Source organism: Rhamphochromis sp. 'chilingali' (assembly GCF_963969265.1).
Source record: "Rhamphochromis sp. 'chilingali' genome assembly, chromosome: 7".
Taxonomy (NCBI): Eukaryota; Metazoa; Chordata; class Actinopteri; order Cichliformes; family Cichlidae; genus Rhamphochromis; species Rhamphochromis sp. 'chilingali'.
Genome location: NC_137934.1, coordinates 20,829,160 through 20,901,248, shown reverse-complemented (window position 1 = coordinate 20,901,248; position 72,089 = coordinate 20,829,160). Strand labels below are relative to the sequence as shown.

General features: G+C 40.8%; 2 protein-coding genes and 1 long non-coding RNA gene across 7 annotated transcripts; 2 read left to right on the top strand and 1 right to left on the bottom strand.

Moving 5' to 3' along the window:
* Positions 1-27,138: 27,138 nt before the first annotated feature.
* LOC308400008 (arg8-vasotocin receptor-like) lies at positions 27,139-35,476 on the top strand (the record flags this gene model as incomplete). Its single annotated transcript, XM_080887473.1, has 2 exons — positions 27,139-28,060; positions 35,193-35,476. 2 exons carry the CDS (start codon positions 27,139-27,141, stop codon positions 35,474-35,476), a joined length of 1,206 nt encoding a protein of 401 aa, XP_080743599.1.
* An 8,879-nt stretch (positions 35,477-44,355) lies between these two features.
* LOC308399712 lies at positions 44,356-58,145 on the bottom strand. 2 transcript variants are annotated; one of them, XR_013972243.1, is made up of 7 exons: positions 57,859-58,145; positions 53,276-53,412; positions 51,929-52,042; positions 51,457-51,833; positions 51,112-51,374; positions 46,839-50,225; positions 44,356-44,827 (listed from the first exon to the last, which is right to left on the bottom strand). It is a non-coding gene; the product is annotated as an uncharacterized lncRNA (long non-coding RNA). The 2 variants fall into 2 exon arrangements; XR_013972244.1 differs by lacking the exon at positions 53,276-53,412.
* On the top strand, positions 56,250-71,845 carry LOC308399711 (acyl-coenzyme A thioesterase 1-like). 4 transcript variants are annotated; one of them, XM_080887097.1, is made up of 11 exons: positions 56,250-56,468; positions 61,996-62,201; positions 62,827-62,926; positions 65,210-65,394; positions 65,853-66,013; positions 67,043-67,162; positions 67,292-67,377; positions 67,446-67,539; positions 67,651-67,731; positions 67,891-68,032; positions 70,364-71,842. In XM_080887097.1, the coding sequence occupies exons 2-11, from the start codon at positions 62,009-62,011 to the stop codon at positions 70,486-70,488; spliced, it is 1,287 nt and encodes a 428-aa protein (XP_080743223.1). In that variant the 5' UTR covers positions 56,250-56,468; positions 61,996-62,008; the 3' UTR covers positions 70,489-71,842. The 4 variants fall into 4 exon arrangements, with proteins under 4 accessions (XP_080743223.1, XP_080743224.1, XP_080743221.1 ...); XM_080887095.1 differs by lacking the exon at positions 56,250-56,468 and adding an exon at positions 59,307-59,663 and having other exon boundaries at positions 61,983-62,201; XM_080887096.1 differs by lacking the exon at positions 56,250-56,468 and adding an exon at positions 59,309-59,663 and having other exon boundaries at positions 70,364-71,840.
* The last annotated feature ends 244 nt before the right edge of the window (positions 71,846-72,089 follow it).

The window sequence follows — 72,089 nt, the reverse complement described above, 5'->3', positions numbered from 1 at the left end:
GTTGTGATCTACAGTGTCAAAGGCAGCTGTTAGGTCAAGGAGGACAAGAACAACATGATTGCCAGAGTCACAGGAAAGGAGGATATCATTAAAAACCTTTAAGAGTGCTGACTCCGTGCTATGCAAGTTTTTAAAACCTGATTGAAAGACCTCCAGGATACCATTCTCATTTAAAAAATCCATCAATTGGCAATGTACAATTTTCTCTAAGATTTTAGACATAAAAGACAACTTGGAGATAGGTCTGTAGTTAGCCAATACAGTGTGGTCCAGGGCAGGTTTCTTAAGCAAGGGTTGTACTACCGCATGCTTAAAATTAGCAGGGACTACACCAGATATTAAACTGCTGTTTATAACACTAAGAACAGCCTGGCCTATGCTAGGAAAAATCTCCTTAAAAAATTGTGGTGGGACAGGATCATTTGGGGAACCAGAGGGCCTCAGGTGGCCAACCACATCCTCTAAATAAGAAAGAGACACAGGCTCAAACTGGTTAAAAACAGCAGAGCAAGGGATCAAGACAGAGGGGTCAGACTCAGGAGAAGAAATGAGAGCCCGCGTGGTTGCAACCTTCTCAATGAAAAAACACATAAAATCATTAGACAGTTTATGAGAGGCCTCCAAACAGTCACTTTGTGGAGCATTTAAGACTAAGTCAATAGATTTAAATAACACACGTGGATTGTGACTGTTGGAGGAAATGATCTTTGAGAAGTATTTTCTTTTAGCCTCTTTGATTGCATCCTGATAGAGGCGCCAGCAGTCCTTTAGGATTTGAAGAGACACCTGCAGCACCAAATTCAACACACCTTCTCCCAGTTTGCAGTTATTTGAGTTATTTAGAGGGAACAGCAAATTTACACTGCTGTACAAGCTGCACACTGACTACTTTACATTGTATCAAAGTATGTATGTATTCAACATTCTCCTATGAAAAGATGTAACAAAATATTTACAAAAATGTGAGGGGTGTACTCACTTTTGTGAGATACTGTATATCAATAATTTTTATACACTGATTACAGCTAAAACCTGAGTGAACTTCATCACTTGGACCAACTTCATCAACATGAGCTCATAAAAATATTATTGACTGGAAAAGAATAGTGTTACACCAGTGTCATTTAAGCCAAGCCAGAAATCTTGGATTTCAAGGGTTAAAAGCAGCAGGATTTTGATAAACCCCTAATGCACAGACTGAGTTCACACTATTCACCAAAGACTATCTCATAATACCTAAAGTATCCAAAAGAAGTCAGCAAGAGTTCAAAATATTCAACTGGTAGGAGATTTGACCAAAAACAGATTGTGGTCTGACAGTTCTAGGCTCTGTCTTTATAATTATGTGAAATCTGAAGGTTACTTCAAATGGATTTTTTTTCCCCAGTGTTTACTCAGCATAACCACAACTGACTGGGACTCTCTGGCACAGTACTAAACTGCTTGGAGCCTCATTTAAAGAATGGGAACTTTTTTGTGTTTGCAGGTAATTACACACCGATTACTAAAGAAATAGTCAAATTGCTCTTGAAAGATTGTCACATAATTGCTCAAATAGCAAAAAGTAAGTTGCTAAGTGGATGAAATGTTCATGTTATGCAGATGTTGTGCCCTTAAACAGGAGAAATAGTGAGGAGAGGTGAAAGAACGGCACAGACACGCAGCTCTCACTCTCACTCGTCTGTATTGAGTTTCAGAAGCAATACAACCAAAACAATATTCTTATGGATGCACTCAGTCTCAGGACAACTGTATCCAAACTAAGTCACTATTGTTCGCTGCATTAGCTGATGAGAATACTTTAGATAACATGAACTGTAGCATTAGGCAAAAACATCTTTTTAACTCGCACGTGTTAGCTGACACAGTCACTAACTTTCCACAGCAATGAAATAATACTTTAAGTACTGCATGTCTTCCAGTAGTTAACTTATACAGATAATAACAGAAAAATCTTCACACAATATGGCGGAGCAATAGCGAAAACTAGCATACGCAGCAACAGAGATTAACTGGAACTTCTCAGCAAAATAGTCTGCAATTCACATCTTCCGCTACAATGAACAATGATAACAATGTAATAATCAACAGTAACACACATTTATATAAATTTGTGCATGACAGTTACCTTAAACAGGAGAAATAGTGAGGAGAGGTGAAAGAACGGCACAGACACGCAGCTCTCACTCTCACTCGTCTGTATTGAGTGAAGGAGGCAGCGTGCGAACCCACCTACTGGAGCCCTGAGGCATTAACAATGGATCGACGCACAATCAACCCAGGCAAAACTTTCACTACTTATCTCCCTCTATATTCCCACTGCATTTCTATTCGAAAACAGTCAAAGCAACAAATAAAACATTAATAAGGGCATGACATGAAATGTAAGGAACAGAGATGTACAACTTGAAAACTAATCAAATTATCAAATTTATGATCCACCACATACTCCCCCTCAGAATAGATGTTGTCCTCAACATCCAAATGTTTAACATTTAGCACAAACGTGGAGTTATGACCATTAATATCACCAAAACCACATACAATAAACCATTGCATACTATAATTGTTTCTTGTACCTTATATGTACTCTACAAAAATAGTTTCACAAGCTGGAACTCTTTTCATACATTCTTTAGTGTGGGTTATTACCCAAAGTCTTTCAGTGTTCTCATACAGTCTGTAGGAATTACAGTGTCCATGCAGTTACATTAACACAGTCTGCTGCTGGCTTGAGAACAAAGTCATTTTAGTGCAGCTTGTCAAAGCAGTCACTCTCTCCTTTGACAAATGTCCATGAGAGTGATACAAGTGGCCGTAGCCATGTGGTGTGCTTTGGATGTGTCTGTTAAGCTGCAAGCACAATATGAATCAGTTCAATGTCCAAAAGTCACTTTGAATATGAATTCTGTGTTAAACAGTCCATTTCCTTGTGGTTGGTGTGGAGTGTAAGTACATTGTCTCTGTTCAGTAATGTGTTTCGTGTGTGATCACAATGTTTCTTTTCACTCAAGTCCATACAGTTATCAGTGGCAGTATGCCTGAACAGTCCGTGGAACCATGAAGTGTGTATGATGTGATGGTGTTCTCAGGTTATAACAAGCTGGTGAACCAAGCCGATCATATGTGAAGATCTTTGGTGGCTTGCGCTCTCTACTCGGTCGCTGATGCTCTTGCTCACAGGTCCTGCTGTGTTTGTCTGGAACAGGTGCAGGAACAGGTTCCTCCACTGATGGTTCCTCGACATAATTTTCCTCTTGGTCGGGTAGTTGTTCACATTGGTTCAGTACTTCATGTTCATTCTCTGGCTCAGATGACATGTTTTCCACTGTTTGAAGGTGTTTGGCTGGTTCATCAGTGCTCATAGGATTCAGTGTCGGAGGGTAAAGTGGCTCAAATGGCTGCTGAGATGACACTGGATAGTACTCATCATCGTCATCCTCTTCCTCAGCTTGTTCCACTTCCTCACTTGTCTCCACGGCTCTTTTTCTTTTTCGTGGTCGCACTTCAGTTTCAACAGGCAGATAGTCACATGGCAGAAGAAGATTGCGATGCAATATCCTTGATCTCCCTTTTGCTTTCTCAGGTCTGAGTTCATAAACTGGGATATCTCTGCTGACCTGACGAACGACTGTGTGAACCACATCCTCCCAGTGGTTCCTCAGCTTGCCTGGACCTCCTCGAGGTGTCATGTTCCTTATTAAAACACGATCGCCTGGCTGTAATACTGAGCTCTTCACCTTGCTGTCATAATGTCTTTTACTTCTTACAGCTGCTTTATGAGCATTTTCTCTCGTGATCTCATATGCTTCTTCCATGCCTTGCTTCCATTTTACCATGTAGTCATGATGATTGCCATCTCCTTGTTCTGAGGTCAAGCTGAACAGCATGTCGATTGGCAATCGTGGGGAGCGTCCATATAACAAGTAAAAAGGGGAGAATCCAGTTACCTCGCTGCGGGTACAATTATAGGCATAAATCAGTTTGTTAAGCGAGTCCTTCCAGTTAGTTTTCTGACTCTCTGAGAGTGTTTTCAGCATCTGGAGTAGTGTCCTATTAAATCGCTCCACTTGTCCATTCCCTTGGGGATGGTAGGGAGTAGTCCTGGACCCAGCAACTCCACAGTAGTTTTTTAGTTGTGCAAACAGATGATTTTCAAATTCAGCACCTTGATCATGATGTATTCGTGCTGGAAAGCCAAATCTTAAAGCATAGTCATTAAAGATTTTGTCTGCAGCCGTTTTACCTGATTTGGAAGTTGTGGCATACGCTTGGGCGAAGCGTGTGAAATGGTCAATGACTACAAGGATGTATTCATAACCCCCTTTGCACTTGTCAAGGTGCAGGAAATCAATTGAGACAAGTTCAAATGGGTGAGTAGTGACAATATTAGTCAGTGGTGCTCTGCTCTCATGACACGGCTTCTTCTGTTTTATGCAAACACACCTTCTGGTCACATAATCCTCTACTTCCCGTTGCATATAGGGCCAGTAAAACCGGTCCCGTATCAGTGACAATGTTCTCTCTACACCTTGATGGCCCATTTCATCATGTAGCTCCTTTAGTACAGTACTTTTGTGTATTTCTGGTAGGACCAACTGTTTTCTGTTTGCTGTTTTTCTGTGCAAGATCCCATTCTCATCCATCTCCAATTTGTCCCACTCCCTCAGGAGACATATGACCTGTGGGCTGAGTTTTCTTAGTTCTGAACGTGATGGTTTTTCCTGTGTTAGTTTACACTGAATTACAGGTCCAATAGTCGGATCACTTCTCTGGTCCTGTTTGATCTGGCCTTTTGTCAGTGGAATGATGGAAACATCTGTGGCCATGGCTGAACACCTGACTGAGACACCCATGGACCATGACACATTGGAGTCATCCTGCCTTTCCACTGCCTGTGTGGTTGCTCCAATTACATCGTATGCCATTTCCTCTGTGCATTCATTCATAAACGTTTCCATGTCTACCGGCATCCTGGAGAGGCTGTCTGCATCCACATTTTCTTTACCAGGGCGATATTTAATTGTGAAGTGAAAGTCTGCCAGTTCTGCTACCCATCGACACCCTGTTGCATTCAGTTTGGCAGTGGACAGTACATAGGTAAATGGATTATTGTCGGTGTACACGGTGAAGAATGGTGCATAATATAGGTAATCACGGAATTTTTCTGTGATAGCCCACTTGAGAGCAAGAAACTCTAACTTGCCTGAATGCAGATGGTAATTCTTCTCAGCTGCAGTTAAAGTGCGGGAACCATAAGCAATCACACGAAGCTTTCCATTCTGCTTTTGGTACAACACGGCACCTAATCCCTGGTTTGACGCATCAGTGTGAAGGGTGAATGGCTGTGAAAATTCTGGAAAGCCTAGAACAGGGGGCTGAGTTAGACAGTCTATCAGCTGCTCTAGTGCTAACTGGTGCATGTCGGTCCACTCAATAGGTGTACTCGAAGGGACACTACACCTGTTTCGCTTTGTTTGCCACTTTAATCTTGTGTTTCGCTGGGTTTCAGCATCTGCAGGTCCCTTGAGCAAGTCATACAGAGGATTTGCAATTCTGGCAAAATCCTTGATGTATTGTCTGTAATAACTTAGTAGGCCCAACATTGCTCTTAGTTCACCAACAGTACCTGGCCGTTTGTTTTTCAAAGCTGTTACAGCAGCAGTGTCTGCGGGGTCTATCGTGCTTCCCTCTGCTGACACAGTCCTGCCAAGGTACCTCACTTCTGTCCTAAACAGGTCACACTTCCTTGGTTTGAGTTTGATTCTGTACTCCCTGAGTCGGCGCAGCACTTTCCTGACATCCTCAACATGATCCTCAAACGTTCTGCTAAAGACAAGGACATCATCGAGGTAAGGCACACATATTTCATCCCTTAACCCTTCTAAGCACTCCTCCATGCAGCGTTGAAATGCTGCCGGAGCATTCATCAGTCCAAATGGGATTCTGACCCACTCATACAGGCCCCAGGGGGTCACAAAAGCTGTTAGGTGTTTACTGTCTTTGCCCATGAACCCCTGGTGGTATGCTTTACCCTGGTCCAGTAGAGAAAAGAGAGTGTTGCCACCTAAGTTGTCCATGATGTCTTGTACTCTGGGAATAGGGTGGCGGTCTGGGTGAGTCTTCCTATTCAGCTCTCGGTAGTCAATACACAAGCGCAATGTACCGTCTTTTTTCCTCACACAGACTACTGGAGAGGAGTAAGATGAGTTTGATTTTTCCACCCACCCCTGAGCTATTAGGTCCTGTAGGTAGTTTTTCATTTCCTGATACAAGGGTTTTGGTACAGAGAGATAAGTCCGTGTGACTGGCTCATTATCTTTCAACGAAATGTTCATTTGCAAGTTTTCAACACAGCCTATGTCGTCATCAGATTTAGAGAATGACTCTGACTCTTCTCTTAACATCTGACTAACAGCTTGTCTCTGGTGGTCATTCAGGTGAGTCAAGTCGACAGGTGGGTCCCATTGTTCACTTTTAGGTGTGTTCTCACCTGAGCTCTTAGCCTGGATGGGACGGACTGATGCAGTAGGGAGGCAGTCAGTTTTGAATACATTAGTAGGATATATTGATGCAACAGACTGCACAGTTCCAATAACAGTCCTACTTGGCAGTGTGATGTCATGGCTGGTGGGATTTTGTACACTAATGACAATTTTTGGTGTCATACCAGTCTTTACTAAAACAAGGGTATCACAGAACTCGAGTCCTTCAGGCCACTGTGGGTTCTCATGAGGCTCGAAGATCAGGGTTCTATCTTCTTTGAAAGGTGGGGCTTGCACTCGACACTCTATTTGGACGGAGCTCTGTTTAGGCACTTCAACTCTCTCATTTGTTGTTCTTACACTGTGCTCACATGGCTGTCCCACTGTCACTGCATTAACAAAAGCTCTTGCCCTACTCTTTCTGAGGTGAGGAAAAGCTACTTTTACTGTTTTCATGAGTTTCTCTTTATTCTTATTGTTTGTCTTATCCTGTACTCTGTTTGCAACTAGGTGTGAAATCACATTGAAGCCAATTATGGGGCATGACTGTTGGTTGCCTTTTAACACTAACACAGGTATTAGCAGATCTTTATCATTAGCAGCAAGTCTGAAGCTTACCTCGAGCCAACCAATATATGGTATTTCCGTCCCATTGGCTGCTTCAAGTTGCAGTGGTTCAAGTGGGTCTACTAGTTCTGCTATATCTCTTAGTTGGACATCAGGCAAATGGGTCTGTTTCCAGGCCGCATCTACAGCACAAATTTGTGAACCTGTGTCCCAAAGTGCCTGGATTCTTTGGTTGTGCAGAAAGCACTGAATGAGACATTTCTCTCCTACAAGCTCTTTTACAGTAGGCGTCTTCACTGGATTACTTCTTTTCCTACACTTTGGTTTGCAACTTCACTGTGTTTCCTGTTTCTTAATAGATGAACATGTATGTGGCTTACAGTACCTTCTGTGCACAGACCAGTGTGTCTCTTGACAGTCTTTTGAGCAGTACAATGTTATTTTACAAACAGAACAACATTTTAACTTCATACTCTCTTCCTTTCCCTCACAGTTAGCACAATATTGGGACTTTTCAATGCTGTCGGTTGCCCCATGTCCCGTGGGAGCAACCTCCCTTAGTTTAAAGGGCTCCCTTTATCTGATTTTGTCAGTCTAGGTGCTTTACAACCTGCACGGAAATGCTCACTACTCCCACACCTAAAACAATGCTGGCAATATGCCTCACCTGCCTGCACACATGCAAAACATCTGGGACGGTGACTTGGTGAGGGATAATATCGCTGTGGTGCGAATCTTTGTTGAAACTGTGCTGTCCCATGCACATGCCCAGGTCCATATGCTGAGTGGTATTCCTGTGCTGCTGCAGGAGGGTGCTGGTGGTAAAATGGCATGCAGTTTTGTTCAGCCTTAATGGGGAAAGGCTGCTGAGGTGCTGGGGTTGTCTTTTGAATGGTTTCTCTGATTTGGGAAACTTCAGCCCTCAAGTCTTTCAGCAGCACCATGTCAGCACGCATTTCCTTTATTTCTGTTAGAAGATCAGGGGGTGGAGGGGCTGGTTTCTCTTGAGCTGTGCTTCTCTTTCCCACTGGGGAATCATTAGACTGGACAGTATTTACAGCTGTTACTCGTGATGGAGCAGCATGTTTCTTTTTGTCCTGTCTTTCCTTTTCATTTGCGACTGCAATATTTACCTTCTCGAGCAACAACTCATCTGAAGTATTTGTTTGCAGGAGGTAAGGTTGCAGGTCACTTTTAATATTGTCATTCTGAAGACCAGTCAGGACAGTATGCATAAAAAGGCTCTGGACTAGTGCTGGATCATACTTCAGACTGGACTCAACTTCCTGAGAAGCAAACAGGATTTTCTGTCTCAAGTCCATTGTCCTGATCAAGAAATTTTGGGGTGTCTCTTTACTACTCTGAACCTCAGAGGTAAGTTGTTTGTATAACTCTGTGGCACCTTTCTCCTGGTAATGAGACCTGAGGATTCTCCTAAGAGCAGGTAATGTGAGGTTTTCTTTTCCTTCAAGATAACTCCTTAGCTGCAAGCCTGGCGTGATAGCACGAATTACAGCATCAGTGATTTCTGATTCTGGGTAGCCTCTATTGATCCCGCTTTCAATTTGTCTGGCCAGACTGGAGAATGTTAGCCTGTCTTTTTGCCCCGGCTCTCCTATTTGGCCTGATATCTTAAAATCTTTGCGCCACATGGAACTGTTTGGTGCTGTTGGAACAATGTTTCTCACTGGGGTGCGAGGACTTAAGGCAGGATTCATGCTATTCCTCATCAAGTCATGCATTTCACCCTCTTTTTGTTGTAAGAGCAGTCTTAATGTCTCTAACTCCTCCTGGCTACTTTCCTGGTCCTGAACAGCTGGATCCACTGTTTCATTCACACCTTGTTTTTTATCCATTTGTATGTCACTTATAATGTCCTGGACATTAAGAAGTTCTGACATACCTTCATCCTCTCGGGTAGCCAGCTCGGTGCGTTCAAGGTGCTTAACTAAATGCGAGACTAGCTGACTGCGCGTTCTATTAATCACAAACTCTTTTCCTGGTCCTGAGATTTGAAGTACATCACATAATTTAGTCAGCTGCTCTAAAGTCAGTTGATACAGTGTTCCTTTAATCTCCAGCTGAAGCTTTTCTAATTCAGACTCCATGTTGTCAGAGGAGTTAGCACAAGCAGTCAGTTGAGAAATGATCAGACTTAGTTGGCTTTTACTGCCCCCTAGTGGCCACTTTTTCACTTCAGGATACAGATACCAACGTAGGTCTAGCGATGTCTCTGCTGCTTTACTATGCTCCTTTCTGATACCTGGGTCGTCTGGGGGGGATGATCAACGAGAGGATTTCTCTTACAGGTCAGGGATGGTCCTCGAATCAATCATCCCAGCGGTGCCTCCAAATGTTGTGCCCTTAAACAGGAGAAATAGTGAGGAGAGGTGAAAGAACGGCACAGACACGCAGCTCTCACTCTCACTCGTCTGTATTGAGTTTCAGAAGCAATACAACCAAAACAATATTCTTATGGATGCACTCAGTCTCAGGACAACTGTATCCAAACTAAGTCACTATTGTTCGCTGCATTAGCTGATGAGAATACTTTAGATAACATGAACTGTAGCATTAGGCAAAAACATCTTTTTAACTCGCACGTGTTAGCTGACACAGTCACTAACTTTCCACAGCAATGAAATAATACTTTAAGTACTGCATGTCTTCCAGTAGTTAACTTATACAGATAATAACAGAAAAATCTTCACACAATATGGCGGAGCAATAGCGAAAACTAGCATACGCAGCAACAGAGATTAACTGGAACTTCTCAGCAAAATAGTCTGCAATTCACATCTTCCGCTACAATGAACAATGATAACAATGTAATAATCAACAGTAACACACATTTATATAAATTTGTGCATGACAGTTACCTTAAACAGGAGAAATAGTGAGGAGAGGTGAAAGAACGGCACAGACACGCAGCTCTCACTCTCACTCGTCTGTATTGAGTGAAGGAGGCAGCGTGCGAACCCACCTACTGGAGCCCTGAGGCATTAACAATGGATCGACGCACAATCAACCCAGGCAAAACTTTCACTACTTATCTCCCTCTATATTCCCACTGCATTTCTATTCGAAAACAGTCAAAGCAACAAATAAAACATTAATAAGGGCATGACATGAAATGTAAGGAACAGAGATGTACAACTTGAAAACTAATCAAATTATCAAATTTATGATCCACCACACAGACTCATCCAAAAACACATTAAGTGCTGACAGTTCAATGTCTTGGATTCACATTTATGCGAAATTTGAAAGAAACTTCCATCTTTGCCCAAAAAAGAAAAACACAGAACACAGCTGAACTGTTTTGAACTAAATTGTTTTGAATAATTTTTAAGGACAGGGGTGCTTTGTGTCTGTAGGAAAGTATAAGTACCTCAGGAATCCATTCTTGGGCCTTTTCTGTTTATCTACTGCTCCCACTGGCTCAGATGATGGAGAGCAACAAAATGTGTTTCCATAAGTGAGAAAGTGATGCACAGATTTATATATTCATGTCACAATGAGAGTAAACTGCACACATTTGGTGGTGGAAACATTTGCTAAAGCTAAACAAAGATTAAACAGAAAGCAGTGGGGTTTTTGTTGTTGTTGTTTTTTTTTAACTGGGGTAGTTTTAAAAATCAGTGCTCAGCTTCAATCTGCAAACCACATCATAGCTCATATAGCAAAAAAAGAGGCTGAAATGTTCAGGTGGTAGCAGTAAATGCAGACTCGTCCAATAACAGATTAACTTCTGACAGTTCAAGGTCCTGGCTTCACATTTATGTGAAATTTGAAGGAAACAAAAAAGGATTTTTATTTTTTATGTGCACTCAACATGACCACAGCTGACTGGCAAACTGTGTGGCCATCTGGCATGGTACTAAACAGGGTAAAAGAATAAACTGAAATGCTCAGCTTCAGTCGGTAAAGCTAATAACTACAAACCAACTCAGAAATCTTGGATTTCAGTGATTAAAGAGCATTTGCCTCTGCAGGATTTGGGAAAAAAATAAAGAGAGTGGGTGGCTGAAATGTTCAGCTGGTAGAGGTATGAATGCAGTTTAAGTTCAGATAGTTTGAGGTCACATTAATGTGCAGTTTGAAAGAAAATGAAACTTTTACCTAGAAAATGTTAAAAGGTGCATTCAAGTACACCCACAGACTGCATCTAAAGAGTGGATTACTGCAATGTGGAGCTGAGGTCCAAAATGAAAGGTATGAAGGCTAAACTCTTTGGCTAAACCTGCTTTGACAGGTATTGAGTGTAGTAAAAATAACATTGGGAGATTATAACGGACAAGATAGTACATGTTAGCCACATTTAGATTAATCTAAATATCAGTTGGTATTGGTATTGGCTCGATACAAGTGCCATTGGGTTGATATTTTGTTTCTATCCTCCAAGTTTAGGATGCAGCCCACTGAAGTGTTCTAAATTATTGGGGGGGGGGGGGGGGGGGATTAAAAAATATGCCTCAAACATGCAGTATGAAACATGTCTGAACTTTTTTGTGTTGATTGTCACGTCTGTTTACAGGTTAAAGGTATTGGTATCATAGTGGCCCTGTATTTACTTGGTATTTGGTCGATACCAAAATTTGCAGTATAGCACTGCACTTCATCCACCACACATGTGTGTGCCTGCTGTATTTTATTGCTTATCATTTTATACTATTTGTTATTATCAAAAGATATGCCAATTAGCATTCATTAGCTGAATGCTAACAGAGCAAAAGCATTCTTTTGTTCCAGTGTGGACACGTTATCAGTGCTGTCTGTGAAAACTAAACTAGAACGTGAGGTTTTGTTTATTGAAAACCAGTCATGTTATCTCATGAGCTCCCTTGCTGCAACCCAAGTTAGCTCCACAGTGGGATGAAGGAGAAGTTGGGTGGGGTTGTAAAGAAGCCACGCCCTAAAGCAGTGTCTTTTAAGCTGTGATTTATTTATTTATTTTTTCAATTTGTGTTTATGTTGTACATCTAGATAAAAAAAAATCTCAAAGCAGCCCTTTGCTGTGCTGAGTGTTTATTCAAAAATGAAGAAATTTTCATGCTGTGACTCCCGAGTGAGTCTCCACAGCTGCTGGTGTGTGCGCTCAGTCGGATCCTTGAGCTCAGTGGCTGTTTCGTAACTTTAATTAAAGGGTCGTGTTGGAGTCAGATAAAAGTGCTGCTAATCAAAGCTCATTTCTTCCTTAGCTGCACCAGCCATTAACAATTCTCAGAAAGGTCATTACACATGTAATCATGTTTCAGTGCGTGTGTCAGGGACATGTTTTTCTACTCACTAACTAGGGTGTGTGTTTGTGTTCTTGTGATTCTAACTTCCAAACATGCCAATCATTCTGTGAAGGGCAGCTTCGCTCCCAGCTGAGAAGTATCACTAAACTAAAGCTATTTCTGTCTCCAAAGGGACTTATCCACACTTATCCACGCTTTGATTACCTCTTGGCTGGACTGCTTAACTTCCTGTATATATACAAAGCTTGAAAATAGTGCGGCTGCTAAAGTACAGAAGTGTATCAACGATCTAGAAACAGCTCACAAATATATTACAGATCCATTATTTGCCTCCAGGTCACTGAGGTCCACACCTCTCACTTAAAAAAGTCTGTGTGTCCACTGTCGGTGCTTTTTTGCTGCTCTTCTAGACCAGCCTGATTCAAAAGCAATGGAATGGAAATAATAGCAAGGCTGAGGCTGAATGAGAGGCTAAGGTCGGCTCGGTGGAGAGTGGGTTGAGAAGTAAGGTGTAGGTAAGGCTTTGGTTCTGTGTGCTAGGTTTAATGAGCTGGCGTGGCTAGAGGTTCACCACAGGGAAAGGGATGATTTCCAACACAAGCTGCACAGAAGGGAACCAGGAAAAGGATGAGAAAACCGCATCAAACTGGAACGCACAAAGTTTCAAAAACATCATGGACAGTCAATTTAGCATCAAGCTGGTGAAAACTATCTGGCAGAGAACAGCTGCACCTCCTAGTCCTCAATTACCCAGAGAGAAGGCTCTGCTTACAACTCCACCTGAGGGCATGACAGAAGGAAAGAAAATCATATCAGAAGAAGGCCACACGTCTACCTCGACTTTAACATAGGGTGGTTTTTTTAATGTTTTGATCTTTTATGAATAGTTGGATTCTACCGTGAACAGTGATATCCATTTCATGGTTACATGAAGAATCCAGTTGCAGTAGCAAAGAAAGCTTTCTCTGACTTGGAAAAGACATTATGAAAGACTTTTGAGACAAGAAAAAGCCTTTGCTTCCATTACAGCTATGTCCACATATGGAAGCAAAACAAGGACAATAAACAGGAAAACTGTGAATACATCACTGCAGCATATGTGGCTCATCTGGAGGATGAAAAACAACAACAAATGAGTTACTTCACGGTGTGAGAGACAGGGCATCTTGGAGGACCATGACCCCCAACACCGTTTATCAAGACACTTCAGAAGAAGATGTTTTTGAGTGTAATGAATTGTGACATACAAATAAATGTGCATTGTTTTTTTTTCTACCTTCAATATATAAAAGGGGAATGACACAGATCGTAGGAGGAGAACTCTTCTAAAAGAAATTCATTGAGCATTGTTCCAACTGCAATGATAAAAAAAACCCCAAACATCTGTAAGCATTCATAAAAATATGGACAGGTGATGCAGCTGTGAAATGATGGCTCCTAAATGAGGGTGTCTCTTTCAGTTAAAAACCTGTTGCCTCAAGCCATCGCCCCTTGGCTGCACCACGCAGGCTCCACGCAGGCAGGAGGGCGTGAGGCGTGACGAGATGAGTCGAGGATGTGCAAAGGCGGAGAGGCACAGAGATGGAGAAGCGATAGGAGAAATGACTGAAATGCAAAGAAACAAATCAAAAGTTGAGAATAGAAATGATACTGACTATGACAGTAAAACCAAACAGAATTCAAAACTTCGACATAAACACTGATCGAAGCATCACCAAACTCTGGGGTCATGATGCTTTTATTGTTGCTTTTTTAGACTTTTCAGGAAAGCGTATAGGAAGAATAATTTATTTGGATTGCAAGTCCAAGAAGTGAGGAAGCAAAATCCAAACAGACACTCTGGACAGAGCCTGATCCAAGAAAAGGGAAATGCCAGGATAGCAAAAAAACCACTTGAACATAATCAAGGTAATGAGATGGGAAAGCCAAAGGGAACAAAGGCTTCACAGAGAAACACAGAATCAGGATACTAAGAAACAATAAAAACGTGTGAATAAGAAAGCACTCAAACCCAGAGGAGCCATTAACCAGAATATTAATTAGAAATAGAAAATAAGCCCACAGACCATGAAAGTTTTATTATATCTATTAAAATTAATCACACTTTGTGTTTTTCTTAGCTGCCTGAACCATTCATGATGAGAGAGGCTACTTATCTAAAATCATGTTTTAATTCATTTTTAATAGTGTGTTTTTTTCTTTCTTTAACTTGGACTTTAAATCTGTTCTCCTCTACTGGAACACGCTTGGGGTTGTTTTTAAGTGTACATTATGAATAAACATGATTTGACCTAACTGAATTTTATCCACACAGGAGTGAGTGAGGACATTTTGTCTCTTTGCGTTATGAAGGATTTTCACTGTCCTAAAGGGGGAAAACGTGACAAAATGCTGAATAAGAATATTAAATGGCTCCTGTGCTGGGATTGTGTTTATAAACTAATGGTTACACCTCAGGTCATTGAATCTGCAATAATTCATCATCAGGGATCCTCATGCTGATGTTGAGCTGCAATAATGAATGGCGGCTGTTTTTTTTTTTTGTTTGTTTTGTTCAGAGGCTGTTAATGACTTCCTGCCTCTTAGGAAATAAATGAGAAAAGTTTAGACGACAAAGATGACTGACTTTGTAAGCAGCTGCCATTTTTTCAAAAGCTTCCTTAGACTTTACAACAATAAATGGTAAACGAATTGGATCTTATAAGGTGCTTTTCTGCTGTACCATCACTCAAATCGATTTAAACACCAGGTCTCATTTACCCATGTGCCTTTCTTCTAATTGCTTTTTACTTAACATTAACACTCCAGTGCAACTCAGGATACGTGCATGCAAATTGGAGCAGCGAAGGACCGAACCACCAACCTCCTGCTTAGTACAACCACCCCAGTGTCACTTGTCAGTCCTTCTCAGTCAACATGGATCCTTTCTCCACTTCATCCGTCCAAGTTCTCATTTGAGCATTTTTAACAAACAGCTAGATCCACACTTGTGGCACCTCCACCTGGGCTCATGCTCTCGAGGCGTAGCTCTTGCAGCTCTTATTGCTAACAATGCCCAGTTATGGGCCAGACGCTCTGATGCCATCCATTTTCAGGTTTTAGTTGATTCAACAGGTCAGTTGTTATGTACGCCTTAGAGGATTCCAACTTCCATGGTCACCGGTGTCCCGCAGGTTTTAGATTTCACCCTGGGTCAACACACCTGGATCTAATGATTAGTTCATTACCAGGCTTCTTGAGAACTTCAAGATACAGTGAGGAGGTCATTTGGCCATTTGAATCAGCTGTGTTGGATCAAGGACACATCTAAAACATGCAGGACACCAGCCCTCGAGGCCTGGAGTTGCCCACTCCTGCCATAGGCACTAAAGCCTCAAGACCAGTTGGTGAGTGGTTGCTAAGGTTGCTACATTAAAACCCTTCTTGCGATTGCTTTGGCCACTGTGACAGCAGAGCAACTCTGCTGTCACTTCCTTCCCTATCCCGTCCCACTTTTCAGCCAGGCAGCATTTGGCCGATTGTCCGGGCATTCGCATCCATTTTTGTGTAGTAGGTGAAAAGCGCTTCCCGTGGGGTTACAAATGAGTATATTTCAATTGTTTTATAGCCCAGGCCACACGTCAGTAGTGCAATCAGCAGGAACATGTTCTTCATTTTCTGCAGGTTGTGCAGACCTGAACTACCCGTCACATTTGACTTGGAGGATGCTCAGATGGGGAAAAATGCCTAAATATCAGGAACGCTGAAGGTCCACAAGGAGACGACCTTGAAGGGGAGACTCATCAAGTTTAAATCAGAGTTACGATATTTCTGCTAAATTGGGGTGGCTGTAGCTCAGGTGGCAGAGCAGGTCAGCCACTAATCAGAAGGTCGGTGGTTCGATCCCAGGCTGCATCCTGGCTGCATGCCAAATATCCTTGGGCAAGATACTAACCCCATGTTTGCCTACTGGTGGTGGTCAGAGGGCCCGGTGGCGCCAGTGTCTGGCAGCCTTGCCTCTGTCAGTGCGCCCCAGGGCAGCTGTGGCTACAATGTAGCTTGCCATCACCAGTGTGTGAATGTGTGTGTGAATGGGTGAATGACTGAATGTAGTGTGAAGTGCTTTGGGGTCCTTAGGGACTAGAAAAGCGCTATACAGATGCAGGCCATTTACCAAATTAAATTTTAATTGCACCTCGCATTCTGTTTTTTCTATGTGTGTTGATAAAGACCCGTGAAAATAAAATGGTTTATCTGAAGTGGTTTAGCCTCCTGCTAAAATTGTAAATACATTTTTAAAAAGCAATGAAAGAATAAATAAATTCTATAAAAATAAATAAATAACAAAACAAATACAAAAAATGAATTGTAATAAAAAAGCATGACTTATGAGGTTTAAGATATAATTGAGAGGCTTTGTTGTTCTTGGTTTATCTTACAAAGCAACACTAACATGTGAATTTGACATATCTAGCCTTCAGTTCAAACTGAATCATCAAAATAATTTTAAAGAGAGGAGAGTTTGGTGCACAGGGTGAATTCACCATGATTCAACAAAAGAGCACAGAGAGGATAAAAGAAACTTCCTCCAACAAAACAAGCAATCATAAAACCGAGGAAAAGATTTGAAATTGAAGTTTTGAGTTTTGAGACAGGAAAACGCAGCTTTGTTGTTCTTTGATTGGCCTGTAAAATTAGACTACGTGCATTTTAAATTACAGCATTTTCACAATAAAATTTAATTAGAACCAGAAAAACATTCATTTATGTAACATCTTCAGTTCAAAATGACTCATCAAAATGATCAAAGAGAAACATTTTATCAAACCGATGATTACGAGAAGTTCACAAATATTAAAATATATGAAAAAACTGGAAAAAAGAAGCACCCAGAGGTTAAAATCACCTTTTCTGTTTTTCATTGTGTTTCCTAAAAAGCAGTTTGAAAATGTTTAATGTCAGGGATTTCAGATGAGAGCTGTGGTGGAAGCTCACGTTGGTAAACAGAAACAGAAACGATGGTCCGTTTCTCACCGTGAGGTTTTAGAGGACGAACCCACTCAGATGCTGTTTGTTTGAGGTTGTTTCCCACTGAGGGATGTCAGACTGTGGCGATAAAACCTGTGAATCTTTTCCATGCAACATTAAGCAATTTTGAGTTACTTCGCTTCCTTTAAAAAAACAAAACAAACAAAAAACAACTTTATGTTATTTTTATTCCTCTTAGAGGGAGATTTAGGTTTCTGCATCATTTCTCTGACTGATGGAGTTCCAGTAAATTAAAGAAAAGCTCCTGCTATCAGGTAAAAATTGCATTTGGTCTGAAATGTATTTAAAACTTGAAAAACCAGCTTTGTTTCAGGTCTGTGACAGCAATGTAAGTAAAGTTACAAAGTTATATGTCTGATATACGGGAGTTAGTTAGTACGTGCCAGGTCATCAGCCAGACTTTGTGGAGATGTGTGATCCACATGTCTCAAATCATTCATTGAGGCTTTGAATGTAGCACTATATTTTAATATGTACACCTTACAAGTTTTCTTTGGTGGTAATTTTACACATGTTATCGTTTTGAGTCTCTATGTGCGCTTTTTTCTTTGTGTTTGCTTTAAACTGTGAGGTTGTCAAGTGTGTTTCTTTGCGTTGTTATCAGTCTTTCTACAAAATTATCCTTGTGGTGCTTCTTTCTTACATACACCACTTCATTAGGCACACCCATTCAGTTGCTTGCTGAATATGCAAATATCTAATTAGTCGATTACATGACAGCAACACAAAATATTTAGGCGTGTAGACGACCCGCTGAAGTTCAAGGTGAGCATCAGAATGACAAAAGAAAGGTGATTTAAGAGACTTTGAACATGACGGGCTGGTCTGAGCATTTAAAAAACACTGCTCATCTGCTGGAAATTTCCCACACAATCATCTCTAGGTTTTACTGAAAACAGTATAAAAAAGAAAAAGAAAACAGAGAGAGACTATAACCAGTGAGCATCAGTTCCACAGGTGAAAATGCCTTGTTGATGTCAGAAGTCAGAGAAGAATGACGAGACTGCTCTGAGCTGATGGGAAAGCAACAGTAACTCAAATAACCACTCGTTACAAACAAGATATGCAGAAGAGCATCTCTGAATGCTGCAACAGCAGAAGACCACAACCTGTCAGGTAAGAACAGATAACTGAGGCCAAAATTCAACAGCTTTCCAAAACTGAACCCCAGGCACAAGGGACGAATAACTAAATAAACAGGAAGTGAAACGTGATAACTAACTGGGGAAAAACACAGACACAAATGGACAAAAAATTGACACAAGACCATAGAACTAAATTCTAAACAACTGGGAGCTGGTGGTCCCTGGCAGAAACGCAAAGTAAAACAATAAAACAAAAAAATGTATTATAAACAAAACTATAACCAGGAACTACAGAAAAGATAGCTGTGAAGCAAGAAGCAAGGTAAACTAATGATCACCAAAATATCCAAAATTCAAAATAAAACAAAACTAGTACAATGACAGAGGCCTACTTGACGTGAAAGCATGGATCTATCCTGCCTCGTGTCTTCACCAGTTTAGTGTCTTTGGCATAGAGGGACATAAAAGAAACATTCATATCGTAGATGGGCTTTAAACTGTTTTCTGATTAATCATTAGTTTTTATTTAAGTCTTCTTTTTATGTCTTTATGTTTTATCCTGTCTTACTCAACGCCACCTCTTGCCTGGTTCTTCTTGAGGTTTCTTCCTGTTAAAAGAGTGTTTCCTTCCCACTGTTGCCAAGTGCTTTCTCATAGGTAGTTGCTTGATTGCAGGGTTTTCTCTATATAACTGTCAGTTTCAATCACTCTTTTAATCACTCTCCATTTGCTCACCTGCTCCAGCCAGCTTTAAGTCTCACCAGCACAAACCACCCCTGACAAAGTGCATGATTACACTAAAGCTTTTGCTTTCCAGCTGCTACTTTGGGGTCCAATTTAATTCATTTTAGGTTCATTTTGAGCCTCTTTGTAAAACATTTAGGACTGTTCTGAGTCACATTTGCATGTTTTGTGTCTTTCTTAAGCTGGTTTGAAACTCTTTGTGGTCCTTCTCTAAATTTGGAGTTATTACAATAAGCTGTAAAGCTTTTCAAAGAAGAAGCTCTTGCTTCATCCAGAAGCTCATGAGTCATGTGTTTTGGTACAAACTTCCAGTAGAAAAGAGGCTTTGATTCATTTGTGGCCAGCACTAAAGGGTTTGAATGGTGGAAGAAGTTCTGGCATCTCAGTTCATATCAGTTCTGGTGTGCTTTCTTTCTGGCTTCTCACAGTTTGGACCCGAGGCGTGCTGTTGATTTAGGATTGAATTATTGTGTATTGAAGTGCCCAACCTGGACCCAGGGAGATAATAGAGAAGCCCAGCACACTGACTGGGATAATGTATAGTTAATTAAAGTGTACCGAGAGCTAAACTCAAAGGGGCAATGAGTGAGATTTAGTTAGAGCCTTGGAGCAGAAAATCCACATCTGTGAGTCCTGATAGCGTTGTAGATCGATACTAATGATCTGCCTGGAACAGATGCTGATACTTCTGGCTCCAGAAAACCTACATAATCTATTTTGGAACAAAAATTCCTGAACTGATGATGTTAAGAGACTCATAGCCTTCAGGGACTGACAAACACGTAAATGTATAGGCTAAAAATGTGGTAGGAGACAGAAAAATGTGAATTTTGTGAAAAAAATATTCTGACACAGTGCTTATTTGTCCACATCACCTCCAGAGAAAGAGTCAAAATTAGGAAAAGTGTTTATCAACATATCAGTCAATCCATCCATCCTTCCATCTGGGTGGGCTGAAGTCTTTCCCAGCTGCCATAAGGTGAGAGGCAGGGTGCACCCTGGACAGGTCAGAACGCACCAAAAGCTAAAATTACCCTCATGTTTTTTTTTCTTTATTAAACTACCAAAATAGCTACAGAGAGACTCAAACATCCCTAAAGACACACAAAGCACTGAAAAAAGACCACTGTGGCTATGCAAATGGTAACCTGCAGTTTCTCTAGTGGTCACTTGAGGCTGGCTTCAAAGGTGAGTCTGTCCTCATAGCCTCTTTGCATAAACTTTGCAGCAGAAATAAACATGTTTGCAGCCTGACACAAAACGCACTTGTCTCCATGAAGAATTTCCTCCTTCATAATGATAATGAAGACAGTAGATTTGCTTTTATAAGTCACCCATTTAGTTTCTATTACAGCTTAAAGTTAAAGTAGTGCCACTTTGAGTTCAGTGGCTCCACTGACCTCTTCGTTGTGTTTGCAGTTTCGCTACCTTTTGGAGCATTTTTTGTTTCGACTTGTTTCAAACATAAGAAGTTTGTACTCACTTTGGACTGTTTAGCAAATATCTGCATCTGTGCCTTACACCTTTATAACCAAGCTTTCTAGTATTTGCTAATAATTTACTTATTTTACTTAAACCTTTAGTCTGTAGCGCTCAGTGTATCATCCCATTTTTTATGAGAAAGTTATGAGACTTTTCCATCATCCTTCTGTTTTTTCCCCCTGAAAAACAAATAAAACCCACAATACATTTTAGGCAATTTTCATCTTCACAAGTTTTGAAAGAAATTTGTCAAATGGTTCAATAAACTTTCCATTCTCAAAAACTTTTAAATTTTGGGGGATTTTCTGGCTTTTGTTTCATGATCCAAGCGTTAAACCACTTCACATCAGCTTCACTTGTTCTGCCTAAAATCTATTTTTTGACTCAAACTTTGTGTCCACTTGTTTACCTACTTGCCTGCCTTTAACGGCAAGCTGCCTTTTTTTTGTTACAGATTTGGATTTTGGATTTTATTCTGCTTCAGGAGTCAGACCAGTGTCAGGCTTGAGTTAGCTTTAAGTGAACCAGTCTGGGGGCAGAAAACGACAGTGGCCCTGAGAGTTCAAGCGCATTGCAACTTAGAAAACAACAGCTAACAGAAAAATACCTCGAAAGCACAAAAAACAAAACAACCGCGAAACAGAAGGAAAGTGTTTCTGGGGACATAATAACGTGACGGAACAGTGACAGAAACAAAAACGTGAGACACACTTTAATCACACGACTCATATAATACTGTAGACACACGTTTGCTATTAACTGTTTACTGTTTACTTTGTCACTTCTTTGAGCTGTTCAAAGAAGTGACAAATATTTTTCTTCCCCAGAAACACTTCCATTTTCTATTTTTAAAATTTGCTGAGTTTTTGTATTTCCTGGTGTTTTTGACCTCTCAGGGACCACCACTGCAATCAGACCACATGTGTCTAAAATATCTTTCTCTGATGTCATGCTGGCTATGTCCATCTTTTATATACAGTCTGTGGTTTAAAGCAAGCGATTGTTATAGATTTTGCTTTCCTGTTTGGTATTAGCTGAATGTTTTTGTTTACATAATATAAATAACTGAAGCTAGACACCATGTTGTGATTAGGATCGCACCAGCTGAAGTAGATCCTGTATTTTGAACTGAGCTGTACACCTGCTAAGTTTCATGTTTGAATTTTGCACATTTTGACAGACAGACAAAAACACTTCTGCCGAGCTCCTGAACTCTGGCTTTGAGGTGGTTTCCCCTGCTTTGCTGAGGTCTCCAGGTCTCCAGTGAAATCAATATGTCTAATATATGCGTGCTTGGAGAAAATACTGATTTTTGTGGCTTTGGTCACATAACCCTTTCAAAACAGAGAATGGAAGTGTGTTTGCCGTGTGCACCTGTATATCATACACATGTAACATGCGCCTTTTCCCATGTGTGCCTTCCTCTGAGGCCTTATCAGTGTGCATGCCGGCCTGGGCCATGCATCATTTTCCATACCAGCCTGACAGCTTTCCTAATCACAGCGTAATTAATCTATAACTCCTGACAGCCCTGACCATTACCCACCATTGTTTAAACACAACACATTATGTAATCGTCTGCATCAGCAGCTGGCTCTGCCTCTGACATGAAAAACAGTCCGCTTTCTCCACCCCTCGCTCAGCTTGCGTTCTTTGCATATAGATTGAACATTAAGATACTAAGTTGTGGCCTTGTAAGGCAGCAAGTGCAAGAAGTGACGGCGTTATTTACTTCATTGGCAGAGGACGGCGGGACAACGAAGTTCTGCCACAGAGGAGGAGAATTAAAGGTCCCGTGAGGCAAATTTGGTTTGGAAAATGTGCCGGAAGCCTTTAAGCACTGCTGTTTATTATTTCTAATGGTTGCGGTGTCATCTTTTTATTTCTATTATGCACATAAACTGAAAACAAATGTGGATTCACACTTTATTCCTCATAAGAAAATCAGCCTGTTGGCAAGTGGGCTTCTGATGCTCATGGAGGGATTTTATTTACCTTTTGGATCTGCTGTTTTCAAGCATCATGGTTTGCTTCTGCCTACTGCACATGCTCAGTATCGTTTCATCCACCTGCAGGCGTTACATGTGATGCCACAAAATGTAAACTGACAGCTAAGCCGTGGTGTTGTATCTAATGGTATTCATTATTTCACCCAAGTTTGGTGGTTTTAATTTTTAATTTTTAACTTTTTAAGTTGGATTACTGAATGCTTGTTTGACCGCATTATAAAACACTTATTAAAGACTCGCAGAAAAAAACATATACAAGTAAATGTAGTCGCTCTCAAAGTCTGACTCAATTAATTTTATGATATAAATAAGTTATACCGTAAATAGAAATAATAAAACAGTTCTTTCCACTCAGGCACACAAAACATATTTCTACAGTGCCATACATTTGTTGTCACTGTGTGCATTAAAAAGTCCATTATTGCACATTAAAAATCCATCAAAGGGTTTACTCCTGTAACTGTGAAAGAGGTGAAAGAGGCGAAGCAGCGCTACGGGAGGAAACTAGAGTCACAACTCCAACAGAGTGACTCTAGGAGCCTGTGGCGGGGACTAAGGACAATAACGGACTATAAAGCACCAACAACCGGTATGACGAACGCGGCCGTGACTCTGGCAGACAAGCTGAACACTTTCTATGCTCGCTTCGAGGCTGCAGCTAAGGACTCCAACAATGCTAGTGTTAGCGGCGCTAACGGCTGCAGACAGGAAGATACTGCCAGCACCGGAAACGTGCTCGTCATCTCCGAGCATGAAGTAAGGAGAGCCTTCAAGAGAGTGAACACCAGGAAAGCAGCAGGACCAGACGGCATCCCAGGTCGTATCCTAAGAGACTGCGCATACCAGCTAGCTCCTGTGTTCACTGAGATATTCAACATCTCTTTATCTCAGTCGGTGATCCCCACATGCTTCAAAGAGTCCATCATTGTTCCTGTCCCGAAGAAACCCCACCCTGCTTCTCTCAATGACTATCGCCCTGTAGCCCTCACCTCAGTAGTGATGAAGTGCTTTGAACGCCTGGTCAGAGACTTCATCATTTCTTCACTACCAGACACACTGGACCCACTACAGTTCGCTTACCGTCCAAATCGTTCCACAGACGATGCCATCTCTCATCTCCTCCACACATCACTCACTCACTTGGACACTAGAAGGGGGAATTATGTTAAAATGCTCTTCATAGACTACAGCTCTGCATTTAATACCATAATTCCCTCCACACTCACCACCAAGCTGGAGCATCTGGGACTCAGCTCATCTATGTGTCAGTGGATCTCCAACTTCCTAACTGGCAGACCACAGGCAGTAAGGATGGGCGGACATGTCTCAGCCTCCACCACTCTCAGCACTGGAGCCCCCCAGGGGTGTGTTCTGAGCCCCCTGCTGTACTCTTTGTACACATATGACTGTGTGGCCACTACCAGCTCCACCACCATCATCAAGTTTGCTGACGACACCGTCGTGGTGGGCCTGATCTCTGATAACAACGAGACGGCCTACCTGAAGGAGATTAGGAATCTGGAGAACTGGTGCCAGAGGAACAACCTCCTTCTAAACGTCAGTAAGACAAAGGAGCTGATAGTGGACTTCAGCACTAAGCAGGAGAGGAACTACCAGACCCCCGTCATCAACGAGTGCCCAGTGGAGAGAGTGGACAGCTTCAAATACCTCGGAGTTCACATCACGCAGGACCTGTCATGGTCCTGTCACATCAACACCGTGGTGAAAAAGGCCCGACAGCGTCTCTACCACCTCAGACGCTTGAGAGACTTCCAACTGCCCTCCAAGGTGCTCAGGAACTTTTACTCGTGCACCATAGAGAGCATCCTGGCGGGAAACATCTTAACCTGGTTCGGGAACAGCACCATGCAGGACAGACGAGCTCTACAGAGGGTTGTGCGGTCAGCTGAGCGCACCATCCGCTCCGAGCTCCCTGACCTGCACTCAATCTACAGCAGGCGGTGCTGGACCAAGGCCAGGAAGATCGTGAAGGACCTCAGCCATCCCAACAACAGACTGTTCTCTCTGCTGAGGTCAGGAAAGCGATTCCGCTCCCTGAAGACCAACACAGAGAGACTGAGGAGGAGCTTCTTCCCGCAGGCGATACGGTCTCTCAATCACACCACCACACAGTACTGACCCACACATATGGTTCTTACACACACACTGGACTTTCTGGACATTGTTTTTGCACACATTGTTTTTTTGCACAACACTGGTCACTATATTCTTCATTTCTGGTTAATACTTGTACAGCTGCTGTTATTGTGTATATATTTATTTATATTTAGATTTCTTCATACATTCTTATATAGTTCTATATTGTGTATTTTGTTGTACAGTTATTTTATTTTCAACTTTAATTTATATATTTTATCTTATTCTTCCCAGTTAAATTTACCCTTCATTCTAATTTGTGTTGTACAGTTATTTCATTTTTAACCTTAATTTATATTTTATTCCTTCTTAGTTAAATTTACCCTTTTTAATTTTTCATATTTATTTCCTATCTTATTCATAGCCTTTTCCTTTTTTGTTCTCTTTAGGTCACGAGCAGTTGTCCAAGCATTTCACTACATATCGTACTGTGTATGACTGTGTACGTGACAAATAAAATTTGAATTTGAATTTGAATTTGAATTTGAATTGTTGTTGCATGTGTTGTAATTGGTGTGTGGTGTGTGTTGGTTGGAGGGGGGGGGGGGGGGTTCAGTCATTGTTTCGGATGATAATGGCTTTAAGATGGAAAAGTGTGCGTTTTCTTGAGGGTAACAGGTCAGACAGATTAAGCTGAGTCTTCCAGGATGCTGAACATGTCTCCAGGGCAGCCAGCTGGTGTTTTCTGATGTTTTTATCATTTTTTGCAGAGCTGAGTGAGGACAATTTCAGTGGAGCACCAGTAGAAAGACACCAAGAGATGCTGTGTGAGGTTCACCTTCCTGAGCACTCTCAGGAAGTGTGGACACCTTCTCCACCTTCTCCCCGTTGATGTATCAGGATGTGTGTGTAACCGGGTCATAAATGACATATTCTTATAATTATACAAAATGTGTCCTAAACCCCAAACTGTTTGTGGTATGCCAGACTTCTAACACCTCCAAGCCTGTAGTTATCTTCATTATCAGCTCATTATCAGCCCCTCCTCATCCTTTTCTTCTTCTTTGGTGCAACCCTAATTTTGTGGTACCCGTTTGGCCTCTCTCCTTTTCTGCAATTCCTCTGTAGCAGAGGTCAGTGTCATTTCTTTTCTAACAGTAATTATATCTTTCTCCACCCTGATGTTTCTGATTGTGTGTTTTAGTTCATTATTGTCATCATTACGCCTGTTTTTACTAGATGCTGTGAATATGTGGAACGTGTTTGCCGTGTGCAGGGACACACCAGTTACACACGGAGATTCTGCTTCCTCCCAAAGTGAATAATCATTTCTCTTGCCTTTTTTGTTGTGTTATGGGATGTGACATGCGCAGTGTTGATCCTGGTCAGACATCTTGGCGCAGTCTACTGGGTGGGATGGTCTCAAAGGCAGAGCTGTAGTCCCCATGTTGCTCCACTGATATTTAAAACACAAAATACTGCTGTGTTTGACCAAACATATCATTATGTTATGATGAGAAAATATAAATATACCTTTGATTTTGGTAATAAAATTGGACAGGTCACCGGTCTCTTCCTGTTAAATAGTGTTTTTCCTCCCCACTGTTGCCAGAATCTTGCTCATGATCATTGTGATTCTCTCTCCAATAATATGGCCCGTGGTGTCCAGTGTGCACCCTGAGATGTGACATTTTGAATTTCCATTATGTAATTTTAATTTACTGGAAAAGGGGTTCACAGCAGGGCAAATGGGAAAAATTTTGAGAGTAACAATAAAATATTCTGGGTCACAAGACAGCAGCAGCAGTTATGATCTTCTGATTTCACATATTTGTAGCTTAGGAAAAGTTTCTGACTTCCAGAACTGGAATTTTGTGGCTTTTGTTACTTTTCCAAAAATGTCAGAGATGAAGTTCAAAAACTGAAACTGACAAATTATTATAGTGACATTTACAAAAAAAAAAAAAAAGAGTCGATCTTGAAAGTAATTTTTTAAAGACTAAATAAATAATCGTTCTTTCTTTTTTTTTAATCTGGTATTTTCAGTTTTTATTTTGTCCTCTATGTTCGTCTTTTACTCCCCCCCCCCCCTTTCACTTTATCCTAAGCATGGAGCTGGTGGGAGGGAGTAAGGTGATGAAGTGCGCGTGTGTGGGGCTTTGGATACAGTGAGGCATGCAGAGGGCTGGTTCTCGGGGGCAGTGTACTTTAAAAGGGGCTAGATCTGCTGCTCGGATTCAGGTTGGAGTTTTTGTGCACCTCGCAGGGAAACAGATGGATCCCTTCTGGATTTTTAACCCGTGAATTCTTCTCAATAGTCCCGTACACGCTGGAAGAGGGTTACGGTTACGCACAAGCGCGCAGACACCTCCATGCGCCCGGAGGAGAAACTGTGACCATGCCGCTCCCCTCGGTGAGCTCCTGCAATGCCACGCACCAAAACTGCACCGATAGCTCTAACTTTACGCAGCAGCTGAAGAGAAACGACACCGACCCGTTCGGACGTAACGAGGAGGTGGCCAAGCTCGAGATCACCGTGCTGAGCCTGGCGTTCGTGGCGGCGGTGGTGGGCAACCTGAGCGTGCTGCTCGCCATGTACCGAGCCCGGCGGAAACCGTCGCGCATGCACCTGTTTATGAAGCACCTGTGCCTGGCTGACCTGGTGGTGGCCTTCTTCCAGGTGCTGCCGCAGCTCTGCTGGGAGGTCACGTTCCGCTTCTATGGGCCGGACTTCTTGTGCCGCATCGTGAAGCACCTGCAGGTGCTGGGCATGTTCGCCTCCACCTACATGATGGTGATGATGACCGTGGACCGCTATATCGCCATCTGCCACCCGCTGCAGACGCTTCAGCAGCCCACGCAGCGCGCCTATATCATGATCGGCTCCACCTGGGCGTGCAGTCTGGTCCTCAGCACCCCACAGTACTGCATCTTCTCCCTGAGCGAGGTGCGCCCCGGCTCAGCCGTCTACGACTGCTGGGGGCACTTCGTGGAGCCGTGGGGGGTTCGCGCGTACATCACCTGGATCACGGTCGGGATCTTCGTGGTGCCCGTGGCCGTGCTCGTGTTCTGCTACGGATTTATCTGCCGTACGATCTGGAGGAACCTCAGATACAAAACCCAGAGAAGAAAGAGCGCGGAGGCCAGCAAAAGCGGGATGCTGAGCCGGAGCTCGGTGAGCAGCGTCAGCACCATCTCCCGTGCCAAATTACGCACGGTCAAGATGACCTTTGTGATCGTGGTGGCGTACGTGGTGTGCTGGGCGCCTTTCTTCACGGTGCAAATGTGGTCGGTGTGGGATGAGACATTCTCCTGGGACGGTGAGTGACCTGCTGACAGGACCAGAACCTTACTAAAAATATAAATCACACTTGTGGCAAAGTGTGAGTAAAGCGAATGGGCAGACTGAGGTTTAAGTAAATTTAGCGAACTTCACAGGTTTGAAATTACAAAGCTAAAGGCAGAATGCAGATTTTTAATTTAATTTAAATTGAATCACAACTTCTTGTGAGAATAAACAGAAGCTAACAGCTCACGCATTCCCCTGTAACACTGTTATTTCAGCCTGTACACACGTCCACGTGTCTCCGTTTGAGCCACATCTTTTCTGGTGAGACATGTGTTCACCTTTGAGCCACAAAGAGGCACATCCCCTCAACATATGAGGCAAAAATGCTTTGCGCTCATCTACAAATTAGCGCACTTGTCCACCCCGGTCTGCAGTCAAATTTTCTGCTTTGTAGCAACTTTAGACGTTCCACCTTCCCTGGAAGGGATTTTAAGGGAATTAAAAGAATGCTAAAGAGCAAATTTTCTTTAATTAAGATGTCTTTGGTTCAATTATTGGCGGCTCCAGTTAAATAAAAATCACAATGCAAAGCCTATAAATCCAAATGTAATATTGCTATTGGTAGGCACGTGTTTAGCCTCGTGCCCGCATGCAGATGTTATTTTGCGCAATAATTTAAACGTGCTTCAGTGCTCAATAACTTTTTTTTACAAGGTAGTGAAACAATTTTTTTTAATTAATCAATTAATGTAGTTGATTTGGGTTTATTTAACAAGAACAATGTGCACTACATATATTACAACAGATGCTAAGGGCTCATTTTCCTTAGATCATCCGATGGTAAAAACACATAAAAACCAAAATTTCCAGAAGCCTCGCAGTTTTGAACAAAGTGAAACAATTCCTTGATAAAGATGCACTTCGTACTCTGTACTGTACCCTGGTTCTTCCATATCTTACATATTGTGTGGAAGTGTGGGGAAATACATATAAAAATACAACTAATCCATTAGTCACAGTACAGAAACGAGCACTGCGTATTATTCACAAGGCTGGTTATCTAGATCATACTCACAAATTCTTTCTTCAGGCAAAGTTACTTAAATTCCAGGATCTGGTTAATTACAATACATCCATCATTTTGTATAAAGCTTTTACTAAACTTTTACCGGCAAATTTACAAACTAGATTTGAAATTCGAGAAAAGGTTTATAATGTGAGAGGCTTTGGAGAATTCAAATTACCCAGAACTCGAACAACCCGTAAAGGCTTTTGTGTGTCTGTATGTGGTGTGAAAATCTGGAACAGTCTGAGTTTACAATTGAAACAATGCAAAAATATTCATAGATTTAAATTTCTCTACAAACAGTTGGTCTGGTCACAGTATACTCAATGATGCTTTTAGTGTGCTCTGTAATGTCTGTTCTCTTACCATTGCTGGTATGGATTCCAAAATAAAAAATAAAAAATAAAGTGTGCGTATGTATGTACATATATGTACTTGTGTGTGTAGATATATATGTATGTATATGTATGTGTGTCTGTTACTTGTAGTTATTACTGCCTGTTACCTGTGGTAATGCAATTTATAATTTATATATTCTGTATTCAGTTATGAAGGCTCTAATTGTTGGTTGCGAGCTGCCGCTTAGATGCTTGTATCTGCCCGGGGCTGTTGATGGGTCTGTATGCAATGATGGGCGTAGCTGCGGGAAGTTTATTGTTTTTTTTTGTTGATGAGTGAGTATAGGGGTGGGATTTAATAAGTTTTCTTCGTCCCACTCCTTTTTCAGGCAAGTTTTGTTTTTTGTTTTGTGTATTTTATGTTCAATATAGGTATTTGTTGTGCCTGAAAATGAATAAATAAATGAATGAAAATGAATGGTGCAGATTAAAAAATGTGACATATTGAAAAATGTGCGAAATGAAGCACCTTCATAAAACAAAGTGTACTCATAATGAAAGTACTTAAAGAAGAAGAAGAAATTACAGTTGAAGAGCAAACCATCAACAAACCCACAGATACATTTCTTCAGTGCAAAGAAATTTAAGGCATGTGAGCCAAAGCTTCGCACAGGCAGTAACTGCAGACCTGAAGATATTTCAGCCACATTTTCAAACTAAAATCGAAATTTTTCTTTTTTCTGTGAGATTTTCTGGTATGAAAAAAAAAAAAAAATTCCAAATCTCTGCAGCCTCCGGTGAAAAAACCGTTTGGTCCAAGTGATGTTTAGACTTTTCCTCAAATAATAATCATAATTATACAAAGTGTTGCCAAACACGGCAAAAGTTTTAGCATAAAAATGTTAAGGCGATAAACATAAAGGTTAATATGTTGCCATCACTCTAAAGATGCAGCTGGAGATGACTTTAATGACCTGATTTACTGCTGGTTAGTTTTACCTTCTATCTATCTATTTATAAATTTTTAACATCAGCATAAAAATGAGTAACTTAAATTTTAAAACTATAACACGGAGTACAAAACACAACATTCTCACTCAAAATAGAAAAGGAGCAGAACATAACATCAGAACTGCATATCAGTAAAACACCTGAGTAAATATACTTTGTTACATTCCACCACTGGAAAAATATTTTGCAAACACAGACAGTGATTGAATCAGTGAAGTCATGAAGCATTTCTAAACTCTTTAAATAAGATCTTGATCATAGCTTACAAAATAGAATATGCTGATAATCTTTTGGCAGTTTGGTAAACATTTGGTCAGTTTATAAATCGACAGATTCTAAGCCAGTTTACTGTCTCGCATATTATAACATTTCTCTCACACGTGAGGCTCAGTTTGGTTAAAATCTTTCATTTTAATTTGCTCCACTCTGCAGCAGTTTGGGTTCAAAATGAGACAAAGTGGTTAAATTGTTCCTTGCACTCAGAAAGGGATTATATTTAAAAAGTTCAGAGCTCTGACTGGTTTTACGCCAGAAAATGATATAACCCTGATGTTCCCTGAAAATGAATTCCTATCAAGCTGCTGGAAGCAGCACTCATGCCCTCACCAGTCAGTAAGGCTCTGTATGACAGTGATAATGAAATTCTTCAAGTGGGTGAGCAGACCAGGGCAGCCTTTTCTCCTTTAACAGACTCCGAAGCTGCAAAATAAAATTCATATCCTGACTTCTATCATTGGAAAATTACTCAGCACTGACATGCACAGGCTTGAGGTTTAATAAAAAACATCAAAAGATAAAAATAAAAAAATTTCACATATCTCCTCTTTTAATTTATTCTGTGGTTAAGGTTGGCCACAAGTTTCTGCTTTCCAATTTCTCTGTGACCTGCCACACTTCTCTATATTTTCTACTTTTTAATTGGTATTTGAAAAAGCTGGAAACTTCACACATGGTTAAACTGGCTCAAAGCTAAACAAAGAAAGCCTTTAATTGGCCTTTAATTAAAACTTAAATAATTACAATATTGCAGGGAAATCTTCCAAACTTACACAAATGCCAACTCTTTCCTTCCAAACCATATCTGTTATTAAAGCATGCATTTAATGGCTGAAGCAGAGATGAAGCTTTCTAGTATCATCATATAGGGACCCTGTTGGGCTTGTTGGGTTCTGCTGGAGTTTCTGTACAGTTGAAAAACTAGAACATATCAGATTTGAGATTCATTTTCAAATGTTTTAAAATGCCAAAAATTCAAACAATGATCAATGTAGTGGTGTTGGTCAGTTGGCAAATGCTTTTAAGTCTAAATTCTGGTATTTGGTCATCAGGAACATGGGCATGACCAGGCTGGACCTCTATTTCTTCCAGAGCTTCATTAATTCTTTGTGGAAAAGATTCAGCAAGGTGCTGGAAACATCATTTTTGGATCATTCTGACACGACAGCATCAAACAGCTGCTGCAGATTTGTCTGCTGAACATCAACAATGCGAATCTCCCATTCCACCACATCCCAAAGCTGAGCAGGCAACATTTTTCCAATTTTCTGCAATCAAGAAGACCCTGTGTGTATTGTAGAGTCACTTAAATCACTTTTATCTCAATCCTGCTGTTCAGTTTAAACTTCAGCAGGTCATCTTCATCGTGTTTACGTGCCTAAATGCACTGAATTGCTGCTCCGTGATTGGCTGGTTACATATTTGTGTTTCTGTCAACACACACGGGCGGGGCCACACTGGGAACCAGCGATCATATCAGCAACTGGATGTTATGTACGTTGTTTAATGACATTTTTGTCCACATAAAGGCCCCAAAAAGTCAACAAAAGTTCAACAGATTGCAGAATAACAGTTTTATGACAAGAAGCACGGCAAGAGAAACTTCTGATAGGCCAGAAAGTTGAACACTTTTGTATTTTCTACAAATTTACATAGTTTTAGCTGTTCTTTTAAATGTACCTTAGGACATTTGTGGTGATTTGTATAGAAGTATACTTCTAACAAACTATGCAGCTTATTCTCTCAATCATTTCTCTCAAATAGAAGACGTTTTGGCTCATCTTGAAAGAAAGGCAGCTCTGAAATGCAAACGTGAGGTCATAGTTCACAGGACAGAGGTCAATATAACATTTAGAATCCCTCGCTGTATCCCAATTCAGGGTCTGCAGCCTTAAAGTACGCAGCCTTAACGGTCCTCAAGGGCCGTACTCAAAGACTGCTGAGGCCGGAAGTGCGAGGCTTGTAAGGTTGTGAAATGGGACGGTCTAGCCTCCCTTGTGCTGCCCAGGTTGCCTAGCAACCATGATACTAACAGCTGGAAACGTTTCATACAGCTTTGTTTGACAGAAATAAAGGAGAACACATTTTATACATTTGTTTCTACATGAGCTTTGTGTGATTTGATAAGTATCTGAGGCTGAGACCCCAGGACTGTAAAACATGATTGTTGGGCTTCATTTCTTTACTGAACAGTCATTTAAGATTGGCTAGTAAATAACAATTAGCTAATGTTGTTCATGAGACTAAAGTCATCTCACTTTGGTAATGTAAATATAATATGGCCAATATTATGGTTATTATATTAATCATTATTAGTTATTACAGCAGTGAGTTTGAACTCCGTGTCAAATACTGAGCTTCAGTAAAGAGTAGAGTTGCATTTATTTATATTTCCCATCACCTTAAATCTTCACTCAAAGACAAGTATCTTTGACAGTGTATCTATAGATGTATTATATATAAGAGACAAATATTGTTCTTTTAATATGTTGGCATTACTAAATTTGGCTCAATGCTTACATATATGTGTAAAAAGCAAATGTACGAGCTGTGAAAACTGTTTCTGATAGAATGAAGAGTAGACTGATATATGAAATATTCCTTTATTGGGTGAGAAAATCAGACCATGTCATAACTGCTTTAAGTCATACAGAATAGATATCAGAGCCTTAAACAGGCTGGCTTCTGCTAAATGGGTCAAACTGGGCACAAAGTCTACAAACACATAACATCCTTATAGAATATGATGTAACACTATAGATCAACTTACCTCAGAATATATAAAACATATAAACAATTACAGCAATATGATGCAACAAACACAGCAGTACTACTAATCCAAAATACTCAAAGCTTCATAGAACTGAAACAAACATTTTTAGGTCCATTCTGCTGCTGATACATACTTTAGGTTTCTGAATATTAAACTTGTTTCTGCCTTTCATAGTGTTTAACTTGAAGGCCCTGAGTACTTTCTCCCACACTGAAAACACTGGGATGATTAAATTATTTAATAAGACTGATTCAGGACAGACAATTAGTTATTTTAAACTTTCCTAGCAGTCCTTCACAAACAGGGAACAGTCTGTCTATTCTCTCCATCTGTCAGCTGCTGCTGGCTCTTCCTCCTCCTCTTCCTCACACACTGCTGAGTTTGTCCTGGTGGATCATCAGGGGTGCAAAGCCTCACAGATGATGTGCAGCAGTGGGTCCCTCAGTCTGTGACGTAATCGGCCTTAAAATGCGGCCTTTAAGGCTGCAGACCCTGAATTGGGATACAGCCCCTGTATACCAGCATCATCCGGTCAAAGCAGATGGCCGCCCCTCCTGGAGCCTGGGTCTGCTTGATGTCTCTTCCTGTTAAAACTGAGTTTTCCTTCCCACCGTCGCCAAGTGCCTGCTGATTGTTGGGATTTCTTTGTATTATTGTAGGGTCTTTACCTTAGAATATAAAGAACCTTGAAGGAACTGTTGTTGTGATTTGATGCTATATAAATACAATTAAATTGAACTTAATTGAAGGCAGCAGAATTTTTATAGAGTTTTAAATATAAAAGTCTTTTTATTAAAGTTTTACCTTATTTGACCTTAAGGAAGAGTTCAGAGGTTCAAAGTAACGTGATATTTAGTATCCACATACGTATGGCTATATGTTGTCAATACAAACAATGGCAGTTCAACGAAAAGTTTTAAATAGCTCGACATAGCATTATCTTTACTTTGACCTTCAGATTAATCTATTCACCTTGAAGGAGAGGTCAGAGGTCAAATGTGACATGATATTTAAAATCTTTATGTGGTACTTTCTATGTGTTGATAATACACAGCACACTTATAAGAGGTTATATACGTTATAAATCACTAAGTTGACCTTGAAGACCTTGGTGAATGTAAGTTATCGTGCTTACAAACAGAATGATATGCTGACTCTTCCAAACACATGACCTTGGAGGACATAAAAACAGGAGGCCTGAATATGATAGCAAGGCCAAATAATGTATTTTTAGAGTAGTTAATGTATGTATTTCTATTTGATGCACTCTTGTTTGAATGCCTCACTGGACTTAACCATTTGCTCTGCTGTAATGAAACTTGTCTCAGCGGCTCCATCACGTCAGTAATTATTACCATTTCTATCCCTCCAAACCTCTGCTGCTGTCTCACCGCAAACGATCCGTCTTTAATCAGGAGAGAATTGCTGAGTCTCACGCGGCCTTCAGCATCAGCTGTCCTTGTTATCGGTGGTGCAGGAGAGCTGAGCTGGTCTGTTAATACTGGCGTTCGCTCGGGGTTGCTTTGCAGGCCACAGCTACATGAAGGCAGCCAAACCTTATTAAGAGCTGCCCGGCAGGCTGGCAGTACTCCAGTGTGTTTCAGACTAGTACATGTACTTTAAGAGGAAAAACACTTTGGTTTAGTTGCTGACGTCTCCGAGTGTGCTTCATAAATCTCTCTTCCCGTTTCCCCTGCAGACTCTGAGAATGCCGCTGTGACGCTCTCCGCCCTGCTGGCCAGCCTCAACAGCTGCTGCAACCCCTGGATCTACATGATCTTCAGCGGTAACCTGCTGTCGGACTTCGCCCGCAGCCTGCCGTGCTGTTGCCACCTGCGAAACCGGTTCCACCACCAGGATTCGGACAGCAGCATCCGCCGGACCACGCTGCTGACCCGCCTGCAGGGTCAACGCCCTTCAGAGCCTGTCAGAGACCTCAACCACACCCCCAAAAGCTGCCCGCCAATCCCATCTGCATCCTGACCCCCAGAAACACTACCTTTGTGTGTTTATGTGTGTATGTGTGTGCGTGGTTAGTAAAACTGCAGCAGGTTTGAAGCAGTGAGGGAAGGTATGACATCATCTGAGGGTGCGTTCACACCTACCCTCTGTTTTTTTGTTCCAATCCAGTGGGAAAGTTTACTCCAAAGGACATTTTTGGTGTTTGGCTTGTTTGGGTTCACACAGCTGAAGTTTAATAACTCATTTCCAGTCTGCGGGGTTGGAGACTGTGGGGATAGTAAATAAGTGCTGTACAGTACAGGCAGTGTGGATGTATTTCACTTTGAATGCACTATTGGGTGTGTTTCCTTGGAGAGCTGCTCTCATTGAAGTATTTAAAGCATGTTTACGAGATCATTTTTTAAGACTTGAGGTTAAGTCTGGTGTTACTCTGCAGTCCTTGAATTAATTCATGTACAAATCCCTTCCCTCTCAAAAAAAAATGTGTTTGTCCGTTTCTGCTTCATACTTTCTCGCTTTTGCTTTCTCCCTCTGAACATACAAAACTTAAAAAAAATATTTCCAGCTCTTAAAGCCTCAATAAAATCCTCTTTGTTGTGCTGTTTTCTAAATTTAACAATCAAACAGGAAAATAGTGCATTTTGGGGGGACTATTTTCAGTGGCGGATGAATTTGTCTACATTGGGATATCCATGACCTCACCTGATGTCATTCCGTATTTAATCAGTCAGTGCCTCTATCACAGTGTACTTAATGAAGCTATGAAGTTTAACCTTCATACTGTGAAATCATTGTTTTAAGAACGCTGGAGTGGAAAGGTACTTTATTAATAATTATTTAATTCTTTTAGTTATAAAATGTGGAAAGTTTGGGTTGAACTTTTTTTTTTTTCAAAATTAAAAAACCAACCAAACAAAAATACTTTCACAAAAAGAAATTAGGTTAGAAAATCAACTCATATTTACCTTTAAGGAGCTGGAATGACTCTGGGACGTGTATCCACACTACCCTGCTTAAAATTTTAAATCCTAATTAAAAGTGCTATTTGTTCAGTATAATTAACACTGCCTCTGTGAACATCTGTTTAATTATTAATTTTTATTATGATGCTCTGATGCTCGCTCATGCTTTGCTGGCTTCTGTAGCAGCTTTGAGCCTCTTTAGAGACTCATTCTCAGATGTGTTTGTAGATATTGAAGATATTTCATGAGTGTGATGTTTTCTGTCATCTCTGTATTGCTCTAATATGTATTGCACGTGTTGTAAAGGCAGATAAAAGCTGTTGTTTGTGTCGTCACGTGATGTTCGACTGCTTTCTGTCTGTAACAGGAGGGTTTTATAGGTGATCACTTACCTGCTTTTAGTAACTTTCACTAAGTACAAAAGCAGTGAAGAGCTAAAGTAATGAAAAAATATTAGTTATAGATCTGTGGATTGATCCGGCCTGCATAAGTCAGTAATCTTTCATAAAGACTATTATGATCATCAGAGTTATGGGTTTCCTGCAGTGCCACCATAAAACTGGAATTTCAGGGGTTTTAAGTGAAATATCCAAACAATAAATTGAGGTTCTTCCTGATAGGATCAACCTTTTTCCTCTAGAACAGGGATCACAAATTCAGTGGCTTGCGTGAGAAACATGATATCATTTTAATTGATAAAGCTCAAGCATGTTTTGAGGCTCCATGAAGATTTTTGTCTTTGCTCAAAAATGTTTCTTGATGGTAACTGTTTCTGATCTAACCTCTTTAGATCTGGTTCTCTTTGTGTTCAGAGTCAACATGTTCTCCAGTGTGAACGTGTCAGGGTTGAGCTTAATAGTGAAATATTTATATTTTCTGGCCACTTGGAGCACCAAAAAGCCAACAGTGTGAGCTCAGTGTAGCTCAGACGTTTATATGTTTAACAAACAAATGCTTATCTCCACATATTACAGCACAGCATTATCATCCATTTCCAGCTGTTTTTGTCTCCGTCTGATAAACGTATCAGGATCAGATAAAGACTTTCCTAAAGTGTAACCGTGGTGACATCATCAGCTGGTTTGTGAGACTGCATTTTGAGTGTTTTTGCTAAAGAGTGGACCTGAGTGACCCGAGTGACATCATGAACTCACTGCTCGAGAGTTGACGTGGTTTAACCAGCAGACGAAAGGGAAAAATGAGCACTCCTTAACTGGTTGCTGGAGGTTATAGAAAATGGCAACTGGTCTGCAAACACTGGCTAACTAGCAGCTTACCAACAACATTGGCATTCAAATGGCGTGACTATTACTTTGAACAAACATTTACTATTTCCAGTTTGCACTGTCCTTTTTAAAGTTTTACTGTCACTCAGCTGGTAGTTGGTGAGTCTCTGCAGACATGTCACCATCTTCCATGCAAACTAGAGGCGACTGTGGCAGCCAAAGTGACTGCAAGGAGGTTTTTGACAACCAGCTGGGGAACACACACAGACAATGAGTGTCACAGACGGGTTGGTCACCTGTTCTTCCATTTGCGCAACATCTCTAAAATTAGAAATATCCTGTCTCAGAGTGACGCTGAAAAACTAGTTCATGCATTTATTACTTCCAGGCTGGACTACTGTAATTCATTATTATCAGGATGTCCAAAAAACTCACTGAAAAGCCTTCAGCTAATCCAAAATGCTGCAGCAAGAGTACTGACAGGGACTAGAAAGAGAGAGCATATTTCTCCTGTTTTGGCTTCCCTTCATTGGCTTCCTGTTAAATCCAGAATTGAATTCAAAATCCTGCTCCTCACATACAAGGTCTTAAATAATCAGGCCCCATCTTATCTTAATGACCTTGTAGTACCATATCACCCTATTAGAGCGCTTCGCTCTCGCTCTGCAGGCCTACTTGTTGTTCCTAGAGTATTTAAAAGTAGAATGGGAGGCAGAGCCTTCAGTTTTCAGGCCCCTCTTCTGTGGAACCAGCTTCCAGTTTGGATTCAGGAGACAGACACTATCTCTTCTTTCAAGATTAGGCTTAAAACTTTCCTTTTTGCTAAAGCATATAGTTAGGGCTGGACCAGGTGACCCTGAATCCTCCCTTAGCTATGCTGCAATAGACATAGGCTGCCGGGGGATTCCCATGATGCATTGAGTTTTTCCTTTCCAGTCACCTTTCTCGCTCACTATGTATTAACAGACCTCTCTGTGTGTGAATGTGTGCGTGAATGGGTGGATGACTGGATATGTAAAGCGCTTTGGGGTCCTTAGGGACTAGAAAAGCGCTATATAAATACAGGCCATTTACCATTTACCATCTCTGCATTGAATCATATCTGTTATTAACCTCTGTCTCTCTTCCACAGCATGTCTTTTATCCTGTCTTCCTTCTCTCACCCCAACCGGTCGCAGCAGATGGCCGCCCCTCCCTGAGCCTGGTTCTGCCGGAGGTTTCTTCCTGTTAAAAGGGAGTTTTTCCTTCCCACTGTTGCCAAAGTGCTTGCTCATAGGGGTCATATGATTGTTGGGTTTTTCTCTGTATCTATGAAGCGCCTTGAGGCGACTTATGTTGTGATTTGGCGCTATATAAGTAAAATTAAATTGAATTGAATTGTTTGCAAAACCTCTGTATTTGTAGATGTGGTTTTAATTTAAGAGAGCCGTCTGTGAAACTGTAAAGTGATTGGCTAACACTTTGCCCATCTGGCCAAACAGGAATTTGGCCTTTAGGTGAAAATTACAGTTGTGATCAGCAGGGAGTTCAGCAGGGATTTTAAGTCCAGGAGTGATTACCTGATTTTCAGGTTCAAGATGTCTCCTGCAGTGTTTACTGTTACTGTTAGCACAAGACAGTTTTTGTCTCACACGTGGCACGTAAACGTGAGCTGCTTTTCTCTTAACAGCTGCAGGTGTTCTAATGATGCTGCTTTTCTGAGGTTCAAACATTTCTGAGGTTCTCCATTTCTGACATTGCTCTGCAGTAACAATAGCAATTGTGATGGCGTGTTTTTGGTAGCTAAACAACAGATTGGTGCATGAATGGGTTTAACAGGAGATGGATATCGTTACTCTTGCATAAGGCCGAGATGCAGCAGGTGCAGCGGCCACTCACCAGATTTAAATGACTAAATTTATCAGCTCATGCCCGACAGCTGCCCAAGGACACTTCAGAAAATTACATGGGAATATTAAACTTCAGACCTTTTTTTTTCTCTGTGCAATATCTCGGCATAAGTATGCCTCTCATAAAAACACTTCAACAGGATTTTTCCTTGTTTTTTTTTACCTCACGCAGGGAAACAGGAGTAATTGGAAGCAGGTTGGGTGCATGACATGCAACAGATGTCTGAAATTGAAAACAAATAAAAAGGTTTCAGCGCTTCAATCAAAGGCAAGGCAAGGCAAGGCAAGTTTATTTGTATAGCACAATTCAACAACAAGGTGATTCAAAGTGCTTTAAAAAGCATGATTTAAAATTGATTAAAACAAGCAAATAAACTAACTAACTAATTAACAAACAAACAAACAAACAAACAAACAAACAACAGTATATAAAATCAAAACAGATAAAATCAGAACAGTAGATAAAATCAGTAGTTAAATGTAAGTTTTGAAATTTAAGCTTAAAGTGTGGATTTGGTGCTTTATTCAAATGCAGCTGAGAACAGGTGAGTCTTCAACCTGGATTTAAATAAACTGAGTGTTTCAGCTGATCTGAGGCTTTCTGGGAGTTTGTTCCAGATATAAGGAGCATAAAAGCTGAATGCAGCTTCTCCGTGTCTGGTTCTGATTCTGGGAACTGATAAAAGACCGGATCCAGATGACCTGAGGGATCTGGATGGTTCATACTGGGTCAGGAGGTCATTGATGTATTTTGGTCCTAAACCAACAACAACAACAACAACCTTTATTTATAGAGCACATTAAAAGCCTTAGGCATACCAAAGTGCTTTACAAAAAAACAATAAAATAATACAGTTAAGAGCATTAATATCAAATATAATAAGAACAGCAGACAATGTTCACAGTAGAAAGCCACTAATAAAATGGACTGCAGCACATAGATTATAGCAGACCCAGTGCCGCATGATAGAGAACACCAAGAATGAAGGAATAGTAAAAAGTTAATGCAATAGGTCGCAGTTAACAGTCAGCATTTAACGGGTAGAGAAGGCAAGTTCAAAAAGATAAGTTTTAAGGCGTGCTTTAAAAGAAAAAATAGAATCAGACTCCCGAATGCCAATCGGGAGGCTGTTCCATAACTCAGGTGCAGCAAAGGCAAACGATCGATCGCCTCTAGATTTCAACCGAGATCTGGGCTGAACTAACAATAACTGCGAGGATGACCTTAAAGCCCTGGCAGGGACATAAGGGTTTAAAAGTTCCTTAACCATTCAGAGCTTTATAGGCCAGCATCAGAACTTTAAAGTCTATCGTCTGACAGACAGGCAGCCAGTGTAAGGACCTCAGAGCTGGACTGATGTGGTCCACTTTTTTGGTCTTAGTGAGGACTCGAGCAGCAGAGTTCTGAATGAGCTGTAGTTGTCTGACTGATTTTTTAGGTAGACCTGTAAAGATGCTGTTACAGTAATCAAGCCTACTAAAGATGAATGCATGGACTAGTTTTTCCAGGTCCTGTTGAGACATCAGATCTTTTATCCTTGATATATTCTTGAGGTGATAGTAAGCTGACTTTGTTATTGTCTTAATGTGTTTTTCTAAGTTTAGGCCTGCATCCATCACTACACCCAAATTTCTCGCCTGGTTTGTGGTTTTTAGATGTATAGATTGAAGTTCTCTGGTGACCTGTAATCGTTTTTCTTTGGCGCCAAAGACTATTACCTCAGTTTTGTTTTTGTTTAGCTGGAGAAAATTGTGGCACAACCAGTCATTGATTTCCTCAATGCATTTACCAAGAGCCTGTACAGGGCCTCGGTCTCCTGGTGACATTGTGATATATATTTGTGTGTCATCTGCATAGCTGTGATAGTTTATTTTGTTGTTGTTTATAATCTGTGCCAGTGGGAGCATGTAGATGTTAAACAGAAGGGGTCCCAAGATGGAACCTTGGGGAACTCCACATGTGATACTTGTCTGCTCAGATGTGAAGTTACCTATTGATACAAAGTATTTCCTGTTTTCTACGTATGTTTTGAACCAGTTTAGTACAGTTCCTGAAAGACCTGTCCAGTTCTCCAGTCGTTTGAGTAATATGTTGTGGTCAACTGTATCAAATGCTGCACTGAGATCCAGTAAAACTAGGACTGACATTTTTCCACTGTCTGTATTCAGACATATGTCATTAAACACTTTGGTCAGAGCGGTTTCAGTGCTGTGGTTCTGTCTAAAACCTGACTGGAAGGCATCGTAGCAATTATTCTGTTTTAAGAAGTAACTGAGCTGTTGAGAAACTGCTTTTTCAATGATCTTACTTAAAAACGGGAGATTTGAGATCGGCCTGTAGTTGTTCATTTGTGTCTTGTCAAGATTGTCCTTTTTCAGTATAGGTTTGATTACAGCAGTTTTTAGTGATTCTGGAAACACACCTGATAATAAAGAAAAGTTGACGATCTGTAACAGGTCTGACTCTAAAGTCTTTGAGACCTTTTTGAAAAAACTTGTTGGCAGGACATCTAAACAGCAGGAGGAGGAGTTCAGTTGACCTAAGATGTCCTCCAGGTCTTTGCTGTTAATAGGTTGAAACTGTTTCATGGTGTTTAAACAGTTTTTTGGTGGACACAGTACATATCCTGGATCTGCTGTTGATGTACCAATTGCTTGTCTAATTTTTTGGATTTTTTCAGTGAAGAATTTGGCAAAGTCATTGCAGGCCATGGTCGAATGAAGTTCAGCTGCCACTGACACAGGAGGGTTTGTTAGCCTGTCAACTGTAGAAAATAAGACCCGAGCATTATGGCTGTTTTTAGTGATGATGTCAGAGAAGTAGGACCTCCTTGCATTCCTCAGTTGTAAATTATAATTGTGAAGTTTCTCTTTATAAATGTCATAATGAACCTGGAGGTTTGTTTTTCTCCATCTGCGCTCAGCTTTCCTACACTCTCTTTTTTCATTTTTCACCAGTGTGGAGTTTCTCCATAGAGACTTTTTCCTTCCAGAGATAACCTTCACCTTAATGGGAGCAATAGTGTCCATTACATTTAACATGTTAGCATTGAAGCTATTGACGAGCTCATTGACTGACCCTCTGGGCAGGTCAGGTGTTAATGGGAAGACCTGGTTAAAAATTGCACTACTGTGTTCAGTTATACACCGTTTTGTGATCACTGTTGTTGATATATTTGTGTGGGCTGAGATTTTACTTTCAAAGAAAACACAGTAATGATCAGACAGGCCCACATCAGACACAGTAACCTTTGAAATGCTCAGGCCTTTGGAGATCAGTAGGTCAAGAGTGTGTCCTCTATTATGTGTGGCCTCTGTTACATGCTGAGTCAGCCCAAAGTTGCCCAGAGTGTTACTCAGGTCTTTAGTCCCTTTGTCCTGAGGGTTGTCCACATGAATGTTAAAATCCCCAGCAATAATTACACAGTCAAAATCAACACAGATCACAGACAGCAGTTCACTGAGGTCATTAAAAAAGTCTGTGCAGTATTTGGGAGGCCTGTAAACATTAAGAAACACAACTTTGGATGGGGCCTTCAGCTGTAAAGCCACATATTCAAAAGACTGAAAACTTCCAGGAGATAGCTGCTTACATTGAAATGATTCATTAAATAAGACAGCAACCCCTCCTCCTCTCCTGCTCGCCCTGACCTCACTGATAAAACTGTAGTTAGGAGGGGTCGTCTCGATGAGAACAGCTCCACTGTTACTTTGGTCCAACCAAGTTTCAGTTAAAAACATAAAATCAAGGCTGTGCTCAGTGATTAAATCATTAATTAAAAATGTTTTCCCAGCTAGAGATCTAATGTTTAATAAAGCCAACTTAAGTGTTTTAGAGGTATTACTTGTCCCCTCGTGTTTGGGAGCAGTCTGTGGCACACAAGGTATGTTTACTATGTTTAAAGATCTTTTAGAGTGCAGCTCTCTGTGTTTTGACCAGGCCACATGTCTCCTGTCACCTAAAAGTACAGAAATTTTAAAACCTTCTAGTAAACAGGGTCCCAGCTTCTCCTGGGAAAAGTCATCACTGCCATAATCCTCACAGCCCGGACCCTCCACACATCACACATCAGACTGCGGAGACAGGGCATGAAGAGGAACTAAGGGGGGCGAGGCTGGGCAATGTGACTTCGATTGCTCTGTTGAGGGTGGGGCTCGATGGCGAACCTTTGGCCGCTCTGGTGGGGGGTTTATGGGGGACAAAAAGGGATTGGGACGGGGGGTAGATCTGAGCCCAGCATTGACCCGCTCCATCATCTCCTCAGTGAATTTCAGGTGTGGGGAGGAGGGAGAAAGGGAGGGGGAGGAGGGTGATGGCCTGTCAGGGGTTTGGGGGACTGGGGAAGGTCGTGGTCCCTTGTCCTGGTCGTTGGTGTTGTTGAGAGAGTTGGAGGCAAATAGGGACCCCTCTTCTTGCCTTAGATGTCTCTCCTTTCTGAGGCTCTTCCTCAGATGCCATGGATGTCTCTCCTTTCTGAGGCTCTTCCCGGGTGGGGGCAAATGGAGCTCCTCCTCAAGGTTTCTGCTGGGCTTTGTCTGTTCTTGGAGTACTGTTTGTTCCTCTTTATGAGATAACTCCTCATTTATCTCAGCCTTGGCACCAAGCACAGATGGATGACGTATGGAATAAAACAAGTTGGAGGTGAACAGTTTCACCCCTGACTTGTTAAAATTAAATCCATTTGCTTTGAACAGATGCCTGCGTTCCCAAAAAATATTAAACTTGTCGATAAAATGCACTGAGTGGTCAGCACATGCTGATATAAGCCATTTATTCAGTGTAAACAACCTGCTGAATCTCTCGTCTCCTCCTCTGATACAGGTCCACTGATGAATACAGCTGCATTCAGAGAGTTTACAGTATTTAATATTCCAGTAAAGTCCCGTTTCAGAACCTCCGACTGTTGTTTGGACACATCGTTTGACCCTGTATGCAGAACAATGTTTGTCACAGTTGGATATTCATCTGCAATTTGAAGAATTCTCTCCTTCAGGTTGTTGACCATATCGTTAGGAAAGCAGAGGACTTTAGTGTTCTTACCGCACATCCTTTGTACATCCTTTACGGCAGAGTCACCCACAATCAGAGTTTCAGGCCTAGCCTTTAGCTTTCCCTGTGGCCTTTCACTTTTCAACAGATTTTCAGACCTTATTTCACTGCTTTTAGATGGATGGTTGTCCGATATAGATCCAGGGTCCTTTGATAGTGGAGCAAATCTGTTCTGCAGTTTCACATTCAGTTGTTTTGGAGGTTTGTTGTTAACCTTCCTATTCACGGTTGTCCAGTCCTGTTTCCTCCCGTTAGGGTTGCCAACTCCCTGAAAAATAAATAAGGGACACCTCGTGGCCAGGGCCGGGCAACCCAGTTGTCTTCACCCTTCCCAGTGTGGTAGCTCTTTTTTTGTGTGTGTGAAATTATTTTTTAACCATTTGACTTGAATTTGATTTAAGCAGATGCATATTCTTTGTGATATGACCATATGGGAAACAAATGATCATTTAGCCATTTATTTTTAGCTCAAAATGACAACATTAACACAGTAAAACAGGTCTCTTTCTTAAACAGAAGCCTGTCATGCTTAACTTTTGAGAATATAAGTAAATCTTTCTTTAAAAGAACTCTGTCCTGCTTAACTTAACTTCTATTGCTTAGAAAGCAATAGAACGAAAAATATTCTTGTAACAGTGCACATTTAGTGCATTTAGTACAATTGGCTTCAGTTGAGGTATTATTTCAGCTTTTCTAATGCTAATCAGCTGCTCCTGTTTGTAAACCCGCTTGTTCCCATGATTACGCACCTTAACTCATCATCATTATTCATCTATGTATTACTTTTATGTATTATTCATCTATTTGTTGTAATCATCCATCCTTGCAGTTGTTTATTACACAAAATAAATGATATTATCACACTTCTGGCCACATAGCGCTGATATTCACCGCACATGCCCATATTAACCTTAACCAGAGGGTTTAAACAACAAACCAGTGTTTACATACCATATCTGCTTCTGCCGTGGCCTGGTGGACAAAAAATTGGTTAAGGGTTCCCCGAGCTTTCACGCCCCTCATGTTCTTCTTGTGCCCACCACTAGAAGCATGCCTATGGAAAAAGTGCGCCGGCACACAGTGCAGTGCGCTTTATAGGTGTTATCGTGCACTTTCCCAGCCAGGTGTTTTCCTTTTCCCAGTCCTCCCTGTACTTTTGCAGCCTTTTTTCTTTTCTTTCTCTGAGGGGAACAAACATTGCTGCTCTAACGCTGGGCTTACACTGTGCGATTTTTGGCCCATTTTGAGCCGATTTTTGAGTCGTGCGACCGATTTGGTGATCGGCCCGATTTTGGCCTTCATCGTGCATCGTGTAGTATACGTGGGGTAACGAGAAGCGATTAACACCTCACGACCAGCTCCCGATCATCAATCGCTCGTGAGGATCTCACCACAGCCGCTCACACTGCTCATGCGCAAACACGTAAACATCGGTGAAAAAGACGGCGCAGCACGGCTGTGCAGCGTGTGATCTGGACACAAGTGATGGAGGCACTTGTAGAACTTTGGAAAGCTCATCCGAGCCTTTTCGATGTGGCATCACAAAATTATCACGACCACAACAACCGTGAAAATAGTTGGATTTACACTGCTGCTCAATCACAGCTGCCTGATCATGTTTTTCATTAGCAATTTAGCAAAGTTGATGGTGGTGTGTCTGTGTGAGTGAAAGACAGAGAGAGCGAGCGACAGATTTTCTGTTATAACCTTCATTTTATGGAGGCACAGTGTGAGCTCTCAGGTCGCATCAGAGCATCGGGCGGTATAGTGTGAGACCCTGCATCGTGACCTGCAAACTTCTAACCCCTGCGAGTCAATCGTGCAGTTTGAGCAGGAGCTGAATAACGTGACTGAAAAAAATCGCAGTGTCTGCCCAGCTTTAGGTGTACTGTCATCCGAGACGTGCACCGCAGTGTCGGCGTTTGTTTCCCTGTTGGCCATGCTTGTTGTTGTGGTCATCTGTTGTCTTCCGGTATTTTCTCCGCAAGCGACCTTTCCTCGACCAATGAGATAATCTGAATTGTCATACTCGAATTGTCATAAGTGTGCTGTCAGCTCATTGGTCACAAAGCAGGAGAGGGGATGGGAATTATGTTTTCAAACAAAGCGTTAATTCCATTAACATTTATAGACTACTTTTGATTCTCACTGTATTACGGGACAAAGTGCGTCCCTTATTAGCTCAATACGGGACGTGTACTTTTGTTTCTAAATACGGGACGATTCCGTATTTTAAGGGACGGTTGGCAACCCTACCTCCCGTATACAGGGGTAGAAGAGCTTCTCTGTCTCGTAGGAAGTGAAGGCCAGTCGGTTTCAGAGATTTCAGCTCGCTGTGCCCTGCCTGTGATACGTCCTCCCCCTTCCAGGAGACATGATTTATGTCTTGGTTTTGCACCAAGACAGTCTAAGGGGGGATTATCACTTGAGGATTTATAATAATGCACAGAGTCTACTTTCTTGGTCATGTTATCTGTGCTCCTTAGCTGTGTACTAGCTTGCTCATCGCCATTGTTTTGAATCAAAGGCAAGGTTGTTTCATTTCCACACAGTCCATTTACCTCCACGTTTACTTCTAAGCGATGAATTTTTGTCTCCAGTACTGCAATCTTCTGCAGGAGGCTGTGGTAGTCATCTGTGGAGAGGGAAGGCATCTTGTTGCTAGTTAGCCTAGCGGTTAGCACCTTTCCAGGCTATTGAGGCTGCTCGGTGCCCAGACGCTGTAATCAGGCTTCAGCTGTGTCTAGGCCACAGACACACGGAGCGCTGAGGACAAGGTAACCATAAAATGTTGCTGTTTCTGTTAAGAACACTCTAGTCCTAATGATCTACAAGTGTCCAGAAGTTATCGCAGGTAAGCTCACACGGGAAAAAGGGAAAAAAGGGAAAAAATCAGCATAAAAATCAATAAAAATCAATATAAGAAGCAAAGCATTCAAGAGCAAAGAGATGAAGCGTCCACACTCACAAAGGGGAGGAGCAAAGTTCACAAAGAGTTCATCCTGTGATTTTTGATTCATTCCTTGCAGGAAAAGTGAGAGCCTCCAGGCTGAAGTGAACCCCTGAGAGGTGGCAATGAAAGGAACTATAATTTCCTGCCTGAGCCAACTTGATTAGTTTGAAAGCACCTACAAACCAGAACTTCAAAAGGTTCTTTGTGTACATGCTTAACACTCTTGTTCCAGGATCACATCACCCCCACTGACCTCTTAGAGATGTGTTTTTGTCTGATTTCTGCCGTGTAAACAGACACACAGAGCCAGTGCATAAAGGTGGATCTCAGATGAAAATTCAGACTGACTCTCATAACTCAGGACAGCTGAGGGGAAACAGGAATGCAAAAATTGCTTATCTTTACGCACCAGGGCCTCATATTTCAACCCAGGCTTGAGCCTGCAAATGTAAGGCAGCTCAGAGGCTTCATAGGAATCATATCTATGAAAACAAATCATAAAAAAGAAACACAGAGGGCAGACAGACCTATATCAGCAGCACTTGTTTTCCTAATTTGGTCAGTTGTCACCTGCAATCTAACCACAAAAGACATTTGATTTCATTTTAAAAATGTTCTCCAAGAAACTCTGGTAATTTATTCAAGTGAAGACTAAGTTTTTACTTATTTTCTATAAGCTGTTCTAACAGTGGATGTTCATATTACCCATGGCCAAAGTTTCTAATATTGAGGTGATTGTGTGTGAGAGTAATATCTTTGAGACAAATGCGTTTTTACATAGTTTTTTTCTACTCCTTGTCTGTCTGATGTCATAGAGAGGGCACGTCCCTAATACAGTCATCTCATTCATAGGCTGTATCCCAATTCAGGGTCTGCAGCCTTAAAGTACGCAGCCTCAACGATCCTCAAGGGCCGCGTACTCAAAGACCGCTGAGGCCGGAAGTGCGAGGCTTGTGAAATGAGACGGTCTAGCCTCCGTTGCGCTGCCCAGGTTGCCTAGCAACCATGATACTAACAGCTGGATACAGCTTTGTTTGACAGAAATGAAGGAGAAAATCTTTTGTTCATTTGTTTGTTTGTTTCTACATGAGCTTTGATCATTCTCTGTAAGATTAAGCTCAGCTATTGAACGGTGTATATTTTAAAGTAAAGGCTCAAGTTAGTACAAACGTCACTAATGTCACATAACTTTGCCGACATGTGGCCAACAGTGATGTTTTAATGTTCTTCGTTATTAAACATTTGCACATAAATAAGTGACATAATATTCAGTACTTACTTAAAGTTTACCCTCGTCCGCCGTTTTTTTCGGCAAAATTATCCACACCCACCGCCGCGCTATGCATTCTGGGATATGTTGGGCCACGAAGTCTACACTGCCACAGCCTTAAAATTCAGGGAAATGAAGGACGCATTTCAGGGTCGCATTTCGAGTAGCCTTTGAATTGGGACAGCCTTCGGCGCGCCGCTGTGACGTAATCGGCCTTGAAATGGGTACTTTAAGGTTGCAGACCCTGGATTGGGATACAGCCACAGACTCCCCACCTACCAGCTCTTTAAACTTTCTCTCTTTGTGGAGCAGCCAATGAGACGAACGTTTTCTTAAATGGGGAGGAGCTTAACCTGGGCACTGACATCAAGTACAAGGTAAAAAAGTATTATTTGTAACTGTGGATCACACAAAGCTGCTCTAGTACAGTCCAAGAATAAAATCTAGAGCTGGAAACAAGTTTCCAGAGACCACTCGATATCAAAGACAGCAGCTTATAGCAGTTGACATCAAACTGCATTCTGCGCATCAACAAATGATGTTCAATTCCTTCTAATAATCTCTCTTTATTGAAAATAAATTAAGGAGCCATATAAAGCTGCATTCGTGCAATTTTCTGAGAAGGAGAAGTTTCTGACTTTAGTTGTTTATTTCTCGACCTCTTAGCTGTATTTGGTGACCCTATTGAGGGACCTGACCCCTATGTTGTGAAGCATTGTGTATAAACTAATATTGAACATTAACAGAATTAATACTGATGTATTAACAGCCTCATATAGTCACATAAATGCATTTGTTATAAATTCATGAAGCGTTTTACACTGAATGCTTGCAGAGCAGTATTTGCAAAGCGGGCAGTAATTGTATATAAAACACTCAAACTGCTTGCTGCACTTTAAATCGTAACCACTGTGACAGGGTAAAGGGTTTGTTCACATGGTTACTGTAATTTCCTGTTCACTCTGAAGGCATTTCTACTGAGAATCAATCACTTTGTCTGTGGAGGACGCCATTTATGAAAGAGTTGAATGCGGGAAATCAGAGAAAGGAAGTGTATTATTAGGAAGGAAGCAAAGGTGAATGTGGCAAAGCAAGGCCGGTTTAAAAAAAAAAAGAAGAAAGAAAAAAGGAAGCTGCTTTCAGCATTAAAGACATTGGGCGAGGCTACATCCTGTGGTGGTATCTTTGCACAGATCACCCTGACTCCATTTCCTTGAACTATGTTTAGTACGTGTGTCCATTTCCTACACACTCTTCCCCAGAGATCTTTTTTTTTTTTTTTTTTTACAGATTTTTCTTCTTCTGACAGAATTTCTGTTCCTGAAGAAAACTCAGAAAATCCCATCAGTGTGTAGAAATTATATTGTTACAGTCCCAGATGATCCCAGGGTCAGAGCTGGCCCACCAAAGTGTGAAGTCTCTGTGAAAACACCAAAACACACAACAAAGAGTCAGTGATAGAGAAACTGTTAAAAGTCTGTTATTTCAGTTTAAGAAGAAAATCAGTGAGTCATCTTTGTATCCAACACTTATCTCTGAAAATGAAATGCTCGTGCCGGACCTCTCAGCTTCATGTAGTCTTATTATAATCATCTAGACTTATACCAAAGTAACAACCATTGACATAGATGGTGGCCACATACTGAACAATATTAGCTTGAATAACAGCTGGTGTTGTCATGTTAATAATGCCAATCTGGAAACACAGATGTAGTCAGAAGTTTACATCCACTCATCCTGAGCATGAATGCCATTTAATTTGGGACTTTTAATGAGTTCTTTGAGCTTTTCTTTTTCCACAGTGGAATGATTGTACAGGATACAACTTTAATTACTTTAAAAGTTTAGTTTTTTGGGTCAGAGGTATGTATTTGTACATTTGTAGTTCATTAACAAGCTTCTGGCATAATTCTGGCTGGATATTTGACCACTCTTCTTGGTAGAATTGGTAAAGTTCACTTAAATTGATCGTTCCCCTGGCATGGACCCAGCTCTATGTGCAATCCACAAATTTTCAATAGGTTTGAGGCTTTGGGAAGGCCCTTCCACAAGCTTAATGTTAGCCCGCTTTATCGATTCCATAACCAGTTTTGGTTATTTGAGGTCATTGTCCTGTTGTGTCCAAGTTTAAACTTCTAGCTGTTGATTTGAGGTAAAGTTGAAGAATTTGGAAGTAGTCCTCCTTCTTCATTATTCTAAGCATTTTGTGCAAAACAGCCCCAGTGCATGATGCTACTACCACCATGCCTGACAGGTGGTTACTGCTCTTAGGTTTGGAAGCCTCATCTTTACTCCTTTAAGCATACCTGTTGTCATTGTGGCCAAATAGCTCAAACTTCGTCTTGTCTGACCATAGAACTTTTCTCCAGAAGACACTTTGCTTGTATATGTGGGTAGCAGCAAGTATCATTCAAGAGTGAAGGTGTGGATTTTTTTTAAGGACAGGCATCTTTACTGATCAGCTCTGTAACTTTGGATAGTGATGTGGTGTGACTGTCCACAGTGATGTGGAGTTCCAGCGGTTTCCAGGTCGTGGCAGGCTTGAGAACTGGTAGTTCTTGGATTGTTCCTGAACAAGAAAAGGGTGACAGTTTGGATTTTTTGTCCAGACCTTGGTTAAGTTGTGACACATCTAAATAACGTGTACTTACATACAGTTGTTTGAACTGATGATCTTTGAATCTGCAGTTGTTTAGAAATGTGTAAATCTACAGTTCTCCTTCTTAGATCTTCTGTGAATTCCTTGGACTTTCCCATTGTTCTGATCACTCCAACTAGCGCTGTCAAGAAAATGCTTTTTTATGATGCAAAGATAAACTACCAGTAGTAGTCAATCATGCTTACAAATGAGAAGTTAACAGGCCTTGGCCTTCTCAAGTTAAGATACATTCTAGAAACCCTTATAAAAAGATTTAAGTGAGTGCATATATAATTTAGCCTGTACATGTAATTTTGACCCTGTGTGGATTAGTGAACCTCTTGTTTTTTCAAAAGTCATTAAAGATGTATGCCATACAGTCATTCCACCCTGAAACAAGAACAGTTCAAAATAACAATTAGAAGCTTAAAATTACCATCCAATGCCCATGTTCAGTTTATGTAAACCTCTAACCACGGCTGTACCTTTATTTTCTTCACATAGTTCAGTCAACTGGAGCAAGGCTCTGACGTCTGCAGGTTCCTTGGACTGTTGCATCAGTTCTATCAATCTTACTTCGTTGGAATAAGCATCATTGGCTGAAACACAGAAATGAGAGTTAGACCATCGAAGAGTTGCTGTGAGGTCAGGATCTGATCACTGTTGGTTTCTTACAAATGGACTCAGGCTGCAAAGCATTTAATATTTCCTCCAAGTCCAACACATGAGCTCTTGTTTTCTGCAATAAGTTGTCTTTGATTTGATCACGTATACTTATTGAAAACATTGACTGTAGAGGTATTGGTATAAAGATCTATCACCTCTCACATTTTAACTGGGCATTCTAAGCATCGCTGCAAACTGCCATATCAGGAGGTAATAACATTTTTAACTGAAAACACTTGCATTTTACTGCTGTGATGATCTGCCATATAAAAGGCCAAATGTCAGCCCGTCTGATTATGCATAGGCAGTGGAAGATCCACATTTTGATTTATAACAACCTTTCTGACAGCAACCGTAACGAGTCCTGTGGAAAGACGCCCACATAATCTGATCAGCCCAAAGCAATCTGAGTCTGCTGCATCCTGTGTGGGTGCTAAAAGGGTCATTCCGCAGCTTCATTTAGGATCTCCATCATCACTTTGGGCAGTTCAATCAAGCTTAAATCTGAAGATGCAGATGAGATCTTTCCAACCTGCTGCTTAGGGAATTTTTCCAGAACCCCACAGCATGAGAACTCTCTGGGTTTAAGAAATGTAGAAATGATCATTTTTTAAGGGTTCAACAGGTCACATTTACAAAAGAAAAAATGTAAATAATTAACCATAATAATGTAGAAATTCAATAGTGAAAATAAGTTCCTCCAGAAAACAGCACTTCCAGGATTACTCCGCAGGTTGATTGTCATAGATGCCTGAGAATGCTGGTGCCTCTAACTGGAAAAATAAGATTTTTTCTAACTCAACTTTTTGTTATTGATATTCTAAAAGCAATAATAACAGTAGTAAAAACTTAGCCAGTGTTGTGTCTACATAATATAACAGACAACTAACAAATGACCAGTTTTAAATTGTATCTTTAGGCTCTTTGTTACAAGCAAACACAATTTCTTCCAATTTATTTAGTTGAAGCTAGAAAAAATGCAAAAGCTAACACAGTTTGACAGATATGAAATAGCATTTTTTCACCAACAAGAAGATTCCTAAAGAGCTATTAGCTGACAATTTTGCATATCTATGCATGGTGTGCAGTGCGCCATTAAATATTTTTGAGGATGGTGGACAATTTGAGGACAAAAAAGAAGTAGCAGGCCTAAAAAAACTACCTACAGCAGTTGAACATTTGAGAAATGGGAAATAATCCAGCAAGGATGTGACACAGGACCTGAGAGATGCATCTGGCCTTTCAGTTGATCCATCTACTGTTCACTGAAGCCTCATCAGAAATTGTGTCAGTGGAAGGGTTGCTGTCAAGAAGTAAGTAAGGGAAATAGACATTAAAGGCTGGTGTATGCATTACACCAGTTTTTACTGAATTTCAGTAAAAACTGGTGTAATGAAGTGATGAATCCAAATTTGATACTTGTGGTTCAATCATCATCAGTGTACATGGAGGAGGTCAGGAGAGAGCTAAAACATGGTGGAGGCTCTGTCATAGTTTGGGGCTCTATTTAAACCAGTGTTGATGAAATTATGATCGGAGAAACGTACCATCAGATTTTAGCCCATCTTACAATACCATATGGAAAACACCTGATTGCCAAAGGCATCAATTTCTCAGGTGGACAATGATCCCAAACACACTACCAACACAGTAAAAGCATATCTGGATAGAAAAATACATTGTGGAAGACTGTTAGTCGTGGATTGGCCTCCCCAGAGCTCTGACCTCAACATTATTGAAGCAGTAAATGGTAAATGGTAAATGGCCTGTATTTATATAGCGCTTTACTAGTCCCTAAGGATCCCAAAGCGCTTTACATATCCAGTCATCCACCCATTCACACAGACATTCACACACTGGTGATGGCAAGCTACATTGTAGCCACAGCCACCCTGGGGCGCACTGGCAGTAGAGGATCATCTTAATAGAAAATTGAACAAAATGCAGAAACATCCAAAGGAGACCTTTGAATGTCCTTTAAGAAGCCTGGAGAATTGTTCCTGAGGACTGTTTAAGGAAATTATAAGAAAGCTGCCTCAGAGAGTTCAGACTGTGCTGAAAGGTTGTCACACTAAATATCAACTTTCAAGCCCAGAATTATTTAAACTCTGTTTTCCCTGATATACTGCATTACTATGTATGTTTGCACATTTCAATAAATCATTGCACATATTTCCTCTTTTCAAGAGTTCAAAAGCTTTGCACAGTACTGTTTAATAGTACGTAAGTATGATATAATATATATATTAGATCTAGAAGCGGCACAGTGATGGACTGCATAGTTTCAATATGCAGAAGTAATACTGGTCCACATAGAAGAAAAACTCAATGATTAAAAGTGGGTCTTAAACTGACAGGTCATCATAAAAATGTAGTTTTATTTTTCTGAAATATTTTCTGTCGGGGTAGAAAAGGAGCAACAGTGCGCTGATACTTCACCCAAATCTTTGGAAAAGCCACATAGCAAAAAGAATTATGCGGGGAACAGCACCCTCTGGAGGTTATAAGGCAGAACTACAATTTATATCTGGTATTTGGTCAAGTGGTGAGTTTAAATATTCCGTGTATTTATTATTTCATGTACGTATACATTTGTCTTTTCATAGTTTAGTGTCATTTTATATCTGTATTGTGTGTTTACTTTTGTTTTTCCATCAATTTGTGCTACTTTGTAATCTTTTAAAAATCTTTTTCCATTTTTGCACCATTTTACATTACTAATGGAAGACTACCACACTTTGTGGTTCTTTTGATCCTTTTTGCTAATATAGTGTTAGTTCGCATCATTTTCTGTCTCTTTATTTGCTTATTACATTAACTCATAAACTGTTGGCTGAAAGTAGAGGAATGTGTGACTCATGACTGTACCAGCTTCTAGTTTTGTCCATCATCTTTATTTATGTATAGGTTTTACTTATTGCTATTTTTTAGTTTACTTGTAGCACATAAATTATGAATATTCAGTAGCTGTAAGTAAATAGGGGGGATGGGGGGACACCACTATTAATGAAAACTTTAAATACTTAGCTATTATTTGGTAATTTAAATAGTAAAAACTGTGTTACCTGTTTGGAAACAAAAAATGTTTTAAAACTGCTAGCTGCCATTTGAGTGATTAAAAGGTAAAAGTCACATGGGTGCTCATATTCATGTAAGGGTGACTGCTCCTGTCTCGTTAGTTGGAAGACTTCTGATCAGGGAACAAAATGTGTATTAAAACAGATCACTGGTACATAGAAAGTGGCATACAAAAAACCTCCAAAACAGCAACGTTTGCTCACACACAACAGAAGAATACCTTGTAGTTGGTGTTGCTTTAATCCCTGGAGATTTACACAACATGTGGGCGGAATTTACAGAGGAAAGTATGCGGGTAGAGTTTAAAGTCCACCAGAGGGGCCAGGTGCACCTGCAGACTCAAACTCTGTGCTTTCTGACCACTTTTTTTCTGAAAGCAATGAAAATCTGCTGGATTAAAGGCCTTTTTGTGTTTTCACATGTGCCCTTACTTCCGAGTTTTCCATGTCTGCAAGAATATTATGATGAAGTGGATCTCTTCCACTCATTTCCACATTAATCCTCCTCCTTTTTATTTCTGACTCCACTAGAGTAGCTAAAAAACATATTTATTATTGGTTACTCATTTATCTCAGCAGACGCCCATTTGGGAAGAATGCATTACACTGAGAGTTACTATTTTATACACTGTAGGTTATCTAAACTACAGGAGAAGTGCAATGTTCTTCAAGACATTTCTGCTCTGTTGTTCTGCATTTTTGCCTTTGCTCCTGTGAATGTTACTCCTAAGCTATTACATTAGGGATATCTGCTGCTTTTGACTTCACAGAGACTTTCTAGCGCCTGATCTTTGGCTCACATACTCATAAATATTTTGAACCTTTGGCTATGTTTAATATAAATATCCACCGTTGTACGGCATTTAAGAAAATATGGAAGAACATAAAGGAGGATGAAAGGCCTTACTCCCCTGGCAGCCCTTCAGTGTGCTGAAATCAGAGTATATGTTTGTAGATTATCTATTACCCTATCAGGAGTAAGTGTTCTTTCCTCCTGCATGTGCATTTACAATTTAATGCACAAACTTATAGTCTACGCCCACGTGTGACACCCCGCCTTAAACCCCGCCTCCTCTTCCTGGCTGCAGTCAACGGATCCAGTCGATGTCCATTAATTTAGGCCTTTACTAAAATTCACGAACAACAAGGAGAAGCGGTGGAAATAATCGTCAAGAATAAGAGAGAGAAACTTGTCTCCACAAAGCGAACAGGTGGAACTTTGTCACACCCTGTTGGAACTAATTCAGGAGAAAATCGTCTCTTCGTGATGTACGTTTCGAAGGTAACAGAGGACAGCGGTTATTTTTACATGTGGTACTTGAACGCAGCACGCTTCTATTAAACCAGTAGTTCCCAAATTTTTTTTGCTGGACCCCGCTTTGTTTTACAAGAAAAATATCCCCCCCCCCCCCCCCCCCTACCCCCGCTCACGCACACACGCACGCACAAACACATCCTCCAACCACACGCACCCGTATTTTTCTCCATTGCGGTTTATTTCACACCTCAAACATTTAGTAAACAATTAAGCAAATACAAGTAATCTGCAGGTAGTAAGAAAATAAACTACTAACTCTTTTACGCTGCGTCCGCACGTACACCGGTGATTTTGAAAACGCAGCTGTTTCGTCCACACGTAAACGGCGTTTGGAATCACCGAAAACTGAGATTTTTAAAACTCCTTTTTTGGGTTTATGTGTGGACGAGGAATACAAAGTTCGTCACGCAACATTAAAGGTGTGTGCCTTTTTCTACGTCACGCTGTGCGCCACGTTATTGTTTACAGGAGATGAATTGCAGAATGATAGATAGTCAGATTAACAGTATTTTGTCTCTATCTTCAGGTTTTACACATGCAGTTACTGTCCCTCTATTTAGAAAGGCAGAGGCGTCACGGTGTAATTATTTTACATGTAGTTGGTTTTTTCCCTGTGTAATAATATTCAACATTGCTATCAATACATTTTTCAAAAAATGCCTCTCTGTGCAAAATGGGTTTAAAAACATAAACAGCTGTGGGATACTGTCTGTCTCTGATTTGAACCGAGGGAACAAATCGTGGCAGGATCAGCCTGATATTATTTGTATCCCACTGTAACTTTACTGTATAAAGAGCTAATATCTCCAAAATGTCAGGAGTGGTTATTTATTACAGCAAGTGTTTGTGTACTAAAAATCAAGAATGTGGGATACTGTTTGTCTGTGATTTGAAGAGCCCAGCGCTGCTCCCGACGCAGGGAAAACCAATTCTGCAGGGGAGACCTAATTGGCACTTGTGCAGGTGAAACCAAACGGAAGATATGCTTCACCATATTTTCTAGTCTTTGGCTTAGAATGAAATTGGCTTGGGAACATATTCAGCTATGCTTCATCTCCTGCTTTGCGTTTGTGTAGGCGCCCCATGCTAGCAGTGTCCAAGCGTTGTTTTGTTTTTCCCTGTTCATGCCGCGCCGCCCCCCCGGGTGCGGGTGTTCCAGATCAACTGGCGTTTAGATCAACTGGCGTTGGTCGAACAGATGTGTGGCAGTCTTGCGTTTCAGGAGCTCCTACCGACAAACCAGCAAAAAAACGCCAAATGTGTCATCTGTGACACTTGTGAGGTTGTCTCAAACACACTCCGTCAGTCTTGATGCTGTTGAACAACAAAATGTTTAAAAATGTGGCGAGTTTACCTGGTGATATCCTCATGCGCGACGCGATCGCGAAAACAGCAAACAAGTAACACCACGCCGTTGTTGTTCACAGGACAGCAAGAGTAAACGATCGGGAGACCCTTGTCGTCGTTATCGTTCCACTCGCACGGTTTATTTCACCGAATTCAGCGTTTTTGCTCCACAACTAAAGCGAGCAGTTTGCTCTGTGCACCAACATGGAGTCGAGTCAACCAGCGCCACCTCTGGCCAAGTGCCACAGCCTACAGCCAGATCAACTGGTGACACACATCTGCAGCACGTTTGAATTCGTGTCATGCACATTTGTACCTTTCAATTGTCTCTGTTTGTGCGTCATGCAAATAAACCTTTGAAATGAATGAAATGATATCATATATTTATTATCAGCCTACATTTGTACAAAATGCCAAATGACATACACATAAGAATCACCATCCTGATATCAACACTTTTGCCCATACGAAAAATGTCGTGAACACACTAATATTTCACCAGTGTTGTAACATCACATGTCGTTAGCGTAGTCTGTCTGTGTCTTCCCTCTGCAAACAAACATGTTAGAGTTGGTTGTGATATACAGTCTGCATAAGTGTGGTCAATCTAATAAACATTTATAAGGAGATGGCAGTTACTGTGAATGTACAGCAGTTACACAGTGATTAGTAATAAACAGTCAGACAATGACCCTGACAATCTCATTCAATCTTGCAGATTGCACCTTCTGTGGAAAGTGGTACCACACGGTGTGTGTGGACTTCCCCTGTGCAGAAGGCGACTACAAATGTTGTGGGTGCTAAATAAACAGAAACAAATGATCCCTGTTGTCTTTGCTTACTGATTGTTGTCAGTGTTGACAATCCACATTGCTGGCATTGCATCTTTCAACATATTTGTGGATAGATTTAGATGCACCACGTGTGAGTGCAGCCACTCAGCCTTTACTCAATGTGATCATAGCAGCAGGTGCAGATGTGTGTCACAAGTTAATCTAGTGGTAGGCTATGGTACTTGGCCACAGGTGGCAGCAGTGGACTGACCTGCATTGGGGACTGGTCCAGCTGCTATGTGGTAGTCAGTAGATGGGCTCCACATTGGGGATTATATGCAAGTTTTGGGGACTGTTTATTGCTGATCACTGTGTGACTGCTGTACATTCAGCGTAGCTGCCATCCCCTTACGGATCGTTATGGGATTGACCACACTTATGCAGACTGTATATCACATCCAACTCTGAAATGTGCGTTTGCAGAGGGGAGACACAGGCAGACTATGCTGGCGACATGTGAGTTACAACACTGGTGAAATATTGGTGTGTCATATATTTGTTCACGACATTTTTCTTATGGGCATAAGTGTTGATATCAGGATGGTGATTCTTATGACTATGTGTATGTCATTTGGCATTTTGTACAAATGTAGGCTGATAATAAATACATGATATCATTTCATTCATTTCAAAGGTTTATTTGCATGACGCACAAACACACAATTGAAAGGTACAAATGTGCATGACACGAATTCAAACGTGCTGCAGATGTGTGTCACCAGTTGATCTGGCTGTAGGCTGTGGCACTTGGCCAGAGGTGGCGCTGGTTGACTCGACTCCATGTTGGTGCACAGAGCAAACTGCTCGCTTTAGTTGTGGAGCAAAAACGCTGAATTCGGTGAAATAAACCGTGCGAGTGGAACGATAACGACGACAAGGGTCTCCCGATCGTTTACTCTTGCTGTCCTGTGAACAACAACGGCGTGGTGTTACTTGTTTGCTGTTTTCGCGATCGCGTCGCGCATGAGGATATCACCAGGTAAACTCGCCACATTTTTAAACATTTTGTTGTTCAACAGCATCAAGACTGACGGAGTGTGTTTGAGACAACCTCACAAGTGTCACAGATGACACATTTGGCGTTTTTTTGCTGGTTTGTCGGTAGGAGCTCCTGAAACGCAAGACTGCCACACATCTGTTCGACCAACGCCAGTTGATCTAAACGCCAGTTGATCTGGAACACCTGCAGCCGAACTTTAACAGATAAAACGCTACCTTCAGTTAGGGTGAAAAGTTTATCGTGTTTCTACTTGTCAGACACAGAAATGAGCTGAGGTGTTTTAGCCTTAGCAGAGGGGCTCTGTGGTCTGTTAGTAGGCCTCACCCTCAGCAGCGTACTCCTACCAGCCGCAGGTGGATTTCTGCCTGACTGCTTTCTGTTTCCAGTGCAAGAAGGAAACAGCTCAGGCTTCCATCTGTAATTGAGACAACATGACTGTGTATTTCCTGTACGAAGTGTAGTTGGATGAGTTAAACACCTGGAGTCATCCAGCCAAAGCAATGGGTAGTGCTCAAGGGACCAGGGGCGGATCTAGAGAAATTTTCTTAGGGTGGCATGAGGGTGGCAAAGAAATCAAATGGGGTGGCAAAATCGAAGCCCTTTTTTTCCCCCCCAAACACATGTGCAGGTTGTTACATATGGTTAAAATGATTCAAATGCAGTAAGTATATGCATTTTTCATATAAATATAGTCTACAACTTAATTACTGTCTGTAGCCCACATAATTAAACACTTTAGTTACATAAAACATGTGAGTTTTGATGCTATGTACTGTATAGCCTGTATAATAAATAAATATGTAGCCCAATAAGTATAAAATCCAGAAAGCTACACAACATTGAGTGGTTCATTTACAAACACACGTCTAAGTTTCACTGTTTTTTGTTAGAAAACAATCACATTGTTACATACTTAAATTACACAAAATGCCAGAAATCTGCACTGTCATGAACAAAAATTTAAACCTAATTTTTCATGATTGGTTGGATTAACCCACTGAGGTCTGAAATACAACCGGCCATTTTTGACTCCTTTTGAGTCTTTTACGTTTGTATTTCACCATCAGATTGTTTCATTTTATTTTTTTCCCCTTGTCTTGTTTGGTATCTTTTCAGCTCAACTGAATTTAGTTGTTTTTTTTCACTGACATACTGCATTAGTACTACTATTACTATTAATAGTACTATTACTGATCTGAAATCACACAAAGAACTTAAAATCCTAGTTGTATTTTTTTACTGTAAAAAAAACCCCACAGACATGTTGGGTAAATTTTTATAACTTGAAATGCAAATATAATATAATTGTACATTTTGTAAACATGCAACTATTTATCTAAAAATGCAGCCAATGCACCTGCTGTTTTTTTCATTTTGTGTAAGAATTTAAAAATATTACTAAAACTAAAATGAGAGAACAATCAGGTGTCGCACTATATGCACCACAAATGATGTGTGCCAGTAAAAAAAAGTTTGTCCACCAAAAGACAGAACAGCACAGGGATAAACCTGCAGGCCTGACAACAGGAGGTGTATCACTCCGCTGGTTTTCTACTCAGTGTTTACGTTGCAAATGTGCCTTTGTGACATTCATTAGTGCCCTCACTGACACACAAAACAAAACAATGACTACACAACAGAACAACTACACAACACAACACACTAAGTAAACACTCCACACTAAACGTCACAACTCTCCCACATCTAAAAACTCTCTCTCTCTCTCCCTTGCTCTGTCTCGCTGCCGTTACCGTCACTCCTAAAACTTTTCCCTCTTCCTAAACAATCAAATCCCACGTGTTGACTTATTTTTTTTAATTGGTCGACATGGTGCATTTTTCCACCAATAAGAAAGAGGTGGCTTTTTTTCTTTCTTTACTGTTTTCGCGCTGTCCTTAGAAAACGCTTAAAACACACACACACAAAAACATGACGACAGTATTTAGAAAAAAGCGTGGCTTATATACATTATCATAACTCTGGATTTACTGGCCTGTAATTAAAATTTAAAAACTTTAAAGTCTGCACTTTCAATGTGGGCTGAAATAGAGAGTCAGCGTGGCTGCAGCTTGTTGCTATGTCAGCTTACATCAGTCATGTGATTTGGAGGTGCAGTGTCCACAGAGGGTTAATAACAGTCACCTTCCTTCCATTTCCAGAGTGTAACATCCAACCACCTGTGTAAAAAGCGAAATTCCCATGGTGTTAATGAACTTTGGCCATCAGTCCAGAACATGAACTTTGAACATGAACCATGAACATGAACTTTACCCTGTCTGTGTTACTCAGTTGTCACAGTTTCTCTCCACAGACTGTTCTCAGCCATGACCCAGGTCGTTCCTCCGATCCTCTCCGTCACCCCGAGTCGGGCTCTGGTTGATGAGAAGTTTAAAGTGTTGGTGGAGAATCTTCCTCCGGGATATCCGGTAACCGTCCGCTCCCTCCATAACTCCGAGGACAAGCACGACTGGGAGGCTTACGGGCACTACGTCAGTGACCACAGTGGCGTCGTGTCAGGTGGGCTTCTTTGTTTTCCTTTTTTTTTTAAACTTACCAATACAAAAAAAAAACAAAAACCCAAGTACCTGAAAAGAATAATAAAGTAAACCATTGAACAGATGCATAAGAAGCTGACGTTAAAAATTATATTTGTACATTCACACATAATTGCTATAATCAAAGTCATATTTAGTTTGCCGTTTATGAAGCAGGAAGCATTGAATCCATTCCAGCTCCTTTGGTGTAAATCAAAGTGATGACAGGTAATCTGGAGATGGATACCTGCAGCTCATTTAGGTTGCACAGGTAGTCCAGCTGAAGGCTTCCTGTGTCCCAGAGTCTGACATAATGCAACAGATGTACTCCAGTGGGATTTTTGTTTGGTTTTTTTTCCTCTACATAATCTTTAAATTCAACCAAATACTTTTTGGTCTTACTTTTGGTATTACTATTACTTTTATTACATTTTTTTTTAAATTTTTAACTAAAATCAGCGAGTGTTGTTGAAAAAGGTGTTTTACTTTTGATGTTTTTGTTGCACATGTTCTATTGAACTGCAAATGACATAATAAAATGTTATCTCACTTTTAATAAAGCAAATAAAGCGAAAAATAAATTGCTCCCCCCCCCCCCCCCTTTGCAGTATCAGAAGACTTAAGTTACGGAGGCACATACACAGGAAAAGAGCCCATGGGTTTGCTGTGGAGCATGCGGCCCGTCCCGGGCAGCCGCCCAGGCCTCAGGTAACACATTCAATCTTCTAGTAAATCTCGTAGCATGGCTCTATAAATGACTTTTAATTACTAATTACTCAAAATTTGTACTCCAGGCTTTTTCCCCAGTGACATCATCGGTCTGCATTAAATCCCAAACAGCAAAGGTAGTCTGGACATACTTCTGTCCAGATGTGTTACATATCTAGATAGAAATTTGACGACTAATCTGCCAATTTTTCTCTGATTAATCGATTAGTCAACAATTATTTCAATAACTCTTATCACCTTTTCTTGTGGGCAAACCTCCTGTTCTAGGCTCCAGTACCTCACCTGCTTAAGACTGCCCATTTGTGAATATCACCCTGTTGTCTCATCCCACAGCAAATTAAAACAATCACTCATATGAATTTGAAAATAATCAAACGTATTTTTAACATTATTCAACAGGACTCTCAGATTAAAAACGAAATAAATACAAATGTTAGGTAATAAAGATCAAAGTGCTAGAAGTATTTAAAAAATAAAAATGCTAAATGGAACCTAAATGGGTTCTGCACATAAGTTCAGTTAAAGCTTCAAATTAAATAAAAAAGATTTTATTTTCCGGTCCAAAATAAAAAGTTTCCAGATAATTCAGTTCATGAATTCACGATTGCAGTATATGCTCTGGAGTGACGCTTGCTTTTGAGATGATGTTCCCAGCTGCTGATAACCATGCTGAAGATGCTCTCGGTAATGACTTCAGCTATTTGAGACATGCAAGAGCCTATGAGCTGTAAGACAGTGTAGTTACTCCTGTTTAATGGTTTACTATCACATTTCACTCATTAGCTAACAAAACTGAACTGTTTTGCTGCTTGCACTTCGCTCTTTGTTAGTATTGAGTGCAGTCTTGGCATATGATATAGGGAATACTTCCCCCATAGCTTCCTGGAGTGTATTGCAGTTACAAAAACACATTTACCCGATTTGAAAATATAACGCATCAACAAATTTTTATAGTCAACATAATCTATTATCGCAACTAATCGTTGCAGTCGTAGTGTGTTATCTGGCTTCATCGATGGATAAAGTTGTGGGTCATCTGCATAGCAGGAAAAATGCATGCTACGCCTTCTAATGATACTGCCTAAAGGAAGCATTTAGAGTGTAAATCTAATCAATGTGAAAACAGTCCCCACTTTTGGCAATCCAGTTATTGTGGCGTGAGTGAACTTATCAAAAGTTCCATGGCGATCTGCTGCACCTCCCCTGTCTCTGTGGCTGCCGTGCTCTGTCAGAAAATGACTAATTGCTGATGCAATACCTCTTGACAGTCCATTGATTTAGCATTGTGGCCTCACTCAATCCATTCGACAGCAAGTCAGCTACTTTGTTTGTTTTGTTATCTTGTTCTTAAGTGATGACGTATGAACCCTGCTTCCAGGTCCAAATTACTCTGCGTTTATTAAGGCTGTAGTGTTTTTAACATGTTTTAATGTTTTGTATCTTCTTCTATTTAATCTGAACAAGCCCCTAAAAAAAGTCAGTGATCACTTTCAGCCTCTCAGTTTTTGTTACCACTGTTCATTTTAATGCTCAGTTTTTAAAGCCTTACGATGTAACCACAGCCCAGCCTATGCAGCAGTATATTAATGACTAACCTCGAGTTGTGGATGGATTATTACTACAAACAAAAAAATCAATGGGAAGGGACATCTGAAGATGTCCATGTAGTAAGGTCTAAGATATGATGGGGCCTGATCATTCAGGACTTAATATATGAAGAGAAGGATTTTAAACAACTCTAAATGTCACAGGAACAAGAAGCTAATACAGTTAAATCTTCAGGGATCCTTGGTAGTTCTTATAAATGACGAGTCTTCCTCACACACAGAGTTCCACAGCAGGTGGCTCTCTCCATAGCAATCACAATAATGCCATGCTTTGTGATAGTATTGCCTAAGGGAAGCAAGTATTATGTAAATAATCTAAGGAGCTTGAAATGAAAAGAGCACAGTCCAGAGATGGCAAATTATTATCCGTTGTATCTTCCCTAGGGCTTAATACTCACCACCATTTGATCTTAGAACTGAAGAAGCTTCATGGATGAGAGGTGAAACATCTTCAGCACACCTAAAGAAGTTCAGCTGCTTTTCTTCCCAAACTCCTTAGATTACCATGAACTGGATGACAGAGAACATACACAGACCTCTAAAGTAAATAGTATTGGTCCTACTACAGAACCCTGTTGAACTCCATAACTAACTTTTGCTTGTGTAGGCTACTTTTTGTTTAATCTGTCAGGTAACTCATGTCATTATTGGCCAGGTTAAGGAAGATGAATGTGTGCACACCCATGCTGGTCACCATCTCGGTCCACAGTGGACACGAGGGCTTCAGGGACCAGGCCCCTCTAGCCTCAGTCCTCACAGAGAGATGGTACATGGCCCCTGGCATCCAGAGGATCACTATTAATGAGCAAGGAGTGCAAGGGACTCTGTTTATACCTCCAGGTACACCTACAGCACCTGTAATGACACTTTTATTCTCTTAAATACGTATTTTGTTGATTTTATTTTTTCAGAGTGGCTGGGGTTTTTCTTTCATAATGGTGAAATGTAAATTTAAAAAATCCGTTCTGCTTTTCCTTAAAATATATTCTCATATTAAACATGGCTAAAGGTAAAAAAATAAATAAAAAAATAAATAAAAATCAGCCTGTGTACAAGTAACATGTAAAAAAAAAAAAAAAGCAAAAGCTCAGGCTTCAAGCTTCAAGCTGATCTAAATGCTGTGGCATTGAAACATGCGGGCAGGGCTTGTGTGCCTGGTGTGACCATATTAGTGAATTCCTCTCTTTCTGACAATATACAGATCCAAGAGTAGGAAAAAAATCCACCTGATGTCCGAGTTTTTAGCTCACAAGGATGACTTGAACCAAAGTAATTTTGTCCTGTTTGTCTGACTTCAGGTCCTGGACCGTTTCCTGGGCTGCTGGATATGTGGGGAGGTGGTGGAGGGCTGCTGGAGTATCGTGCTGCCTTGCTCGCGTCTCACGGTTATGTTTCTTTGGCGCTGGATTACCTCGGATTTGACCAGGAGTCTGAAAATTTGGAATTGAAATACTTTGAGGTTTGTGTGACAGGTCACCATCCAAAATTATGAATTAAGGCGTTCCAATCACTTTCATGGCCACAGGTGTATAAAATCAACCAGCTAGGCATGCACACTGCTTAATTAATAAAAGAAAATGGGTTGCTCTTAGGATCTCAGTGAATTCCAGCATGGTACCATTATAGGATATCACAAGTCCAGTTGTGAAATTTCCTTGCTACTTAAATATTTCACACTCAACAACCGCAACTTAGCCATAAAGTGGCAGGCCTCATGAAATCACAGAGTGGGGTCAGCAGATGCTGTGGCACCAAGGTTGCCAACTTTCTGCAGAGAGGGGATGGCCCCTTCTTGATCCTACGTGACTGTGCACCAGTGCACAAAGTAAGGTCCATAAAGACATAGAAGAACTGGACTGGCCTGCACAGAGTCCTGGCCTCAACCTGAAAGAACACCCCTGGAATGAATCGGAGCGAAAACTGTGAGCCAAGCCTTCTTGTCCAACATCAGTGTTTGACCTCACAAATGTGCTTCTGAAAGAGTGGTCAGAAAATTCCCATTGTCCCCTCTGACCATTAGACTTTTCTCCAGAAGGCATTTGTCTTGTTCATGTGGGCAGCTGCAAATTTCATTTGTTGGACTTGGACCCATTCTTTCCAGTATTGGTCAATTCAGTGAGTGCTGTCAAACAAATCCGTTTTAGGCTGCAAAGATAAACTATCAGTTGTAGTTAATCATGATAACTTACGAGAAGTTAAAAGGTCTTGACTTTGTCAAGTTAAAGGACACTCGAGAACTTTCAGGTCCACTTAAAAAGATTGAAGTAAGTGTATAGAAAACCCAAAATAAATTCAAACTTGTGCACCCATTTATTATTGTTTAAAGTCATGCATGTTGTACAATGATTCAACTCTGGCAAAAGAACAGTTCAAAGAATTCATTAAAAGCCCAAAATTACTCTGACATTCATGTCCATGATGAGTGTTTGTAAACTCCTCATTACATCTGTACTTATTATTTAATATTCTAATATTCTGATCTCTTCAGACGGCGTTTAATATTATTAAGGACCATCCTCAAGTGATGTCAGACAGAGTTGGAATTTTTGGTCTTTCTCTCGGTTCACTTGTTGCTGTCACCTTGGCAGCCTACAGCACCATTATCAAGGTCAGAGTGCGAGGGAAATGACTTCAATTTCCTCTTCTTTTACCTTTAAAGTAGACCTTAACCCACTGACCTCTTTCTTACTCCAACTGAGGTATAAATCAAATTTCGTAATTTGTCATTTCATTCCAGCCTTGTTGTATTGTTTGTATCAGCTCCAACCACTATTATCCAGCACAGGGGAGCACAGTCGCATCCAGGTTTGAAGGAGTAACCAGGTGGGTCCGTGTTTGTCGGTCCATTAAATTATTATTGCTGTTTCGTAATTACTAATATGTTATGACAGGCAGCTTTACAAGGCGCGTGTGAATGAGGACAACCAAGTGATCTGGAAAGATGTTGGTCTGGAGTTCATCACTGACCCCTCAAACATTGCCGAAGTGAGTGCTGGAATATACTGCAAACACCTGCATGTTAAATACCAATACAAGTCAGTGCTGGACCTGTTTTATTATTTGTAACATTGTTGTAAAGGTGTTTTTTGTTGACAGGTAGGCAGAATTAACTGCCCGACATTGCTGGTTAACGGCTGTGATGATCAGAACTGGCCCACAGTGGAGACGGCGGAGGATGTGAGGTCACACACACTCACACAAATGCTGTTTATGAGAGTGATGGATGTCAAAAATACTGGAAAGTTGGCAGTTCTTGTTTGAGTATTGTGAACATTGAACAAATATGAATGTGAACATTAACATACAGTTAATTTAAGGTTGACCTCTGACCCTCAGGTAGCCAGGTTGATGCGTGAAGCTGGAAAGGAACACCTGTTGAGCAGATTAGCATATCCGGACACCGGACACCTGATTGAGCCACCGTTCTCACCTCATTTTAGGGCTACGACCTTTGTCATACACAGCAGTAAAGAAAAAGGTCAGATTCCCACACCTGTACAAAGGCTTTGGCCTCACATCCTGTTTCTTACCTTCTTACAGATTCTGGTCATAATAACAAAACTTCATCAAGTACTATAATACACTGCTCAAAAAAGAGAGTATAGCATCAAGTCAAACTTTTGGGATATTGACCTGATCAGTTAAGTGGTAATTAAAGACTAAATGAAGAACGGTGTACTAGACAAGCAACAATGAGACAAACAGGAATGGCTTTACAGGTGGAGACCACGGGTATTTTATGCTCCTACTTAGTGACACCAGTTACAGGGATGTTTAATCACTCTGACCTTTTGTCTTTTTAACTTTTTTTTCAGTAAAACAGCTGCAGCTTTATAGCCTTTGTACTTTGTCATCAGTTAACTTTGGAGTTGGTACAAAAACCTCCAAGATTAAATAAGTGTATTCAGCATTAAGAGGGAACATATAGGGTATCACTGGGTGGTGTTGAGGTCTGAATCTGAGGGCAGCTCCTGTAATCACAAAGAGAAAAGCATCATCTCAAACTATCAAAGTTTATCCCTCAAATCTAAAATAATAAATAAATCTTGCCAGTCCTCACACACTGATCGGAAGTTCTGCTCTTAGGTTTTTTTTTTACTTACCTCTGACAGCTGACATGGGAACTGTTCAACATAGGCAATAATTTATATGTTATCTAGTATAATATTAACCTTTGAGTGGATGGTGCTTTTTAAACAGAGGTCTGCAAAGATACCTGGGACTCTCTGATCTTAGAACTGAAGAAGCTTCTCGGGTGAGAGGTGAAGCGTCTTCAAGAAACTTAAAGAAATCTGCTTTTCTTTCCAAACTTCTTAGAGTACAATGACCTGGATGAATGAGAACCTTCACAGACAAATCGACCTCGTTTCCTCAGCGCAAATCTTGTGGAGCTTGTGTTTATCCTCAGAGCGACTGATGTCATTTAAAATTGATAAACGAGATTTAAAACGAGGGAGTAATGGACACCAAGCAGCATAGAAACAGGCTGTAAGCTGAAAGAGCCAGGCTGTAATAATCTGTTTCTAATGCTCTATTTTTCAAAGTAAGACGTGTGGCTTAGGTTGTTTAGAGGACTTTGTGCTGGGCATTGTCTTAACATAAGATAAGATAAGATAAGATAAGATAAGATAACCTTTATTAGTCCCACACGTGGGAGATAAAAAATGGAGATAAAGAAAAATGTATTTTTATTTGCTGAGGTGGCTGTAGTGGAATCACCAATTTCTAAACTGCTAAAAACAAGTCTTTGTCTCCTAATGACATTCGGGGCATCCTGAAATAATTTATTATATCAACGTAGAACAAAACATTACAAATAAATTTACTCGAGCCTATACTCCATAACACCCGATTGATTATTTAATGATCTCCTCTGTGTTTGTCACAATCTTCACTGACTGCCTTTGACTGTCACTACAGTCACACCACTCGTCACATCGTGAGGGGAGGATATTTGGTCATTTGAGCAGATCGGTTGCAGGACTATATTACTGAGGTACACGGGTACCAGTCCATGTGCGTCATTAACTCTGTATTGAATGCAAAAAGCCCAAGTGCTCATTAAAACAAAACGTGTGCCAATAAAGTACTCTGTCCATTGATCCCTCCTTTTAAATATGTTAAATCGCATCAGTCAGGGTAAACACAAACTCCAACAGATTTGTGCTGAGGAAATGAGGCATACTTGCTTATTTTGTGCTGAATATTGTGAAACTGATTATCACCAGTTAATGTGGGCGGATTCCTGATTTTATGTTACAAAAACACAGATCTTTTTTTTCCCTTTTTTTAAAAAAACAAACCAAAACAATAATTTCATTGTTGTATGAATGTAATTTTGATAGATATATGCATTTGCACAAGATGGAGACCTTTTTATTCCAGCATCTTTAATAAATCAAACCATATGACACACTGTCGGACAGATGACCATTCAGTGAAAATAACGAATCAACACGTGAGGCATCATTCTGAACACGGAGAGTAGAATACGTAAACAAATCTAATCGGTTAAGGTAAAAGCCTGAGCACTGACTACTCATCTTAGCTAGCTAATGACATCATTACTGATTCGCTTACAAACACACATTTGACTTAAGAAAAAAGTGCAACGGTACTGCTGGTCCTTCCTTCGATAAGTCCAGTTTGCTGCAGAAAACGTCAGGCTGACAATGGACCGTTCTTTATTTGTAGTTTGACGTGTGTGTGTGTGTGTGTGTGTGTGTGTGTGTGTGTGTGTGTGTGTGTGTGTGTGTGTGTGTGTGTGTGTGTGTGTGTGTGTGTGTGTGTGTGTGTGTGTGTGTTGCAGTGCTACTACTGTGGGGAGGAAAGACCAAACCTCACTCTGATGCTCAGGAGGACTCCTGGAGGAAGATTTTGAGCTTTCTGCAGTTTCACCTGTACTGTGGCCCATGTCTCAAAGCAAAGATATGAAAAGGTGCATGATGCTGCTCAAAAAATAAATACATCATGTGCCTTTTTCAACCATCCATGAATTCAAATTTTTATGGTGGGACATCAACCAAACTGTTTTTCTTGATTTGTATCTAAAAACTAATTTAGCCCATTTGAGGCCCCTTTGTTAAAGGCCCACTTTCCTCTGATTGGCTAACTTCTGGAAGCCAGCTGAGGGGTAGCACCCATAAATTTGTTAGACAATGTATGTTACAGATTTTTACAGATATCTATAATTTTCCCTGTTAACTAAAAATAGCTCACTTGCTTCCCAATAGAAAACCTGTTTGGTTAGATTTATAAAAAATTATGATGTTTTTGGGTTAAATTGTTATGGTTGAGTTTTGGTTTCCCCCGGCAATGCAATTCAAATCATGCTCTAATATGTTACAATAGCATCACTGATGCCCAGATTTGACATATTTGACAACATAGGAAAACACGACAAAAGTTAGAATATATTTTTAATTTGGATTTTTTCGAATTCCATGGATTAGACATTTTATAATTCAAGTGGCAAATAACGAGTCTCATCTGTGTTTTGTTCTGTAAGATCAACAACCTACAGTGTTAGGTTTTGTATTGCTGATTGTCATTTATGCTTAGAGTTTTATAATTAGTTTTAGATTGGTAGAGGTTTGATCCTTAATAGTCTGCAAACTTTGTGTGCATTAGAGAGCACTCTGGGAGCATGGGAGAGGTCGTACCTTGTCTTATTGTTTTATGGTAGGATAAACGTAGCTATATCTGTTTTAGGCTAAGTGCCTTTTGTTTAGATGAACTGCTGGACTTCCAGACCAGCAGGTTTAGAGAAGTCATTTATGGGGTCACACTCTGACCCCACACACACACACACACACACACACACACACACACACACACACACACACAGGCAAGGTACTCTTTGTTTGTATGTAGACGTAATATGTTAATGAACCTATGTATATTCATGTAACCCCAATAAAAGCAGTGTTATGGGGGAGCGGACAAGAGCGACTGGGGTCAAGCGAAGGAACGGCGCTTGTCGTGGTTGTCTCCCTCATGCATGAGTAACACGAAGAACTTTGCCTACTTGGTGTTTAATGCTTTTTGCTGTGTAGTTGAATTGTCCTCAACGTTCCAGCGAATAGGTTTATGCTACAAACCCATCATACAGTATTAGAGAGAAAACCCCAGCTATCAAACTATCCTGTGTGAGCAAGCACTGGGCGACAGTGAGGAGGAAAAACTCCCTGTTGACAGTAATCCAGATGGTGGATGTGCTTATTGACATATTATGTACTGTCTCCCTCAGTAGATTCAATTCAATTCAATTTTATTTATATAGCGCCAAATCACAACAAAAGTCGCCTCAAGGCGCTTAGTCGCAATTAACAGCAACATTTAGATGCTGTTAAATGTTTTAGTTGTTATTATGCATTAAACAGTGTTTGTTGATCTTGAAGCTTCATTCACTCAGAGGTGTTTTTTATTTTTAATACAGGCCTCAATGTCTCTTTGTGTATACTTATATACTCAAATAACACCAAAAAAAACAACAACCTGGGGGCTGGCTTGGCCCTCGATCTTGACACCAGGAA

What these genes read in the sequence shown, in the direction of transcription:
- LOC308399711 (XM_080887095.1), top strand. An exon ending in ACCCCTCAAACATTGCCGAA is followed by an intron (nt 67,540 to 67,650) that starts GTGAGTGCTGGA and finishes TTTTGTTGACAG; the next exon opens with GTAGGCAGAATTAACTGCCC. An exon ending in ACACAGCAGTAAAGAAAAAG is followed by an intron (nt 68,033 to 70,363) that starts GTCAGATTCCCA and finishes TGTGTGTTGCAG; the next exon opens with TGCTACTACTGTGGGGAGGA.